This window comes from Malania oleifera, chromosome 11 (genome assembly GCF_029873635.1).
Source record: "Malania oleifera isolate guangnan ecotype guangnan chromosome 11, ASM2987363v1, whole genome shotgun sequence".
NCBI classification, from domain to species: domain Eukaryota; kingdom Viridiplantae; phylum Streptophyta; class Magnoliopsida; order Santalales; family Ximeniaceae; genus Malania; species Malania oleifera.
This window is the reverse complement of record NC_080427.1, coordinates 79,985,571-80,057,659: the sequence shown is the minus strand read 5'-3', so window position 1 is coordinate 80,057,659 and position 72,089 is coordinate 79,985,571. Positions and strand designations below refer to the sequence as shown.

Here is a 72,089-nt window from a genome sequence, read left to right as displayed (position 1 = left end):
TGACACTCGCCTTCGTGCCATTTATGGTACTTCTCACACGGTGCGGAGGATGGATCCCCCTGAGAACTCTGCCGCTTGGTGTTCTGCCGACACCTAAAACTGCAGCTCTTCTTTTTCTTCCACGGTCCTTACCGAGGACCACTCTGAGGACCAGAAGATACTGGCCTCTTCCCCTATACCTATACAACCTCATCTCCTTGAAGGTCGGTCTCAACTATGGTGGCTTTATCCACCAGAATAGAAAAATCATGGATCTGCAGCATCCCCACAAGACGGCGGATGTCTTTCCTCAGACCTTTCTCGAACCTCCGAGCCTTCTCGTGCTCATTCGGAACTAAGTATGGTGCAAATTGAGATAACTCAATGTATCTGGAAGCATATCTCTGCACCGACAAAGTCCCCTACGTTAGGCCTGAAAACTCATCAGCCTTCGCATCCCGAGTGGAGATCGAAAAGTATCTCTCGAAGAATACCTCCTTGAAGCGGCCCCACGCATATTAGATGAACTAGCTCTCTGCCTCTCAAGCAGACTCACCGCTGTCCACCATTGCCCTGCCTCCCCAGCCAGCTGGAAGGTAGCGTACAAGGCCTTCTACTTCTCAGTGCAGTGGAGGACTCCCAAAATCCTCTCGGTCTTCTCAATCCAATCTTCCGCCACAATCGGATCTGATCCTCCTGTAAATGTCGGAGGGTGCATACGTATGAACCTCTCGATGGTACACCCCGCATCAGTAGGAGAGCTCTCGCATCTCCTGACACTCCGTCCAATTTCCCGGATCACCTGTCTCGCCATACTACGAGACATAGAAGGAGACTCATCACTTGCCGTCTCCTCGGAGCCACTTTCCAAGTTATTATCCTTGGGCTCCATGCGGAAAATAGAATAGGATTCGGTTAGAATCCCTACAACACATACAGTTAACACAATGATCTACACTAATCATGTTAACTACTTCCTGTCAGGTCCAAGTCTGTCGTATCCACTTCCTATACTCTGGTATGTACACATCAATTCTCCTAACCAAGTCCACAAGACCTAATAACCTGGTTAGCTCTAATACCAAGCTGTCATTCCCCGAACCCTGAAATGGGACCCAGGAGTGAATTTAAGTAACCTAACCTATCTCTGTATCAATTAAAACATTAAATGATAACACATACAAAGAGGGTCCGACCCCGTGGGGTGAATGGATGCCCTATATACATACATACACATGTCCATACTCATCAAAATACGCAGCGGAATACGGTCTTTCTTTACATCAAACTGTACCATACCAGAATCTATACCATACAGGGTTAAACATACCTACAAATACTATACATACCACGGGTGTCTACAAAAATCCATCAGGACAACCCGGTTATAAATTCGTACCTATCAAGTACTAACGATAGCTAAACACACCCCCCACTTCCGGATGCTAGGATGCTAGTTTCGGCTACCCGAAGGACCTGAAAAATATTTGTATATATTCGAGGTGAGACACCTCTCAGTAAGGGAGAAAACAGGCTATATCAGTGTGTGGCATACCAGTGTCATTTTTATACTTTATAACACATACATACGATACAGTTTGAAACACATACGTATAGTTTCAAAACAAGTTCCATACATTCCCATACAATTCCATACAATTCCAGTATTTCCACAAAACCATTCTAGTTCATACGATACTCAAATACATATATACATACATATAGTCAGTGTCGTCACACTACTCACAACTGCACAAGTCACCTAGTCTCACAGCCGTTACGTTCCAACACATTAAACTACGAAGGTTTCCGACTCAGGCCCAACAGTGAATCCATTGCTACACATGCAACTACACAAGGTCATCTGGTCTAACCCCAATTACTTTACCATGTGCAAACTACGTTGCGTCAACCTAGGCCTACTGTGGTCCGTTGTTACATTCGGTGACCAACCGAATCATACTGGTGATATTTTGCACCCCAAATATAGAGCTGACCACTCTTGCCCACGGTAGTTAGCCGTTATAGGGCACAGCGTACGGTAGTTAGCCGCCCCTAGCTGTTACAGCGTACGGTAGTTAGCCGCCCCTAGCTGTTATGGCGTACGGTAGTTAGCCACCCCTAGCCGTTACGGCGTACGATAGTTAGCAGCCCCTAGCCGTTTTTCACAAAACCTGGAATCACTTTGGAACTCACGTCCCTATACATTTCAGCGTACGGTAATAAGCCGCCACATAACTGTTTTTCACAAATATTTGGAACAACATACAAACATACACACATACCACACTTATTTGGTTTATGGCAAATCATATCGTTTACAATTTCAAGTATACAGTTTATGCAAATATGGCTTACAGTCACCTTAATAATACAGTTTAAGTAACATAAACGGTTTTCCAATCAAATAAAAGATGATACCCGAAATCCCCAATTTTTCCCAAAAACTATAACCCTAAAATCCCTTATTTTCACCCTATAGATTTCCCCAAATAAGTGTCAAAACATACATACGATCGTAGCCTACAGGCCTACCGATCCTGATTTCGAAAATGAACTGATATAAACAGAATCCCCTTACCTCAACCCGAAACCAAACCACGAACTCTACGACCCTCAAAACTATGAAATCGAGACTCCGAAATCTACAAACCACAATACTAAACATGCTTACGATCCATACTACTACACATATACCGAATCAGAAATGAAAACCGAGCCTTACCTCGATTTTGGCTTGAAACCCGAAATTGCTCGAACCGAGATTCTGATCCATAGAAGTTGTAGAGAATCCCTCCACGATCCTCGTGGTACCCTCATATTTCCGATTCTATCAACGACCGGCGAGGAAATCTAGAGAGAGAGAGTAGAGAGAGTTTAGAGAGAGAGAGAGAGAGAGAAGCTTAGTGAAGAAGAAAACCCAAAGATCCCCTTTTTAAGCCTTTGACCTACCCTGTTTTCGTCAACGAAAAAGTACCTTCGTTGACGAAAAATCAAGAATTTCGTCTCGGATGTTGGCAACCTCATCGACAAAGTCTGATATTTAGAATTTTTCAGAACTCTTGGCTTCTCTTCGTCGACGAACCTCTGAATTTCGTCGACGAAAAGTCTACTGCCTTCGTCGACGAAAACTGGCTTCGTCGACGAAATCTGTAGAAATCCCTTTATATTTTCTGGGTTCTTACAAGATCTTCGCCGGATCGACAATCCGAAGTCACCATGACACTCTTGGCGGAGTTCTCTCCAAATCTGTTAGAGCGGATCGTGGAAGAAAGCTAGTTGGAAATCATCCCAAAGTTGAGGTAGGTTTTTTAAGCCATATTTGGTCTTGCGCTAGTTATAAGAAATGTTGTGCGCATGAAAATACTGAAGTTTAATACTGAGAGTTTTCAGTTTCAGGGTATTGGTCAGGGAATCCCTCAGGTGTTAAACTTGAATACTTTTGGGTAAAAACTTTCTACTCAATATTTGGGGTTTTGACAATTGGGGAAAGTATTATATGCTTAGAAATACTGAACTTTAATATTGGAAATTTCTATTTTCAAGGTGTTGAGTTGGGAACCCTGCAGGTGCGGGGAAGATTTTCTTAGGGGCTTTGCAGGAAGCAGGTAAGGGGATAAACTAAGCTAGTTTGCTTTAAGAAAATGTATGTATATATACTTAGCATCTTATTTTCGGAAAATGTATATATATTTATATATATATATATATATGTTTTATATTTGCAAAATACAGTGAAAATGATCATATGATTGAATATGTGAAAATCCGTTTGTGTGGCATGAGTATAAAATGTTGTGAAATACTGTTTTCTGGGAAGGTGGATGATATGGGTTTTTATGATGGGAAAACCGGCGTACGGGCCGAGATATATATATATATATATATGATTTGCCGGCATATGGGCAGTGCCATGTGGATATGATTGCCGGCGTACGGGCCGTGTTATGTGGATGAGATTTGCCAGCGTATGAGTTGAGCTATGTGATTTGCCAACATACGGACTGTGCTATGTGATTTGCCGGCGTACGGGCTGAGCTATGTGATTTGCCAGCATACGGGCTGTGTTATGTGATTTGCTGGCGTACAGGCCGAGCTATGATAAAATGTGTAATACCGGCATATGGGCCAATGATTTTCATGATACACGTATATATATATATATATATGCAAATGATATGATTGATGTGAAAATGAATGATAAGATATCTATGTATCACGATTTTAGTATATGTATATGATATCAAAACCTAGTTGGCTTAGTTTAGGCTAGCATTTGCACGGTACCATTGCTATGTATCCATGGTCTTCGTGATCATGATATTTGTGTTAACGCCGCTGTACGGAGTGGTATGAGATTGGATGATCGATGTGGTTATTTTCAAGAAGTGTGCTGTTATCTCCCCTAGTGTACGGACCAGGTCTGGCAGACCCATCGAACCTACAGACTAGACTATTGACTTGGCAGTGGTCGGTCAACCATTGTTAGGTCCCGCCTTCGGGCCACACAACCCAGTCATGTGAGGGTAATACATGACAACAGCCAGCTAACCTACTAGGGATTGTTTTTCTGTTATTATAATTATGATATGAGATGATAAATGTTTATGAAAATGCAGTATGTTTTGCCATGTTTTGATATACATATGTTTTCCCATATTTGATAAACATAACTGAGTATGATATGTATGGTATATGTAGAACACGGTATACTCATATTGCCACACATTGGTATTAATTTATTTCCCTTACTGAGAGGTGTCTCACCCCTTAATCTTACAAATTATTCAGGAGCCCCTGATAGAGGAGCGGGAAAAGCCCCGCTGATTTAGAGTTGTTTATTTACCCTCTGCGAAGGGTAAGTTTTTGGTAGGGATAGTATGGTTTTGTGGGAATTATCCCTAGAATTCATTTTTGGTATGTATATATGGAAGTACAGTGATTGTAGTAACTTTGGTACATTGCGATGTATGATATGATGGTATGTATATGATTGTACATTTTCTGCTGCTTAGGCTTCTGCTGTATGTTCTGATATATCCTTGGTACCCACGGGTCCAGGTGGATTGTGACTTGTTGAGCTGGAATGTGAGATGTGTGGTATTGATTTTATGATGATATTATTATAAAAAATATATATATGAAAAAATGAGCAGGTCGTGACAGACACATCTCAGTAAGGGAAGGAACAATATATTAAAATAGTGTGTGACTAACATGAGTTTATATAACAACATACCATTCATCATTTGAAAATCATTAACTTAATCTCTGAAATCATTTTCTGATTCTAATTTAACACATGCAAGACATTTTACCCACGAGATTATCTAAGGATAGGGATGATTCCTAGTCCATACAAGTAGCACCCCTCTGCTCTGATACCTAGGCAACCCAAAGGTCATAACTAAAGCATATCAGGGCACTCACCTTACTCAGTAAACCCTCAAGTGATAAATTGATCTCGTACTCACACAATTCATACAAAAGTTTACTGGCGAAGGCTCCCAAGAATAGAGAAATTTACCCGCCCATACAAGTAGTTTCCCTCTGCCCTAGCACGTTATGCAGCATACTGCTACACCTGATACAACCAAGGCACTCACCTTTCTCAGCAAGCTCTTGGGCGAAGAGTTTGCCTCGCTCAAACGTAACATGTTCTATTAGCATAAATACTGCTAATACCATAATACATTATTTTGTTTGCCATTATTTTGCATCTCTCAACTGTTCATGTTTTCATCTTTTACTTTTCATTTCATTTTACTTTATGTGACTCTTTCCCATTTTACATTATTCATATTTCTCATTTTATTTCCATTTCATTCATTTCTATTTTCATTTCATACCCAACATCTTTCAGTTGTTTTACCCAGCATCTTTCAACTATTTTACCCAATATTTTTCAGTTGTCATACATTTACCCAACATCTTTCAACTGTTTTACCAAACATTTTTCAGTTGTCATATATTTACCCAGCATCTTTCAGTTGTTTTATCCAACATTTTTCAGCTGTCATACATTTATCCAACATCTTTCAACTGTTTTACTCAACATTTTTCAACTGCTTTACATGGTTGCATTAACACTCACATGCAGCATATTTCATATAACATTTTCAAATTCAGTTCATTTCTTAAATATCATGTATCTCATACATATATCATATTTCCACACAACATTCCTATTTACTCATGTCACACTATTTAATAGTAAAATTCATACATTGCCTGAAAATAAGTCAACCCACATTTAACATTCATATACAAGAAAAATACCTTTAATTTCTTGCATAATTATTCTAAAAAATATTTCACCTTCATCAGTTCAATTTTACATATAAGTATCTAATAAATCAATCCTAGGCTCAAAAAGCACAATTTAAAGGGTTGACATTTTAAACCCAAACCGAAACATATAAACGTATATATATAACACAAGTCATTTTTCATTAAATTCATAAAAATTTTGATTTAATATATATTTTTTGCCTTACCTGGTTTCTTAAACTACGCTAACAGAGACCTCGAAAAATACCTACGGCGCTCACCCGAGCCCTGAATCAAAAATCCTAATTCCATTAAATTAACCCTAAATAAAATATTATTTTAATATTTCCTAGGGTCATAAATTCCCAATAAATAATTATACCCTAAAATATAACCAATTTACCAAATTTTCCAAATCCCACTCTCGCTTTAGAGTGAGACCTTACTGAGAAGTGTTTCACCCCAATAAACATATCAACTTTTCAAAGCCTATAGGAAACCGGGTCTAGGAGCTCCAGGGCGGGACCTAGACGAGCTAGCTAAGAGTGAGTGTTGGTAGGACCCTATTTTGTTATATTTAGTTGCTTTTGGTCATTCTGGGTTGTAATATATTTTGGAAGATATTAATACAAAGGTTGAGGGCTAGTACTCTGGTGTGTATGATATTAGAAGAGCATTTTGCATCCGTTGTTCGTTTGTTTAAATTGATTATGGGATGGTATTATCCTAGACCCCACTGGGTCCATGGATGTTGCATTATGGTATTAGAGGTATCATATGATGATATTATTTTATGTTTATTATGAAATATTTTTTGGGGGCATTACAGAGTTGGAAAAGAGTGGAAGAGTGATAATTTAAGTGTACCAAAAATTCTCCGTCCACCACTAAATCTTTTTCCTCGCTTTTTCCTTCAATTTCTCTTTGAAATTCTTATGCAAATTATTTTAGGAAGTGATCCTATTTATAGGGAATTGGGGATAGGTATTTTAGTAATTATGTATGCAGCTTGCCGAGGATAGATAAGTTTGTATTAAATAAAAATTTATGTTCGGAGGGTTGCATGCATGGGGAATGGGGCTAGGATAAAATAACATTACGTTGTGGTGAGGGTATTTTTGTTATACATGTGGGAGAACTTTAATGCGAGCAGGAGGAGCATGCGGAGGCATGCATGTGGTAGCAGACGAGAATGAAGCAAATTGGAATTGAATTGGCAATTCAATTCCTTGTTAGAAGCTCCCATGCAATTCAATTCCTTGTTAGAAGCTCCCATGCAATTCAATTCCTTGTTAGAAGCTCCCATGCAATTCAATTCCTTATCTCATACAATCAATTCTTTGTCAGAGCACCACACATATCAATCTACATATATACTTTCATCTATATATATATATATATATATATATATATAAATAAGTTTTATAGTATTATAATATTATTTATTTATTTAATTTAATATAATAATAATATTTTTTTTCTAGATTTTCGCAACTTTGGCATGATTGTCTTGGACATCCTAGAGATGTAATAATGCAAAGAATTATTGAGAATTCACATGGTCGTCCACTAAAGAATCTGAAGATTTTTTTATCAAATGATTTCATGTGTACTGCTTGCTCTTAAGGGAAATTAATTGTCAAACCATATGTTTCAAAAGTAAGTCTTGAATCTCCTAATTTCTTATAGAGAATTTATGGTGATATATGCGGACCAATACATCCACCATCTGGATCATTTAGATATTTCATGGTCTTAATTGATGCATCTACTAGAAGCTCGCAAGTTTCTTTACTTTCTACTCGTAATATTGCATTTGCGAGACTTTTTTCTCAACTAATTAGATTACGAGCTTATTTTCCCGATTATCCAATTAAATCAGTTCGTTTGGATAATGCTAGTGAATTTACATCCCAAACTTTTGATAACTATTACATGTCAGTTGGAATAGATGTTAAACATCTCGTTGCTTCTATCCATACAAAAAAATGGTTTAGCCGAATCTTTTATTGAGAGACTTCAACTCACTGCTAGACCTATGATTATGAGAACCAGATTGCCTTTATCTGTTTGGGGACATGCTATTCTTCATGTTGCATGTTTAGTTCGTATAAGGCCAACTGCTTACAAAAATATTTCACCCATGCAATTAGTTCCTAAGCAACAACCTGATATTTCTTATTTAAGAACTTTTGGTTGTGCAGTATATGTTCCTATTGCCCCTCCTCAAAGAACTAAAATGGGTTCTCAATGTACACTTGGTATCCATATTGGTTTTGATTCCCCTTCTATTATTAGATATCTTGAACCTTTAACATGTGATTTGTTTAACGCAAGACTTCAAGATTGTCATTTTGATGAAGTAATATTCCCTATATTGGGGGGAGCAAAACCAGTGCCAGAAGCACAACATGAAATCACATGGAATGTCATGAGTTTATCTCATTTAGATTCTCACACAAATCAAAGTGAACTTATAATTTATAAGATTATACATTTGCAAGAGATTACAAATCAGTTACCAGATTCTTTTGCAATACCAAGGTCATATTAAAATCTCATATACCCGCTGCAAATATTCCAGAACGTATTGATGTCCTTGAAGGATAACAGTCGGCTAATGAATCTAAACTGCAAGTTAAGCATGGAAGGCATGTTAGTGCAAAAGATAAAACTCCTAGAAGGTGAAAACTGAAATCTAAAAACACTCCAGAAAAGGTTACAGAGGTGGACAATTCATTTGACATTCACAAACTCGTTTCTCTTGAAAATGAAATCCCTATTATGGAACCTCCTGAAAAGGAACCTTGTGAAGAAGAATCTCCTGAAAAGAAAACTCATGAAGAGACATCCTTTGAAAAGGGACAGATACCTAGAAATAATAATGAGATCTCAATTCATTACACAGGAGAAATGTGTGATAGAAATAAAGTTGTTGTCAGCAACACATTTGCATATACAATAGCTACTGACATTACCATAAGTAATGGGATCCTGAACTTAAATTTGTTAATGAATGCCGATATAGAAATGATTGGCCAAAATGGAAATAGGCTATCACATCAGAATTAAACTCTCTATCAAAAAAGATAAGTTTTTGGACCTGTAGTCCAGACATCGAAAGATATCCAATCCGTTAGATACAAATGGGTATTTGTGTGCAAGCGAAATGAAAATAATGAAATTACTCTATATATAAAACAAGACTTGTGGCACAAGGTTTCTCGCAAAAACTCGAAATTGATTATGAGGAGACATATTCTCTCATAATGGATAGAATCACTTTTTGATTCTTAATTGGGCTAGCAGTCGCTGAACGACTGAGCATGCGTCTTATGGACGTAGTAACAACATACCTATATGGATCATTGGATATTAAAATTTATATGAAGATCCCTTAAGGATTTAAACTGCCTAAAGCAAAACCCATAAATTTATATTCAATTAAACTCCAACATTCTTTATATGGATTAAAGCAAAGTGGACGCATATGGTACAATTGATTAAGTGAATACCTTATGAAAGAATATGATTCATAAATGATCCATTTGTCCATGCGTTTTTATTAAAAGATCAAAATCCAGATTTGCTATAATTTTTGTTTATGTTGATGATTTTAATTTAGTTGGGACTCTTGAAGAGCTCTCTAAAGCAGCTAATTATTTAATGATGAAATTTGAGATGAAATATTTAGGAAAAACAAAATATTGTTTTGGCCTACAAATTGAACATGTAAATGATGGAATTCTTATTCATCAATTTAAATATACCGAAAAAGTATTAAAGCAATTTTATATGGACAAAGTTCATCATTTGGGATCTCCAATGATAGTGCGATCACTTGATGTTAAGAAGGATCAATTTCGAACTCATGATGAGGGGGGTATTACTTAGTCCTGAAGTACCATATTTAAGTGTTATTGGCTTTCTAATGTATATGACCAATTGTACAAGGCCTGACATTACATTTGCTGTAAATCTACTAGCAAAATATAGCTCTACTCTTACTTGGTGATATTGGAATGGAATTAAGCACATTCAATGCTAGTTGAGAGGTACATCTGATTTGAGTTTATTCTACTCATTTGATTCCAAATATCAACTAGTAAGATATGTAGATGTTGGATATCTATTTGATCCTCACAATACTAAATCTCAAACTGGATTGTATTTCTTTACAAAAAAACTATTATATTTTAGAAATCAGTATAGTAGACGATTAAAGCAACATCCTCTAATCATTTTGAAATATTAGTTATCCATGAAGTTAGTAGAGAATGCAAGTGGTTCAGATCAATGATTTCTCATATCCAAGAAAATTATGGTCTTCAATCAATCAAGAATATTTCAACAGTTTTATATAAAGACAATACTGCATGTATAACTCAACTAAGAGAAAGATACATAAAATGTGACATAACAAATCATATCTCTCCAAAATTTTTCTATACACATGAACTATAGAAGAATGGTGATATAAATGTTTAGCATATCCGATTAAGTGATAATCTAGCAGATTTGTTTACCAAAACTTTGTCTACTATAACATTCAAGAAATTTGTTCGTCTCATCGGAATGTGACATCTTAAAGATTTTAATAAAAGGAGTTAATATATGAGAAATATCAAAGGGGGAGTGTTACAAAAAATATGAATGTCACCTATCTTCCACCCTTTCATTTTTCACCCCAATAAATGCTTAGCTATTTTTATTGCCCTATATAAGGCACCTTCCTCTTCTCATTTGGAACACACACATTTGTATGCTTGAAGTAAATAGACATATAGAAAGAAGATGAGAGATAAAGAGAAGAGAGATATCTTGTACAAGACCGCCGCTCGTGGAGTAGATATATTTAAACCACGATATATTTGAACCGCATGAAATTTCTATCCCGTCTCTGTTTATTTTTTTATTTATTTTCCTGCATTTTTTATAATATATATATTTTAATTTTTTGGTAAATAAATGAAAATTGATCCTAAAAATAAAAACTGACAGCGTGTTTTATAATCTATTTTCATGAAGAACAGAAAACAGATACCAAGTAGGCCCTAAACTCTTATGAGGGTTTAGAAGCATCGTACAGTCTTCCTCTTGATTGATCTCCTCACTGTGTTCCTCATTCCCAAACTCTTGTTTTTCCGGACTTGGATTCTTAAATTGTTTCTAGTTTCCAACGTGTTTGCGATATCATCCAACATTTTGATCTAGGGTTTAAGGTCTCAACGTAAGTCTGCTATTTAATTCGAATAATCTTTTCTTTCTTTTATTGTTCTTCCTTCGATCAATTATTCGAGTCTTACAGCGAAAAGTTATTAAACTAGATTTTCCTTGATCTGTAACTTTTACTTGAAATCATCTGCAATTCCATTCTATAGAAAGTTACGGTTTTCCAGTTCATCAGATTGCTTCGCGAGCTGCGTTTGATCTTAACTTTTAATTCCTGCTTATGTCTACCTTGGTGCTGGGATTCTTTCCTGAGTTTTTCTGTTAGAATCTTTTCCATTAGAAGAGAAATTAGCTGGTATTGTTGCTTATGACTTATGTTCTAACCCCCCTTGTTCAATCTAAAAGGGTAAATATGCTGATTTTTGTGTAGTTTTATAACGGCTAGAGGCATTATAGAGATAGCAGCTGAGTGGCTTTGATTTCGATATCCTTAATTTGTAGATTAAGGATTTCGTAGTTCTCACCATCTTCTATTTTCTACTGAGGTTTAGTTTCACTTAATTGTATTTTTATGCCTTTCTGGCTATCTTGGATTTTGTAGTGGGATTTAGTTCCCACTTATTAGCATTGTTACACCGTTCATTGTTTTTTTCTAAACAATTATAGCAGAGAAGCAATTGCTTCTTCTCCCATTTTCTTCTTCTTTTTCCTTTTTTTTTTTTTTTTGTGTTTGGGGGGGGGGGGGGGGGTGGGGGTGGTTGTTATTTCACCTATCTCGTCAGTTCTCCTTTGAGATCATATGAACATTGGATGTTGTAAGACCAGGATGCTTGATGGTTTTTCTATTTACCTTTTTTCTTGTTTGCTTGCATCTTCATTATATTATGCCAAGATCTTTGGTATTTTTTGTGAGCATCAGTGATGTGTTGCTTCCATTGTTATCCTTGCACTTTGATTGCTAGTGAAGAAAATTATGGGCACGATTGTCTGAGATGCTCTTTCCCCACCATCACCCCACATCAAGAAAATACATTTATTGTATTATATGGGTTTTTTTTTTTTTATATTTTTTTGTCAACCTTCACATCATTTTTAATTACCCCCCCTCAAAAATCCAAAAAAGAGTTTCATTGATCTCTTGATCTTTTAAAAAAATTGAAGATAATCATGACTCAGTAAAGTCCATTTTCTTGTATTATGATTTTGCATTACTGCCTTTTTGACATCTAATAAAAGGCAAATTTATATCCTAACCATGCTTGTTGAATTTGACTATTGGATTACATTTAATTTTTCCTCAAAAGTAATATGTGGGCTACAATACATGATATGGCATCTTACTGCTTGTTTGGCATCTATAAATGTGCTTTTGCTTTTTTATTATTTAATAATTTCATTACTTTAATAGCATTTGCAATGTTCTCTTATTTATAATCTTAATTTCTTCTCATTCATTCTTATATTGGTAATATTACTTGCTGTCTTTCCTTCAGCAAGCAAGTGGCCATAGAAAGTTGTGGTTTCTTTCTTGTTCCAATGTATATTTTCACCTATTCTAAGATCTTATTTAATTTTTTCTGTATTCTACATGTGTTGCTTGGTATTTCTTCTTTCCTTCCTCCCTGTGTTGTTGTAGTTTCTTTTCTTTTTTCTTTTTTTAATTGAGCTTGTTTATGGCTTGTGCTTACAATTTTATTTTTTTTCCTGAGTCAGTGATGTTACTTAGAAACTGTGTTATCTATCTGTAACTTCCTAAAGGGAATTGAAAATTTTAACTTGCTGAGATCCAATTGGTTTTAACTACTATATTTTTCGTTTGGTGCTTCACTGCTTCTAGTTTCTACTTTTCCCTACATAGCCTCCATTGGAAATGATAAATCTCTTCTGGATCGAACACATGCCCAATCATATCTTAATGAAGTTATTATCTATGTGGTTTTAGGTTAATATTGTTGTGAGCAAATGAAATTACTGGCCATTGCTTTTAAGGAACTGCTGTCGAATAATATTTTTACTTAGGAGTTCCTGCGCAACTACAAAGAATGATCATAAATTCATCGTGACTCTGCATCCATTGCTGTCCATTGGACCATGTTTTGCTCCTCAGTTTTTGTTATCAATGACTTAACTCTGAATCACAAAGTTGAAAATATTAAACCAAGTCACTTCAGAACAATCTGTTCAAACTCTTTTGTGAGAATTGGGTTTGCCCCCCCTTCTTCGGAGGGTATATTCTTTCTTGTGAAGCTTAAGGCTTTCTATTGTTGTAAGGAGGGGAAGGTTATCTGGAAGTTTGTGTTCTGCTAACGTCGGTGCACAGTGTAGTTGGTTGGAGTGTTTTGCTTGCAAGGCATCACCTTTTTATGAGTTTCTTTGTTGATCTTTCTTGTTCTTGAAATGTATTTGCCTTCTTTGCACCGTCTGATGTAGGTAAAAAAAGGATTAAGCAAGATAGGGCCTTGCTTCATTTTTACTATTGTTTTTTTTGTTGTTTTTTGGAGCAGCAGATCCTAGTGTCTGAGTTGTGATGTTATGAGGGAAAAGTTTTTGGAAGTGTGCAGCTATTGTTGTTGTGTGCTTTATTTGGTTGGACTGTACTGCTTGAAGGGCTTCTTTTTATTATGAGTTTCTCTTGTTTTCTTTGTTCATTTTAGCTGTTTTAGGAATATATATTGTCTTCTTGATTACTATCTGACATTCAGACGCAGGAAACAAAAGGATCAAGGACAACAAGCAAGTTTAAGGGTTGTATTATATTTTAGTGTTGTTTGTTGTTTATGGAGCAGCATGATCTTAGGCATAGTTGTACTTTTCTTTAACTTTCATTGCAGGAGTTGTGTGTTCATTATTTAAAGTTATTTTTCGTGAGTTATTTGTAGGGTATTTTAAGAGTCCTTTAGTGAGTCTATTTGTCCAATTATATGCTTGGGAAGTAAGCCATAGGTTGGTTTTAAGGAATTAAGGAAATTGAGTCCCAGTATAATTGAAAAGACTGGAATCTATAGAAGATTATAGCATTGTGATTTTTGATAGATGCATGAATCAGAATTTTGGAGCATAGTGCTTTCTATTGATCTTGTGGATTTCGTGGTTGATGTGAGTAGATTCCTCAGAATTCCTAAGTGGACTTCCTTTGTTCTATCCTCCTCCATCTCTAGCTACAGTTCAAGCACACTGTTCAGGGCATCTTCTCCTTTTTTACTACCATCTGGTTTTTGCCTTTACCACCATAAATTCTTAACCTTATCTACCTAACATTCTTGTCCTTTTTGCTGCACAGAATTTCCAACTATCTGTTGTATCTATTCCTGGAAGCCAATTAAATATATCCTTTGTTGGCTTGCAAACCTTTGTTCTGCTTTCCACCATGATTACAAATTCTAAGACCTCTTATTATCCCCAATTTGCCTTGCTACTCCATCTTTGAACACTTCCTCAATCTCTCTCTTTCTCTCTCTCTATATATATATATATATGTATGTATGTATTTGTGTGTGTCTATACACACACACATATATATGAAATACACATATGTATATGTATATATATATATATATATATATATATTCTATTTGTCAGAGAAGGCAAGCAGTTTGTATTGGGTCTTCTTGATAGTGCACTTTTCCAGGGATTCATTCTTTAAAATCATTTACATTCAGAAGTACCTTGATGAATTGTTAAGTAAAAGGCTTCATTAATTATGCAAATAGACCTTATTGAGAGAATTTTTAATTCATGAGTTGCTGGAGGAGTTTTGTGTCACCAACAGAGACTAAAGCAAGTGTTGGGCTCAAAGTTGGTGATATTGTAAGTTAGGATCCAGTCAAACTTCCTCCTTTGGGCGCAACATGATAAATCAAAGATTTAACCATTTGATCCCATCTAGTAAATGACATTTTTTTTTGTTCTAATTCATTCTTTTGATGTTAGTCATTCCTTGATGATGGGAATAATTTCTTTGTTAATTGCTTGTGTTGGTTTTGATATTGCATAAATCATATGTAGATAATTACAAGTCTTGTAACTTCTTTTTCTCTTGTGTCTCTGGTTCTATATGTAAAGATGGATGCAGCGTCATCACTCTCTTTTAATTTGTTCTTCTTTTTTCTCATTTTATTTGGTACCCTCCTAATGATTGATTGTTGTTCTTAGAGATGTTAAGGGATGTGATGCTACTCTGACACTCAGACTGACGTGTAGATTTTTTTTTTTACTAGAATGGGGTCATAGGGAAAAGAAAATAGGAATGTGGGTTCCAGGGGAAACATAATACAGGAGTGGGCTTCTTTGCATCTTAGAGATGCGGACACGAGTGGGTCCCACTCAACAACAATAGCAACAAGCCTTAAGTCCCACTGGGTGGGGTTGACTACATTAATCATTTTCCGCCAATTCACCCGATCAAGAGCATTTTACTTTATTAGATTAAGGGCTATTAAATCCTTCTTCACTACCTCATTCTAAGTTATTTTAGGTTTACCCCTACTTTCATGCCAGACATAATAATTAACTCACTTCTCCTTATGGGTGCTCTGTTAGGCCTGCATTTCAAATGTGCAAATGTGCAAACTATCTAAGTCGTCTCTCCCTTATCTTGTTTTTAACTGGTGCTATGCCTAAATTATTATGTATATGTTCATTTCGTACTTTATCTTTTAATGTTAAACTACTCATCCACCTTAACATTTGCATCTCAACAACTTTTATTTTTTGTACATTTTGTTTCTTAGTTGTCCAACATGCTGAACCAAAAACATAGTTGGTTTTATAGTTGTCTTATAAAACTTTCTTTTTAGATTTAAGGGTATTCTATGATCACACAACGCATCTGATGTACTTCTCTGTTTTACCTAGTCTGTTTTAATTCTATGTACTGCATCTTCTTCAATTTCTCCTTGAGCTTGTATAATAGATCCAAGATATCCAAATCTATTAGTGCTGTTAATCTCTTGATTATTAAGTTTAATCTTCTCTCTATTGCTACTCCGTACATTACTGAAATTACATTTCATACATTCTGTTTTATTGTTACTTATCTTGAATCCTTTAGACTTTAATGTGGCTCTCCAAAGTTCTAGGTTAGATTCTACTCTGCTTTTACCATCATCAATCAACACAATATCATCTACAAATAACACACACACCAAGGGATTTCATTTTGGATATTCTTAGTTAGTTCATCAATTACTAAAGTAAAAAGATAAGGTCTCAAAGTAGAACCTTGATCTACATCTATTGTGATTGGAATATCTCTAGATTCACCTCCTATAGTCCTAACGCTAGTCATCACTCTATCATACATAATGACCTTCGTATATCTATTACAGACTCCTTGTTTTCTAAGACCCACCAAATAACTTCCCTAGGTACTCTATCATAAGCTTTTTCTAGGATAATAAAAACCATATGCAAGCCCCTCTTCTTTTTCCTAAACTTTTCCATTAAACTTATTAAAAGATAAAAAGCTTTTGTTGTTGATCTCCTAAGCATAAAACCAAATTGATTTTCTAACATCTTCGTTTCTAATCTTATTCTATGTTCAATTACCCTTTCCTATAATTTCATCATATGACTCATAATCTTAATTCCACGATAGTTATTACAATTTTGAATATCGCTTTGTTTTTGTACAAAAGCATTAATGTACTTTTCCTCCTTTCTTCTAGCGTTTTCTTGGTTTTTATAATAGTGTTAAATAGATTAATTAATCAATTAATTCCTTTTACCCCCTAAACATTTCCAAAATTCAATTGGTATTTTATCTGGTCCTATAGATTTCCCACATTTCATATTTTTTAATGCTATCTTAACTTCAATGATTCTAATTTTGCAAATAAATCTTCTATTTTTAGTCTTCTTATTTGTCACTTCCAAGTTCAATCTTTCATTTTGGTTTTCATTAAACAAATTATCAAAGTATCTCCGCCGCCTCTCTTTTATGTCTTTTTCTCTAATTGAGACATTATTATACTAGTCCTTTATACATTTTACATCACTTAAATTTTTGCATTTTCTTTCTCTAGGTCAAGCAAGTTTATAAATGTATTTTTCTCCTTCCTTAGCATCACCTCTTTTTGAGTGGGTCCCACTTAAAAAATTTTAAAAATACTGGTTATCCTAAGGTTAAAAATGCAGACGCTTAAGAATTGGCTCCTGCAGTCCTACCTAGTGCTTTGGGAGATTTGGAAGCGTTAGACTGCTGCGGCTAGTCGTACATAACAATATTAGTATATTACATAACATATACATATCCACCCCATGCACTAGCAGGCACCAATTCCCAGAGCCGCTGCATTTTTAACCTTCGGACAGCCCATATTTTTTTGCATTTTTTGATGGGACCCACTCCTGTCCGCATCTCTAGGATGCAAAAAACCTCAATTTTGTATTATGTTTTTTCCTGAACCCATTTTTATATTTTCATTTTTCCATAGTCCTATTGTAGTAAAAAACTCCTGACTTGTATCTCCTAATTAAAAGACTTATAGCCATCTTAAACTTGTATTTTTCCTTGTTATGCTAAGAGTTAGTGTGCTTGCAGGTCAACATGCAATGAGGCGTGTTTGATATGCAGAATGTTGGAGGATATACTTCATTATGTGTTTCTCTTGTTTTCTTTATTTATTTTATTTGATTTAGGAGGATTTCTTATCCTTGGTTATTATTTTTGTACTCATTTTTTCTTTTTTTTATAAATTTCTTTGTTAATGAAGATTTTAAAAAGTTGTCGAGTTCTTCCGTGTGGTGAGCACATAGTATTGCTCTTACTTCTTTTGAGGGGAATCCTCGGTTCCTTTTCCATTATTTACACACAAAAGTGCCCATATGAATTGTTTATATAAGGGTAAAATTTTTATCTGTTTTCAACTTGTTTTGTTTTCCTTCATGACTATAATTTTTTGTTCATGATGGATCTTAATGATAAGTTTTTTCTGTTCATGCAACAAATATTTTACTGGACTTCGAAATCGAAGTGTTAAAACATAGATTTACTATCTTATCCTATCTAGCAAATGATGTTCCTTCTGTTTCCTTCTTTTAAATGATTTCAAAAACATTGGTTTTAGTTTTTACCTTGATGAAACAGTCGATTGATTTCTTTGTTCCTTTTATTTGTTAGTTTTTTTTTTTTATATATCAGATTACTCGTATGCAGATAATGCAGGCCGAGAATCTCCAGGTCTACATGGAAGGATGGACTTTCTGCTCTCTTTTCTCTAGTTCTTTTCTTTTTGTAAGGTTTGTTTGATAATCCTTTAATGATAATGGATATAGTTCTTCTCTGAGATGACATGGGATGTGATGCTGCTACTTGACAGTTGACACCCATGCTGACTTTATCAACCTTTTAGCTGATCCCCTAGTGATATTATTATACTCTTTTTTTTTTAATATATACTGAGTTCCCAGTTTTATGCAAGGAATGATAGTTCAGTATAAGGAAATATGCAATGAGGTATGATGACGTACTATCATCATACCTACATACAATATGGCCTCTGGTCTCCATTCATGATGATGGGGTTAATAGTTTAAAAAAAAAAAAAAAAAAAACTTTTAAGTCCTTGGACAGTGATGTATCAACCAAATCTTCATTGGACTCTTCAAATATAGTTACCAAATTGCTTTCAAAGTGCCTTTGAGCATTGAATTTCTGTTTGTTTTTTCCTCTTATGTAATATCATTTTTAACATTAAAACATATGGCAGCTTGCTGCTGCTTTGGCATCTACATATGTTCTTATGCTTTTTTTTTTTATTACTTGAATTAATTTAATAGTAGTTGCATCATTTTTAATTTATGATCTTAATTTTGTCTTGTTCATTCTCTTGGTGGTGGTGTTCTTTGCAGTCTTTCCTTCTTTTCTGCTGTGTAATTTCAATTTTCTATGTGCAATTGAATGTACAGGTAATGTTTCCTTCTTGTTTACCCACATCAATTTCTCTAGGTCTACATGGATTGATGAACTCAATACTGCTATTTCTTTTTACTAATTCTTTTGTTTAAGGTTTATTCGATAGTCTTCTAATAGAATGGATATGGTTCTTCTGGAGGATGACAGGGATGTGATGCTAACTTTTCGACACCCAGACTGACTTGCATCTAGAAATGCAAAATGGTGATACGTATCAACCCTTCAGTTGATGCCTTGATGATATGATACGATACTCATTTTCTTTAGAACACTTTTCCCCAACTTTTAAGATTGATAGTTTGAAGTATAGCGTATGAAAATATGCAATGAGGCATGATGATGTATAAGCATCATTACCGACATTCAATTAATAATGGTGGCCACCATTCATGATGATGGGTTTGAACAAAAACATTTAAGCCCTTGGACCATATTGAGTCCGTCAAATTTCATTTGGCTTTCAGATATAGTCACCAAATTGCCTTCTGAGTTTGTTGTGCCATTGAGCATTGGACTTTAATATGCTTTTTCTTCAATGCAATATCATTTTTGACATTAAAACATATGGCAGCGCGGCATTGCTCTGGCATATGCAGATATGCTTAGTGTCACGGACCCCCAAAATGGGACTCAAGTAAGGGCCGTGTGGCACTCGTTGAGAGCTCTCCCTCGACAAGTCAGCCAAATCTCACCCGTTCAGGCCTGCAAGCATGAGCATCAGGTGAGTCTCAATACTCAAGAAAAATAAGGAGCAATATGATATCACACGAGCAATGTATTCATGTACACGGAATAAGGCTATAACAATCAGGGATATCACAATCTAAGGCAACAAAATACCATAATGAAAAGGACTACTTGTATTATTCAAATCCAAGAGAATAACCATACAAACGTTAACATAGATAATCATATATTCATTCTAAATCCCTGGAGAATACAATTATAGCAGTATCTCTGTCCCCCTTTCCCCCATTACATTGTCACTCCCTAACACTTAGCATTTTTAATACTTGAATTAATTTAACAGTAGCTGCAATATTTTTATTTATAATCTTAATTTTAGGAAGGGGAGCTTAGGCGTAACGGTAAGGTTGTCGCCTTGTGATTTGGAGGTCAAGGGCTTAAGGTGTGGAAATAGTCTCTTGCAAAAATGTAAGGTAAGGCTGCGTACTATTGACCCATTATGGTCCGTCCCTTCCCTAGACCCCGCATACATGAGAGCTTTGTGCATTGGGCTGCCCTTTTTTTTTTTTTAATCTTAATTTTAAGTTGTTCATTTTTGAGGTGGTTGTGGTACTTGCATTCTTTCCATCTTTTCTGCTGTGCCATTCCAATTTCCTGTGAGAAAATGAATGAGAAGTTATGATTTCTTTCTTGTTTATCTATATCTATTTCCCATATTCTTATATCCAACTTTGCCTTGCAGCAATCATGTCTCACAACAGTGCTAAAAGCGTTGCTGAAGATGCTACGGAACTGGCTGATCCGAAAGTGTTTACGGAGGCCATGATGAGTGAGATGAGGCGTGTTATGAGGTTGGAATTGGAGCAGGTTCACGAACGGATAGATCAAATGGAGAATACACGTGAGAAGCAGCCACAAAACGTCCCTAATGTGTGTAGAAGGGAAAGAGTTCAACCGAGGGGAGTGAGGGTTGAAGATGAAGAGCCTTATGGGGTTGGTTTTGATGAAGAAGATGATCTGGATTTTATTGTTAGTAATAGGAGACATGGAGGGCGGTTTAGAGAAGTTAGGAACCGGGAAGATAACAACTTGGGTAGTATTAAGATGAAGATTTCGTCATTTCAAGGTAGATTCGACCCTGAAGCATACCTTGAGTGGGAGAAGAAGATGAATTTCGTATTTGATTGCCACAACTATTATGAAACAAAGAAGGTAAAATTAGCTGTGATTGAATTTGCTGACTATGCTATTACTTGGTGGGATCAACTTGTTATAAACAGGAGGCGGAATAGAGAACGACCAGCAAAAACATGGGAGGAGATGAAAACAGTGATGAGAAAGCGGTTCGTTCCAAGTTACTACTATCGAGAGTTGTACAAAAAGCTACAATGTCTTAGGCAGGGAAACCGGAGCTTAGAGGATTACTACAAGGAGATGGAGATTGCTATGATTTGGGCTAATGTAGAGGAAGACCGAGAAGCTACAATGGCTAGGTTTTTTTATTTGGATTAAATCGGGAAATTCAAGATAAGGTAGACATGCAACATTATGTGGAGTTGGAAGATATGGTGCACATGGCCATCAAAATGGAGCAACAACTCAAGAAGCGGGGTGTGTCTCGTGCAGCCCATAACTCTAGTTCTACCTCTTGGAAACCGAGTTATACCAAGCAGATGGACAAGTCACAAATGTCCAAAGTCGAGCCCAAGTTCGCGAACACTCGCCACGTTCCTCAAGGTAAAATTGACACTTCTACCTCTAGGAATTGTGACATTAAATATTTTAAATGTCAAGGCAGGGGACACATAGCAAGTCAATGTCCAAACAACCAGGTCATGGTGTTGCAAGACAATGGTGAAATTGTGACCGACAATAAAGATTCCGACAATGACGACATGCCACCATTGGAGGACGTTTCCGTGGAGGAATATTTAGCTCCTGATGCATTGACATTGGTGGCAAGGAGAGCATTGAGCTTGCAAGCAAAAGGAGTTGATGAAGTACAGCGAGAGAACATCTTTCACACTAGGTGCTACGTCAAAGACAAGGTATGTAGTGATTATTGACGGTGGTAGTTGTACTAATGTTGCAAGTACATTAATGGTGGAAAAATTGAGACCACCCGTGTTGAAGCACGCTAGACCGTACAAGTTGTAATGGTTAAATGATAGTGGTGAGATAAGGGTGAACAAGCAGGTGTTAGTCGCATTTCGAATCTGTAAATACGAAGATGAAGTGTTGTGTGATGTAGTACCGATGCAAGCTGGACACTTATTGTTAGGGCGTCCATGGCAATTTGATAGGCGTGTGAAGTATGATGACTTTACGAACAAATATTCCTTTGTACTTAATCAATGATCAATCACTCTTGTACCATTGAGTCCGCAGCAAGTATATGAGGATCAAGTGAGATTGCAAAAAGAGAGTGAACAAAAGAAAAGGAGTGAAAATCAGAGAGAGGCTGAGAAAAATGAGAAAGAAAAAGAAAATCAAAATTTGGCCATTAAGAGAAAATCAGAGAGAAAACAAAAGAATTTATATGCAAAAGTGAGTGAAATTAATCGAGCATTGTTTTCAAATCAGCCGATGATTGTACTTTTGTACAAAGAGGCATGTCTAAATACTAACAAACTTGACCTTGCTTTGCGTAGTTCTGTTGTTTCCCTTTTGTAAGAGTATAAAGATGTCTTTCCCTAGGAAACACCACATGGGTTACCTCCAATCCGAGGGATTGAACATCAAATTGATTTTGTTCCTGGTGTGATAATTCCAAACCGACTAGCCTATAAGAACAATCTCGAGGAGACAAAGGAGCTTCAACGGCAGGTAAGTGAGTTGTTGGAAAAAGGGCACGTGAGGGAGAGCATGAGTCCATGCGCCGTTCCGGTCTTACTTGTACCTAAGAAGGATGGGACGTGGAGAATGTGTGTTGATTGCCAAGCCATTAACAACATAACGGTAAAGTATCGTCATCCTATTCCTCGCTTAGATGATATGTTAGATGAACTGCATGGTTCTTGTGTATTTTCTAAGATTGATTTAAAGAGTGGTTATTATCATATTAGAATAAAAGAAGGAGATGAATGAAAAACTGCCTTTAAAATAAAGTATGGTTTGTATGAATGGTTAGTCATGCCTTTTGGATTGACTAATGCTCCGAGCACCTTTATGAGACTTATGAATCATGTTTTGCGTGCATTTATAGACAGATTTGTAGTTGTCTACTTTGATGATATACTCATTTATAGCAAAAATGCGGACGATCATGTAGTACATTTGAAATCTATTTTAGATGTCCTTAGGAAAGAAAAATTGTTTGCTAATTTGAAGAAGTGTACTTTTTACACCGATAAGCTTGTATTTCTGGGATTTGTTGTTAATACACAAGGTATACAGGTTGATGAAGAGAAGGTACGTGCAATCCAAGAGTGGCCGAGTCTGACAAGTGTAGGTAATGTTCGTAGTTTTCATGGACTTGCTAGTTTCTACTGGCGGTTCGTGAAGGACTTTAGTAGCATAGCCGCACCAATTACCGAAGTGATCAAGAAGAGCGTTGGATTTAGATGGGGAGAAGAACAAGAGAAGGCGTTCCAATTGCTCAAAGAGAAGCTAACCAACGCCCCCTTATTGTCTTTACCTAATTTTTTGAAAACGTTTGAGATTGAATGTGATGCTTCGGGTATTGGCATAGGCGTAGTTCTTATGCAGGAAGGACGACCAGTTGCTTACTTCAGCGAGAAACTAAGCCGGGCAGCCTTAAACTACCCAACTTATGATAAAGGGTTGTATACATTTGTTCGGGCTTTAGAGACGTGGCAACACTACCTATTGCCTAAGGAATTCTTGATTCACACTGATCATGAGTCCTTGAAACACTTGAAGGGACAACAGAAGCTAAACAAAAGGCATGCGCGTTGGGTGGAGTTCATTGAGACGTTTCCATACGTCATCCGGATAAACAAGGCAAGGAGAATGTGGTCGTCGATGCACTTTCTCGCAGGTATGCATTACTTTCCACACTTGATGCAAAATTGCTTGGTTTTGAGCACATTAAAAACTTATACGCTGATGACCATGAATTCTATGACTCATATCGGGCTTGTGAGAAAACCGCTTGTGGTAAGTTCTTTAGGCTTGATGGAATCCTGTTTCGAGAGAATAAGTTATGCGTACCAAATTGTTCCTTGAGGGAGTTGTTAGTGCTGGAATCTCATGGTGGGGGATTAATGGGACATTTTGGAGTTGCAAAGACTTTAGCTTTTTTGCAGGAACACTTCTATTGGCCTCACATGAAAAGAGATGTTGAGAGAATTTGTGGTAGATGTGTCACATGTAGGCAAGCCAAATCTAGAGTGAGGTCCAACGATTTGTATATCCCTTTACCAATTCCTAGTGAGCCTTGGATTGATATTTCAATGGACTTTGTGTTAGGATTGCCTATGACTAAACGTGGGAGAGATTCAATTCTTGTGGTTGTGGATAGATTTTCTAAGATGACACACTTTATTCCATGTCACAAAATGGATGATGCCTTGCATGTTGCTGATTTGTTCTTTAGAGAGATTGTGAGATTACATGGCATGCCTAGAACAATTGTTTCAGATAGAGATGCTAAGTTCTTGAGCTATTTTTGGAAGACTTTGTGGTGTAAGCTAGGTACTAAGCAATTATTTTCTACTACTTGTCATCCACAAATTGATGGTCAAACTGAAGTAGTAAACAAGACTTTGTCTACTTTATTGAGGGCAATCATTAAAAAGAACATCAAAACATAGGAAGAATGTTTATCACATGTTGAGTTTGCTTATAACAGATCTGTTTATTCTGCTACTAAATTTTCATCGTTTGAAATTGTGTATGGATTTAATCCCTCAACTCCATTGGATTTATCTTCTTTACCTTCGACTAAGCATGTTAATTTAGATGGCACAAAGAAAGTTGACTTTATCAAGCAGATTCATGAGAAAGCACGACTCAACATTGAGCGAAGAACGGAGCAGTATGAAAAACAAGCCAACAAGGGGCGTCACAAGTTGCTTTTTGAACCCAGAGATTGGGTTTAGTTGCATATGAGAGGAGAGATTTCCAGCGCAAAGACGTTCCAAATTGCTTCCAAGAGGAGATGGACCTTTCCAAGTCCTATAGCACATCAATGATAACGCTTACAAGCTATACTTACCTGGTGAGTACAATGTAAGTGCCATTTTTAATGTTATTGATTTGAGTCCTTTTGATGTAGGTGATGATTTGAGGGCAAATCCTTTTTAAGAGGAGGGGAATGATGCAAGTCATAGCACAACTTCAAAGGAACTTGTCCAAGTGCCAATTGGGCCAGGTACGAGAGCACGAGCAAGTAAATTTAAAGCTGCACTCAACGGACTAATTTAAGAGGCATGGACTCAAGCAAATTCATGGAGGTCCATTGAGCATGACCCACGTGAGCAACAAAGATTCATCAACATGATTGAAGCTTTAGAAGAACCTGGCCAAGGCTAAGCTTAAATTGGCATGTTTAAGTGCTGTAATAATGTTGTGCTATTCAAATATGGGATTTGACTCTTTGACTTTTGTATTATATTTAATTTGTAATCATGCAAGACAACTTGTTTGCTTGCATGGTCTTAATAAGTTGTTGCGCCTACCTTTGACTTTTGTGTTATATTTAATTTGTAATCTTATAAGAAGTCTCAGTAAGTTGTTGAGAGTTGTTGAGCTTAATTTGTAATCTTGCAAAAAATCTTAATAAGTTGTTGAGAGTAGTTTGAAGTGTTTAATGTTTTGTCTCCCAGGTTATGCCTATAAAAACTTTCTTATTGTAAGAACAAAGGGGGATCATTGAATAAAATTGTGAGAGTTTTTTCTCTGTGGTTCTTTGAAGAACTATTCGAACTTATCGGGATTTCCCGTGGCATTCACCAACGACTTATCAAACGATTTTCCACCACCGTTTGTGGCGTCTTCCTTATACCGAGGTTCTTGTTTTGCAATAAACGACGGGTTGAGGTCGTATATACTAAGGTTTTTGTTTGTCGTAAACAGCAGGTCGAGGTCTATCGTTCAATTCTGAACGTAGAACGATCTTGGGTTCCTTTTTTTTGTTGGATCTCGTTATTTTTGTAGTTCAGGTTTGCTTATCCCTTAAAACCTTTCTTTTGTTTCTTTATTCTGTGTTCTTGTAGTATCTAAATTCGGTTCACATACCCTAGTTTAGCCAAATTTTCTCTACCCCATTCCGCTCGTATTTTGTTTGTTCTAGTTTATTTCGAAATCTTATTCTGTTATTGTCAAAAGCCAGTTGCTGACCATAAAAACAAAAGAAGAAGAAGAAGAAGAAGGATCATAAAAAATAAAAAAAGAGGGAAAAAAAAATTGATTGTTTTCACTTATTTTTTTTTGGATTCCAATAAGTTTGGCAATCATCTCACCCCAAAATCAAATACTTTTTTTTCCCGTGGAAGTTTTGCTATTTTGTGCTTTCGAAAATCTAATTAGTCGTGTTCCTTGTATTCCTGCTATATGAGATTCCTTGATGAGTTCTTGGTGAATCGTTGTTGGAAATTTTGAAGTATTGTTTAGTTTCAAAAGAACCGTAAGAGAATTATCGAGTGGAAAAAGGCAAGAGTGGTGAGAACATTAGAGGGTTAAAAACCACATATTTTTTGAGTGAAACACGAGTGTAGAGTGATTCACCTTTCTTGAGTGTAAACACGTAAGGGCAAGAATTGTGAGGTCTTTTTTTTTTTTTCCCTTTCTAACTTTGCCCTGTAGCAATCATGTCTCACAACAGTGCTAAAGAGCGTTGCTGAAGATGCTATGGAACTGGCTGATTCGAAAGTGTTTATGGAAGCCATGATGAGTGAGATGAGGTGTGTGATGAGGTTGGAACTGGAGCAGGTTCACGAACGGATAGATCAAATGGAGAATACACGTGAGAAGCAGCCACAAAACGCCCCAAATGTGTGTAGAAGGGAAAGAGTTCAACCGGGGGGAGTGAGGGTTGAAGATGAAGAGCCTTACGGGGTTGGTTTTGATGAAGAAGATGATCAGGATTTTATTGTTAGTAATAGGAGACATAGAGGGCGGTTTAGAGAAGTTAGGAACCGGGAAGATAACAACTTGGGTAGTATTAAGATGAAGATTTCGTCATTTCAAGGTAAATCCAACCCTGAAGTATACCTTGAGTGGAAAAGAAGATGGATTTCGTATTTGTCTACCACAACTATTCTGAAACAAAGAAGGTAAAATCAGTTGTGATTGAATTTTCTGACTATGGTATTACTTGGTGGGATCAACTTGTTATAAACAGGAGGCAGAATAGAGAACGATCAATAGAAACATGGGAGGAGATGAAAACAGTGATGAGAAAGCGGTTCGTTCCAAGTTACTACTACTGAGAGTTATACAAAAAGCTACAAGGTCTTAGGCATGGAAGCCGGAGTGTAGTTGATTACTATAAGGAGATGGAGATTGCTATGATTCGGGCTATGTAGAGGAAAACTGAGAAGTTACAATGGCTAGATTTTTATTTGGATTAAATCGGGAAATCCAAGATAAGGTAGACATGCAGTATTATGTGGAGTTGGAAGATATGGTGCACATGGCAATCAAAGTGGAGCAACAACTCAAGAAGGGGGGTGTGTCTTGTGCAGCCCATAACTCCATTTCTACCTCTTAGAAACTGAGTTATACCAAGCAGGACAAGTCACAAACGTCCAAAGCCGAGCCCAAGTCCGCGAACACCCGCCACGTCCCTCAAGGTAAAACTGACACTTCTTCCTCTAGGAATCGTGACATTAAATGTTTTAAATGTCAAGACAGGGGACACATAGCAAGTCAATGTCCAAACAAGCAGGTCATGGTGTTGCACGACAATGGTGAGATCCGAAACCAAAATGACGAGATCCAACAACGAAAAAAAAAGGAACCCAAGATCGTTCTATATTCAGAATTGAATGATAGACCTCGACCCGTTGTTTACGATAGACAAGAACCTTGGTATATACAACCTCAACTCGTTATTTATTACAAAACAAGAACCTCGGTATAAGAAAGACGCCACAAACGGTGGTGGAAAACCGTTTGATAAGTCGTCGGTGAACTCCACGGGAAATCCCGATAAGTTCAAATAATTTTTCAAAGAACCGCAGAGAAAATACGCTCACACTTTTACTCAATCCATCCCCTTTGTTCTTACAATAAGAAAGCTTTTATAGGCATAGCCTGGGAGACAAAACATTGAACACTTCAAACCACTCTCAACAACTTATTAAGACTTTTTGCAAGATTACAAATTAGGCTCAACAACTCTCAACAACTTACTAAAATTTCTTGTAAGATTACAAATTAAATATAACACAAAAGTCAAAGGTAGGCTCAACAATTCAATAACTTACTAAGACCATGCAAGCAAACAAGTTGTCTTGCATGATTACAAATTAAATATAACACAAAAGTCAAAGAGTCAAATCTCATATTTGAATAGCACACCATTATTACAATATTTAAACATGCCAATTTAAGCTTGGCCTTGGCCAGATTCTTCTAGAGCTTTAATCATGTTGATGAATATTTGTTGTTTACGTGAGTCTTGCTCAATGGGACTCCACGAATTTGTTTGAGTCCATGCCTTTTGAATCAGTCCGTTGAGTGCAGCTTTAAATTTCCTTGCTCGTGCTCTCGTAACCGGCCCAATTGGCACTTGGACAAGTTCCTTTGAAGTTGTGCTATGATTTGCATAATTCCCCTCCTTTTGAAAATGATTTGCCCTCAAATCATCACCTACATCAAAAGGACTCAAATCAGTAACATTAAAGTGGCACCTACATTGTACTCACCAGGTAAATCTAGCTTGTAAGCGTTGTCATTGATGCGCTTTAGGACTTGGCAAAGTCTATCTCCTCTTGGAAGCAATTTAGAATGTCTTTGCGCCGGAAATCTCTCTCTTCTCATATGCAACCAAACCCAATCTCTGGGTTCAAAAAGCAGCTTGTGGCGTCCCTTGTTGACTTGTTTTGCATACTGCTCCGTTCTTCGCTCAATGTTGAGTCGTGCTTTCTTATGAATTTGCTTGACAAAATCAGCTTTTTTTTTTGCCATCTAAATTAACATGCTCAGTCAAAGGTAAAAGAGATAAATCCAATGGAATTGAAGGATTAAATCCATACACAATTTCAAATGGTGAAAATTTAGTAGCAGAATGAACAGATCTGTTATAAACAAACTCAACATGTGGTAAACATTCTTCCCATGTTTTGATGTTCTTTTTAATGATTGCCCTCAATAAAGTAGACAAAGTCCTGTTTACTACTTCAGTTTGACCATCAGTTTGTGGATGACAAGTAGTAGAAAACAATAGCTTAGTACCTAGCTTACACCACAAAGTCTTCCAAAAATAGCTCAAAAACTTAGCATCTCTATCCGAAACAATTGTTCTAGGCATGCCATGTAATCTCACAATCTCTCTAAAGAACAAATCAGCAACATGTGAGGAATAGGATGACGATACTTTACCGCTATGTTGTTGATGGCTCGGCAATCAACGCACATTCTCCACGTCCCATCCTTCTTAGGTACAAGTAAGACCGGAACGGTGCATGAACTCATGCTCTCCCTCACGTGCCCTTTTTCCAACAACTCACTTACCTGCCATTGAAGCTCCTTTGTCTTCTTGGGATTGCTCCTATAGGCTGGTCAGTATAGAATTGTCGCACCAGGAACAAAATCAATTTGATGTTCAATCCCTCGGATTGGAGGCAACCCATGTGGTGTTTCCTCGGGAAAGACATCCTCATATTTCCGCAAAAGAGAAACAACAGAACTAGGCAAAGCAAGGTCAAGTTCGTTAGTGTTTAGACACTCCTCTTTGTACAAAAGTACAACATTGGCTGATTTGAAAACATTGCTTGCTTAATTTCACTCACTTTTGCATAGAAATTCTTTTGTTTTCTCTCTGATTTTCTCTCAATGGCCAAATTTTGATTTTCTTTTTCTCATTTTTCTCAGCCTCTCTGTGATTTTCACTCCTTTTCTTTTGTTCACTCTCTTTTTGCAATCTCACTTGATCCTCATATACGTGTTGCAGACTCCATGGAACAAGAGTGATTGATCGTTGATTAAGTACAAAGGTGTATTTATTTGTAAAGCCGTCATGCTTCACATGCCTATCAAACTGCCATGGACGCCCTAGCAATAAGTGTCTAGCTTGCATTGGTACTACATCACACAACACTTCATATTCGTATTTATTGATTCGAAATGCGACTAACACCTCCTTGTTCACCCTTATCTCACCACTATCATTTAACCATTGCAACTTGTACGGTCTAGGGTGCTTCAACACGGGTGGTCACAATTTTTCCACCATAATTGTGCTTGCAACATTAGTACAACTACCACCGTCACTAATCATACTACATACCTTGTCTTTGACGTAGCACCTAGTGTGAAAGATGTTCTCCGGCTGCACTTCATCAACTCCTTTTGCTTGCAAGCTCAATGCTTTCCTTGCCACCAATGTCGATGCATTAGGGGCTAAATATTCCTCCTCGGAAATGTCCTCCAATGGTGGCATGTCGTTGTTGTCGGAATCTTCATTGTCGGCCACAATTTCACCATTGTCTTGCAACACCATGACCTGCTTGTTTGGACATTAACTTGCTATGTGTCCCTTGCCTTGACATTTAAAACATTTAATGTCACGATTCCTAGAGGTAGAAGTGTCAGTTTTACCTTGAAGGATGTGGCGGGTGTTCGTGGACTTGGGCTCGGTTTTGGACGTTTGTGAATTGTCCATCTGCTTGGTATAACTCGGTTTCCATGAGGTAGAACTGGAGTTATGGACTACATGAGACAAACCCACCTTCTTGAGTTGTTGCTCCACTTTGATGGCCATGTGCACCATATCTTTCAACTCCACATAATGCTGCATGTCTACCTTATCTTGAATTTCCCAATTTAATCCAAATAAAAACCTAGCCATTGTAACTTCTCGGTCTTCCTCTACATTGGCCCGAATCATAGCAATCTCCATCTCCTTGTTGTAATCCTCTACGTTCCGGCTTCCCTACCTAAGACCTTGTAGCTTTTTGTACAACTCTCGGTAGTAGTAACTTGGAACGAACCACTTTCTCATCATTGTTTTCATCTCCTCCCATGTTTCTATTGGTTGTTCTCTATTCCACCTCCTGTTTATAACAAGCTGATCTGACCAAGTAATAGCATAGTCAGAAAATTCAATCACAACTAATTTTACCTTCTTTGTTTCAGAATAGTTGTGGCAGTCGAATACGAAATCCATCTTCTTCTCCCATTCAAGGTATGCTTCAGGGTCGGATCTACCTTGAAATGACGGAATCTTCATCTTAATACTACCCAAGTTGTTATCTTCCCGGTTCCTAGCTTCTCTAAACCACCCTCCATGTCTCCTATTACTAACAATAGAATCCCGATTATCTTCTTCATCAAAACCAACCCTGTAAGGCTCTTTATCTTCAACCCTCACTCCCCTCGGTTGAACTCTTTCACTTCTATGCACATTAGGGGCATTTTGTGGCTGCTTCTCACGTGTATTCTCCATTTGATCTATCCGTTCGTGAACCTACTCCAGTTCCAACCTCATCACATGCCTCATCTCACTCATCATGGCCTCCATAAACACTTTCAGATCAGCCAGTTTTGTAGCATCTTCGGCAACGCTCTTAGCACTGTTGTGAGACATGATTGCTGCAGGGCAAAGTTAGAAAGGAAAAGAAAGAAAGAAAAGGACCTCAGAATTCTCGCCCTTGCGTGTTTACACTCAAGAAAGGTGAATCACTCGTGTTTCGCTAAAAAAATACGTGGCTTTTAACCCTCTAATGTTCTCACAACTCTTGCCTTTTTTCACTCGATAATTCTCTTCCAGTTCTTTTAAAAGTAAACAATATTTCAAAATTTTCAGCAACGATTCACCAAGAACTCATCAAGGAATTTCAGATAGCAGGAATATAAGGAACACGGCTGATTAGATTTTTGAAAGCACAAAATAGTAAAACTTCCACGGAAAAAAAAAAGATATGATTTTGGGGTGAGGTGATTTCCAAACTTATTGGAATCCAAAATAAAAAAAAAAAATGAATGAAAACAATCAAAATTTTTCTCTTTTTTAATTTTTTTAATTTTTTAAAAATTTTTTATGATCCTTCTTCTTCTTCTTTTTGTTTTTTTGTTTTTTTTTTATGATCAGCAACTGGCTTTTGACAATAACAGAATAAGATTTCGAAATAAACTAGAACGAACAAAATACGAGCGGAATGGGGTAGAGGAAATTTGGCTAAACTAGGGTATGTGAACCGAATTTGGAAACTACAAAAACACAAAATAAAGAAACAAAATAAAGGTTTTAAGGGATAGGCAAACTTGAACTAGAACTTGTACTTTGATACCAAATGATGCGAATTCCCGCCAAAATAACGAGATCCGACAACGAAAAAAAATGGAACCCAAGATCGTTCTACGTTCAAAATTGAATGATAGACCTCGACCCGTTGTTTACGATAAACAAGAACCTTGGTATATACGACCTTAACCCGTTGTTTATTGTGAAACAAGAACCTCAGTATAAGGAAGATGCCACAAACGGTGGTGGAAAACCGTTTGATAAGTTGTTGGTGAACGCCACGGGAAATCCTGATAAGTTCGAATAGTTCTTCAAAGAACCGCAGAGAAAATACTCTCATAGTTTTACTCAATCCATCCCTTTTGTTCTTACAATAAGAAAGCTTTTATAGACATACCCTGGGAGACAAAGCATTGAACACTTCAAACCACCCTCAACAACTTACTAAGACTTCTTGCAAGATTACAAATTAGGCTCAACAACTTTCAACAACTTACTAAAACTTCTTGCAAGATTATAAATTAAATATAACACAAAAGTCAAAGGTAGGCTCAACAACTCAACAACTTATTAAGACCATGCAAGCAAATAAGTTGTTTTGCATGATTACAGATTAAATATATCACAAAAGTGAAAGAGTCAAATCCCATATTTGAATAGCACACCATTATTACAACATTTAAACATGCCAGTTTAAGCGTGGTCTTGGCCAGATTCTTCTAGAGTTTCAATCATGTTGATAAATCTTTGTTGCTCACGTGGGTCATGCTCAATAGGCCTCCATAAATTTGCTTGAGTCTATGCCTCTTGAATCAGTCTGTTGAGTGCAGTTTTAAATTTCTTTGCTCGTGCTCTCGTAACCGACCCAATTGGCACTTGGACAAGTTCCTTTGAAGTTGTGCTATGATTTGCATCATATAACAGTATCTCTCTCCCCCTTTTCCCCATTACATTGTCACTCCCTAACACTTAGCATTTTTAATACTTGAATTAATTTAATAGTAGCTGCAATATTTTTTATTTAGAATCTTAATTTTAGGAAGGGGAGCTTAGGCGCAATGGTAAGGTTGTCGTCATGTGATTTGGAGGTCACGGGTTTGAGGTGTGGAAATAGTCTCTTGCAAAAATGTAAGGTAAGGCTGTGTACTATAGACCCATTATGGTCCGTCCCTTCCCCAGACCCCGCATACTCGAGAGCTTTGTGCATTGGGCTGCCCTTTTTTTTTTTTTAATCTTAATTTTAAGTTGTTCATTTTTGAGGTGGTTGTGGTACTTGCATTCTTTCCATCTTTTCTGCTGCGCCATTCCAATTTCCTGTGAGAAAATGAATGAGAAGTTATGATTTCTTTCTTGTTTATCTATATCTATTTCCCATATTCTTATATCTAATTTATTATTTTTTTGGCATTATTGATGCGCTGCTTGTTTTTTTTTTTTTTTTCCTTCCCTTCTCTGTGCTGTTGTAGTTTATTTTTTTCCTTTTCCTCCTTGGTTGGGTTTGTTCATGGTATGCACTTACAATTATTTTTCTTGGGTCAGTCATGTTACTGAGGAACTGTGTTATGCAGCTGTGTTCTTAAAGGGAATTGGAGTTAATTTTACTAGCTGAGATCCAATTGTTTTGACTACTATTTTTGTTTGTTTGGCTAGTTTTAATGAGCTCCTAGCTTCCAACCTTTCTCTATTTAGTCTACTTTGGAAATGATAAATCTCATCTGAGCTTGTCGAATCACATCTCAACTAAAATACTTTCTATATGGTTTTAGGCATGTTATTGCAGCTTGGAAGTAGATGGAAATTATTGGCTATTCCTTTTAAGGTCCTTGTCATATATAATATTGAGTTGGGAGTTACTCTGCAACTACAAAGGAGGATCATAAATTCATGGCTCTGTACAAGTTTTTGTGATGTCCATTTGTTTTTGTTTTATAGCTATTATGAAGCCACAAAAAATAGTTATTAAATAAAGTGATTCTGGGAACATGAAACTGTAATGGTGAAGTGACTGTCTCTTTGGTTGTCTTGCTTTGCTCTCAATGTTGCTATCTGAATTGCTTACCCTACTGATCTCAATTTAATCTGCTCTCCCCCCTTTCTTCTTTTTCTACTATTTACACCAGAAATTGTAGTTATTTAGTTATAAGCTTTTGTGTTGGTATTATATTATCATACGAATAACATGCAGATTGATTTGCATAATTTTGCAAAATGGTGATATATTTTTTCTACCTTTTGCCTGATCCAGTAAAGCTTGTGCCTTGTTATTTTTATGCAGTTAATTTCAGTTTAGTTTAGGTCAACATGCAACTAAACATGTTTGGAATTCAAACGGATGTGAGGTCTTTGCTTCATTATAAATTTCTCTAGGTTTATTTGTTAAGGAGGGGTATTTTGTCTTTCCTAAAGAGGTTTGTATTTTTTTTTCCTTAGTAAATGTCTCTGTTTATCAAAAAATACGAAGGAAAAATTAGGCAATTTCTCTGATGGCAGGTAGTCATGTTGCTTTCTCCTTTCAGAAAATTCCTTGCTTCATCTTCATTTTTATGCAGAAGCACCCATATGAATTGTTTATCAAAGTGATAAAATTTTATCATTATCAACCTCTTGAAAAAAATAATTATCATTATCTTGGCTTGCTCTGTTTTCCTACCTGCCTGTGCCTGTAGTTTTTTGTCCACGATGGATCTCAATGTTGATACCCGGTCTGTCTTCTCCTTTGGAAGCAACACATTTTTATTGGCCTCTGGACGCAAAATGGTAAAGTAAAGATTGACTTTCTTCCCATATGCCAAATAGCATTCTTCTTGCTCCTCTTATTTCTGATAAAGTCAAACACTGTTCTTACTTCAATGATAACAGTGATTGCCTAATTTTCTTCTTGTTTTTGTTGGTTGATATCAATACGAACATGCAGACCATCTTTATATGTGAAGATTCACTCAATTTCTTTAGTTAGTTTTGTTTTTGTTTTGTTTGGTAAATCATACAATTCATGTGCATGGATGATGTTTCTTTTGGAATGATAAGGGATGTGATGCTATGTTTTGACGCCCACAGACTTTCATCTGCATATGCAAAATGGTGGTACTCGTCGACCTTTTAGCTGATCCCTTAATTGTGTTGCACTGCATGAAGTTGATTTTTCTGCTGAAATTTTCTGTATTTTTTATTTAAAATAGTTTTAGAAAATATTGCTAATAATTATTGAAACTCAAAAGAGCATTAATACTGCATGTCTGGTACATGTAAATGTGATGGAATTGAATTTTATTGCTTGATTTTTCACATTTTTTGAGTCCTATTTTAAATTCCGTTCCATCTTTTATATTGGACATCATTGGTCAACATGTTGCTGAGTTATATTTTGTTTTCAAATGCAGTACTATGAATAGTACATTTAGGATAGTGTAGCTCTCTAATATACGTCCATTGAGATCAAGTGATCATGTCCTGCATAGTGATGTCAAATGGGTGAAGATTTGGACTTGGAATAATTTTTAAACCTTTCAAGAGTTTTAAACCTGTATCAAGTAGGTTATGCAATTCCTTAGTTGATCAATTTAAAGGGTAAAAAGTAGGAAAATTGAGAATTTTCCACCCTGAAGTATGTAAAATGAAACGAAAAAAATTCACAAAATTCCATTGGAAATTAATTGCTGAGGTGACCAAACTACCTGATTCACAGAGATGGAAAATCAAATCAATCAAATTTTACGTTCTTTTTCATTTTTATTTATGCTTCTTCTTTAAGGTATCGTTTAGAATTTAGAAAATATTAGATAAATGAAAGAAAAGGAATTTTTAAAAAATTCTTATTTCCATGTTTGATTATTTAGGAAAGTGAAAAAAAAAAATAAATATAATGAATAAATTTTAATTTTTTATACATCGTTATTTTAATTATATGACAATAAATTTTATTTTTATAATATTTAGCATTGAGAAAAAAATAATTTTTTATTTTTCTTTCTTTTCCTTTCTTCAAACAAAACCCTTGTTCTAAACAAACTTTATAGAATTTTTGATTAGTGCAATAGTTAGAAATTACAAAAAACCTATATCAATATGGAAATTAATGAAATTATACATGTTAAAATTTAGTATGAATTTTTAGTCTATCTATATTGTATAACTCATGCTAATTATGTTTTCTTTCGACTTGTTTTTTCGGGGCAAAAAAATTAGCTTTTGATCTATTTGTTTTTTGATCACCAAAAATGAAAGTTGAATTAAATCAAAATTGGTCCTAAAAAATTAATCATTTCAAGTTCCGGGTAGCACTATTTAGGCTGAAGTGGTTAGGTCCGATCAAATAGGTTGATTTTGAAGAGTGTTTGCACAACGTTAGATTCAAGTTGCAAGCTATGTTATGAAAGCATGCCTAAAGTTGTTACCACAAAACGAAACATTTGAATATCAAGAAGAAATTGGATTCTTATCTCTTATTTTGATCCTGCACAAAGTTGAAAGTTTGCAAATTTGAGATTAAAGACTTTTGGTTAATGAGCAATGAAATTGAGTACGGCTTTCAAAGGTTTAGATCTAATTTAAGTATTATTCCTTGAGGATATTTTGGTTGTACCTTGGTTCCATCTTTTACTTCAAAGCTATGATTATATTCTTCAGAGTTTCTTTAAATCAAAATTAATGTTAGAATAAGCCACATAGAGATTTTGTCCAAACTAAATTTGCACCTATGAGGCTTAGTATTAGTACCATTTCAAAGGAAAGGAATGAATTTTCTTTCCAAGTCTTTGATGAATCCAATATTAAGGGATTAAAATAGAATTCAGTAGCCCTGAATATGCAAACATATTTAAGATGTTAAAGCTTTTCAAAATCAAATGTTTAAAAGTCCTATTTACGAGTTTTGGAGGAAATTTCTCCCACTAGAAGACAATTTCGCTTGCTAACTTCCTTTGAAATCAAGAGAAAGCCAAGGTATCTCATAAGGAGATAGTCTTCAAAGATCCCATTGATTTGAACTAATCTTGCTTCATATTTTTCTAGTAGTACAATATTTGAAGATGGTGGATTTCAAAGGATTAGCTTGTAGCCCTAAAAAGATGGAGAACAGCCATATATAAAACATGCCTATTAATCCTTGTACACAAAGCATACCTATAAGAGAATAAGCAAAGCATTCGCAAAACATAGGTTAGTGATACCTAGCTTATTGCATTTACTAACATACTTGAGTCGCTAGTGGAGGATCTGATGTGTATAGATACAAACATTTGGAGTTTAGTCGCTCGCGTAGTTGTATAAAGAGTTGTGCCCTGCAACACATTTGTCAAAGAAGGAGATTGGAGCTGCTTTGCATCTTATTCAAATCTAGCCATGGGAGAGATGCTCATTTTTGGCTTCCTTTCAGCTGGGTGTGCTCCATATTGTAAGAGATGTAGATGGTCATTCCTTGCAGTAGATACCACTTACGTACAAGTTAGTTTGAATTCCCTTTGGTTGGAACTTTGCTTATAATTTTAATTATCACTTAATTTTACGCATATGATAATATGTCCAAGCGCATTTCTTATGCAGGTGGAGGGATGATATAAGGGCTCCCTTCGTCACTCAGCATACCTTAACATATTTCAAGTTTGAGCTAGTCATGCACCACAAGCAAGAGATATTATTATGTTCAATTAAAGTTTGCACATTTTCTATCTATTTTTAATAATGAATACTGTCAACTAACCTTCTTTTAACTTATATGCAATTCATTTTGAGACCATATATAGCAGATATCTTATAAGAGCAATCCATTCTTTATAAAACTGAGTCACCTGTGGACTGCTTTGGTGCCACTCATTTGCTTCCACATCATGGAGTGGCACCTACATAATCGAGTTATGCATTAGTTCAGCCATCAATAGCCGATTCTACATGCATTCTACACAAGGTTGTAGCTATATGGCCGTACTGGCATGAGATTGAGGAACTTGATCGAGGGGTCATCGATTGGAGATCCTTCCACCAAAGGTGGATCTAGTTTTCAGAGAATCAACGCAAGCATATCATCGACACATAGTTAGAGGAAGGTCTTATGCATGTAGAGACCTATACCTTATATATATTAGTCCATTAATGCCAATTTTTAAATAGGATAGCAACTATATATGAGCCTCATAAGTATACATATGCATACAACTTTTTGACTACTATTATCAGTGTGTGTTAGAATGACATACGGTTCTTCTATTTCCAATGTAGAGCATATTAAATTAGGTTGTAGCAGGGACTGCTGATGATTATGTATGGGGCTTGGCTACACATGGGTTGGAGAGTCGAGGACACGTTGTATGATACCTTGTTTGGTATTGGTCTGCTATGTATCAATTTGTATATAGTATAACAACTATATATGAGCCTTGTAATTATGTATCTACATAGAACTTCAACTACTCTTATATGTGTTTGGAATGACTAATTGTTCTTTTGTTTTCAATGTAGTCTTGACATACTAAATCCAGTCGAAGTAGAGATTATAAATGATTATGTATAGGGCTTAGCCAATCATGGGTTTGGCACTTGTGCAAGAGGATGGATGTTGAGGACATGTCGTGCCACCTCCTTCCCCCATGATAGCTAGGTAGAGGATGAGAAGCTTTAGTACATAAATGAGATGAGCTCAGTGCGAGGGTGTGGTGGAGGAGCCTCCATTTGTAGAGAGTTGGGACCTTTTTTGGCCCATTAGTGCCCCCTACATCTTCAACCATACCTGATAAGGATGATCCATCCACTTACACATGGCGAGCCCCGTATATGTATGTCATCGTAAGAGATGTAATTAGTTTGTTTCAATTTGGTTTTGGGAAAAACCAATAGTCGAACCAAGCTAGCTTGGTTCTCAAATTACTAAGTGAAATTAAATTGCAGACTAACGGTTCAGTCTAACCGTAGACTGATTTCTTCTGGTTTGATTGGATTATTTTTAGTTATTAAAAAAATTTTAATAATCCTATTGGCCCAGCTGAAGGAAGGTCAAAGTTATTTATGCTTTGACACCCATAAGAAGTGGGCTTCAACAACCAGCATAGCCTATCAATTAAACGGACAAGCTTAGCCTAAAACAACCAATTTTAATGCCCAAGAAAAATGGGCTTTTAATAATTAGCCTAGCTTATTAATTAAACAAAAAAATTGGACCCGCTATAGTTGAATGATGGGAAGGAATTTTCAGTCAACATGAAATGCATTTTTATAGGAGGGGGAAGGGTTGTTCCTTCTTCCTCTAGGCCAATGTGGGATAATTGGCCCAACATGGTTTGTGTGTGATAAGTAAAAATTAATTTCACATTATAATCGATTTTTCAATTTTTTTAGCTTGATTTTCTTATGAAACTGTTGAAACCAAAATCAAAACCAAAAATGGGTGTTCATAAAATTCATGGCAGTCGTGCACAAGGCGGAGGGAATCCTAAATTATGTTCATTTAGATGTTTAGGGATCGGTGAGGGTAGCATCATGAGGTGGACATATGTATTGTGTGAGTTTCATCGATAATTACTTACGAAGGGTTTGGGCACCTCATGCGGCACAAGTCAGAGATGTTTGCCAAGTTTAAATTATGAAAAGTTGAGGTAGAAACCCAAACCGAGAGAAAAGATTAAGTGCCTCAAGAAAGACAATGGAGCTGAGTATACTAATTTGAGCTTTAGAGAGTTTTGAGAGCTATATGGCATAAGGAGATATTTTACAATATGCCGGACACCACAACAAAATGGTGTGATGGAAAGGATGAACCGAACTCTAACTGAAAGGGTTTGGTGTCTCAGGTTGAATCCAGGGCTCACTAAGAATTTCTGAGTGGAGGCGATGAGTATGGCTTGTTTCTTGGTTAATAGGTCACCAAGGGCATCACAATATGTGAAAGTTTCTGAGGAGGTGTGGACAAGTAATGAGGTGGACTACTCCGACTTGAGAGTATTAGGGTGTCCAACCTATGCGCACATTCCTAGTGAGAAGAGATCAAAGCTTGAGGCGAAGTATAAATGGTGCATTTTCTAGGATATCATAAAGGTGTGAAGGGTTCAAGTTGTGAGATCCAATGGCAAACAAGGTGGTGATCAATAGAGATGTGGTTTTCGATGAGAAAGAAAGCCATATTGCAGCGTATCCAGGAAGAAGAAGAGAAACAAGTGTTAGAAAATTGCAGCAGCAACGATCATGTTGTGTAGGTGGAGTTGGAGACTCAGGTTACAAATGTAGGGAGTTCTAGCTCGAACGATCAGCAAGCGGTGTAGAAGGAGTTGAAGACTTAGGGCAGAGATGACAGTGCGGGGAGCTCTAGCTTGGGAGACCAGCAACATCACAGTATAGTTGTGGACAGACCGAGATGCATCATCAAGCCACCCCCTAGGTACGGATTTGATGATCTGGTGTCTTATGCACTTATCACTAGCAGCAGGGATCCTACTACCTTTCAGGAGGCAGTGCACACTCAGGAGGAAGGTAGTTGGATGGGCGTTATGGTGGAGGAGATGAAATCATTACATAAGAACCAGACATAGGATTTGGTGGAGCTTCTAGCTCGGAAGAGGTGTTGACTTTTTGAGTCCTATCTCGTTTTGATTATGAAAAATACAAAGTATCTTACTCGTGCATGGAGCATGTGAGCAGGATTATCTCTTTGCATGCACGGATGGTAAGAATCTCATAGAAGTCATGAGGAGATGAAATTCAACATCGCCTGGCGCATGACATGGCTATACGAAGTGCAAAAAGAATGAAGACAAATCTTTCAAATTGTATTTGCATTCAATTTATTTGGGCTTGTAATATTATATGGTCTATAATGACTACATCACATGCATGATAGGATTGTAATGCTTAAATGACCATAGTTTGACAATAGGGAGCCACAGGACCTTAGGGATCATCCTTCGGTTAACCGATGTCGGATTTTTGGGACTAATTAAAAATCGTAGGCCATAGATCGACCCTAGGTCCCTGCACATCACTTAGATAAATCCTCTTAATCTTACAAATCATAATTATGCAAACAAAGGAAAACTATACTAAAAAATAGGACCTATGTTTAAATTGGAAAGGGCTTAGACCGAACCTAGCACGTTAAAAACGCCTTGGTCGACCGAATAGGTAAAAAGTCAAAAAGGTTGACTTGGCTCAGGCGACCAGCCTAAAATGAATGCACTGATCACAGTCGATCGAACCATGAATGTCGACCTTTTTATCGTCCCCAACTGCCTGAACTTTTAGTTCAAAATAGGCTCGGGCGACCGAATTGTGAGGTTCGGCAGATCGAACCGTTTACCGGGTGACCGAACCTTGAACGTTCGTAAAATCGCCTTGGCTCAGCCACTCGAACCTTTCCTCGGGCACCCGAACTTGAAAAATAACTTTTCCATCTGTGTCTGTTCGGGTGACCGGCCCTAAGGATCGGGCGACTGAATCTCTCGGGTCGCCATATTTTAACCACAGTAATTAGGGTAAATTTTTAATTAAACAAATCTAAAAATCCCTAATTTGTCCCTAACGGTCAATTTTCCCTTGGACTCTATATATATCCATCCATTACTCTATTTTAAGCAATGAGATTAGATTGAAAATTCTCCAAAATATTTTTTTAGCTTTATTTTCAAAATCAAATAAAAGGCTTTATACTCTCTTACTTTATTCATTTGAAATATTTTTTTTTGAGAGTTTTGATTTGTTCTTTTACTCTCTTCATTAGCAAATCCATTGCTATTGAGGATTGTTTAAAGAATCATCTGTTTGGGCATATATATTTTAATATTCAAAGTATTTTCACTCTCATTTAAGCGTTCTTTATTGAAAATCATTTTTGAGTGTATTTCTTGAATTATTCCCATATTATTTCCTTGATATATATTTGTTGGGAAACTCTTCTTAACTTGTGAATCTTGCACACTCAATTGCAAGATTCAAAAGCTTGTATTGTGCATTATTTGAAAAATATTTTTTGGCAAACAAAACCCTAAATATCTGCTGTGCTTTACTTTTGACATATATTGTTGAGGCATTTGATTAGGGTTATTAAGATTCTCTGATTGTTCATATTTTGAATATATTATCTTGAATAAAAAATCTCACTTACTCACATATAAACATATAGATACACATTCTATTGTGATTTGATATACTGTATTATCAAGATCTCACTTTGTTGACTTTTTGAATCCGATCCCTGTTTTGATGCTAATAAAGCACTAGTTTTTTATGTGTGTTTTTAAGTGTTTGAACATGTTTACTATTCAACACACACATAAGGCAAAGGGGAAATGGAAGTTAGAAGGCTTAAAGCTTACTTCATCTGGCGCATTCAATAGAGAGAAGAACAATGATGAAGAAGAAGACGACATTTAATTTTAATTTGTATTGCATTTAATTTTTTATTATTTGCTCAGTAATAATGCATACATCTTGCATGATATTACTTTAATGCTCAAGACCATAGATTGACCTTAGGGATCACCTTCGATCGACTTTGACCGATATCGTATTTTTGGGGTTAACTCTCAAAAAGACCATAAAATGACTATAGGAATCCCTCAAACAATTAGGCTAATAACTCACATTTATAGGGATTTAACTTAGGTATTTATTTGGTCCAAATTCGGTTTGTGGACAAATTCAGCAGACCGAACCTAGGCAGTGTAAAATGCTTCAGTTGATTGAACTAGGTGGAAGTCAATAGTTTGACTTCACTCAGTCGACTGTATCTTCCTTAGTCGACCAAACTCACACATGTCTGCCCCCCAACTGTTCAGCCGACCAAACTTCGAGTTCATTTTGATCACGGTCGACCGAACCATAAGAATAGTAGACTGAATTTCAAATATAGTTGACTGAACCTCGAATGTTTTCAAAATCGCCTAAATTCATTCGACTATATCTGTAGTTCAAAAGTGCCTCGGTCGACCGTACTTATCAATATAGTAGACCGAACTTAAAATTTAGCCGACCGAACCTCTCGGGTTGGAATTTTTTAAAAGCGCTAAAACGTCATTAACTTTTAATTAAACTTTTCCAAAATACCGAGCATGTTCCTAACGGTTGTAATTTCATAAAATCTATAAATACCCCCTCATAACTCCAGATTAGTAACTTTGATTAGCCTAATTTTCTCTCAAACCCCTTGTTAATCAAAGTTCCCCTAAACCAATTTTTATTGCTAAAATCTCTTCTTTGGGGTAAAGTTTTTTAAGTAAAACTATCTAACTCTCTTCCACTCTTTCATTTCAAAATTACTCTTGAAGAGAGTATATTTATTTTTGGGCATTTATTTTCACATGCTTACTTTTACTTATTATTTATTTTTGAAAATCTTTTTGAGAATATAGCTTTGGTTTCTCCTAGTTATTTCCTTGATAAATATTTTTGGGAGAAATCTATTTATTGCATAAATATTTTCTTGAGCTTAATTACCTAAATTCTTCAAATACTCCTTATTTGCAAAAATATTTATAGGAGAACAATAATACTCACTTTTCATATACATTTTATTTGTGCAAAATTATTTGATAGCACTTTTACTCCACTAAGCATATTTCATATCATATTAGAGTGCATGTATTTAAAGCTTAAACGTCGTACATCTTTGCTTGTATTTAGAAGCATTTTATCATGTACAAAAATGGTTTTTATTGTACCCGTTGGGTTCATCCCATTAATTAAACTAGGGAGTTTTAGTCCCATAAGTGAGACCGATTCAGTTTAGCCCGCAAATTGAACTGGAGACTCTTAGCCTCGTAAGTGAGACAAGTTGCGCTCAGCCTTATAATTGAGTTGGGATTTACTTCACCCTGTAAGGAGAGGTTGTAACAGCTTCTGCTCCGCCCATTTAAGTAAGCAGGTTAAGTGGAATCCTTGGGGGGTATGCCCAAGGCGGGAACGTATGCTAATTTGGCTGAACCTCGATAATAAATATCGTGTGTCATTCTCTCTTTATCTCATTTAATTAATGCACTTTAAATTCAGCATGTGTATGTTTGTTCATTTATGGTTATAACTATTTGCATGCACACATTTATTTTAAATGAGATACACGTGTATGTCTACACAAATTGCTTATTCAGGTTTTACATACACGACCATAATTAAAATGGGATATGATATGTGGTGAATCTGTATAAGTTTAAATTAACCAAAATTTTAAAATCAAATTCATCCCTGTAGTAGCTCGAATAATTATGGGAATTAAATAATAAAGAAATGAGAGGAAAATGAAAATTTTAAAGGGGATGCAGTAGGGCCTCATCGACGAACGCAGAGCATTCGTCGACAAACAGTCTTCTTGAGCTTATCAACGTGGATGCGTGTCTCGTCGATAACAGTTTACCTAGGGGGCTATTTTCAGGGCCTAAAACTCGTCGATGAGGGTTAGGTGTTCATCGACGAACTCCCTTCTTGGACTTGTTGACAAGGCCACATGGACAGCACTCTATATATAGCCCCAAAATAGATTTTCAGCGGAAAAATTTCATTTTAATCAATTTTCTTTCTCTCTAACTTGTTTTCTCCCACTTCTCTCTACAAATGTGGCTCCGTCTCTCCCTGGTTCGACGATCAGAAGCCACCACAATGATCCTAGGGAGATTTTCTACAGCCTAGTCTGAGCAAAAATTCGATTTAGGAAGTTTGGAAACCTTCCCAAAATCAGGGTAAGTGGATTTTTAGATATTTCCAGTATTACCAGTTTTATCTAAGCTTGGATTTTGTGTTGTGAGGGTATATACTAGTGTTTTGTGGAATAAAATTAGGGTGTTATATTTTCAGGATTATGGTGTTTTTGGGACCCTGCAGGCATGGGTTGAGAAGCCCAGCAGATATTTTTCTAGAAGCCTAGGTATATTAGTTTAAGAAATTGTGAATAGGTAGGTTTAGGAAATATGAGTGGATAATTTTTTGGGGAAATTTAGTGGTTCACCTAGGAAATTGTATACATTATTGTAGGATTTTAGATTGGTACGCTGAGGGCGTGAGGGTAGAGTTGGAGGCGAGCCTCCCAGCCAGATAGGTAAGGGAAATATGCTGTAACGACCTGCCTATTTTACCATTTTTCTCCCAAATTAATAAATCTTGCAGATGATAATCTACTTGTACCCGTGGGTACCAGGGACATATAAAAAATACAATGCAGAAGCCTAGGCAGCAGGAAAACATAAAATCATATATATCCTGGAATATCATTAAATACAAAACCAAAGTTTTCTATATCCATAATACAACTCCTAAAATCTCCAAAGACCAGTCCTAGGGTCGTTTCCCACAACATCCATCTGACCCTACCAAAAAGACTTACCCTTTAGAAAAGGGTAGACCAGCGATATCTAACTCAGTAGAACTTTATCCGCTCTCCTATTTGGGGCTCCTAAAAAAATCAAATAATTTGGGGTGAGACACCTCTCAGTAAGGGAAAATAAACTAATATCAGTGTATGACAACATGAGTATTCTGTGTTATACATAATAGCAGACATAAACATATTTAGTAAAATTGTCAATATTATTTATGGGAAAACATGTATAATCATAGCATAACTGAACATACTGAGTTTCCATAAACATAACCCATCTTTTATAATGATAATAATACAAAAACAACCTTGGTAGGTTAGCTGGCTAATGTCATGTATTACCCCCACATGACTGGGTTATGTGGCCCGAAGGTGGGACCTGACAATGGCTGGCCGACCACTTCCAAGTCAAAATAAATGTCTGTAAGTACGATAGGTCTGCCAGACTAGTCCGTATACCAGAGCGCCAACACTTCAATAACCACATCGACTATCCATCCTCACACTGCCCGGTACGATAGCGATAACACAAATATCACGATCAACATGACCACATAGGTACGATACCATATCTAGTGTAGGCCTAAACCAAGCCAACCAGGTTCTAATATTATATATCATATTCCAAACCATGATACATCATTATTCCATAGTAATAATTGTCAATGCACTATCATCATATCACATTTCATATACAAAGAGAAAAATCATCGGCTCGTATGCTAGCATTTCATATTTTATCAATCACGGCCCGTACGCTGCATTACAAAACAAATAAGAGACTCGACCCGTACCCCGGCTCAATCACCTTAATAGCTCGACTCGTACGCCAGCATATCATATCAGTAGCTCGGCTCGTACGACGACATATCATATCAGTAGCTCGGCCCGTACCCCGGCATATCATATAAAAATATTCTCAGAAAACAACATTTCACAATAAATCTTACTCATGCCACACAAAATGGGTATTAGGTATATATAAACGCATCACCATTTATCACAGTATTTCCCAACATAATATATATATATATATATATATATATTCATTTTCGTGAAACCAAATATTGTAAGATCATATATACATTTTCATAAAATTACTGGCTTAGTTTATTCCCTTACCTGATTCCTGAAAAACCCCTAAAATAATCCGCCCTGCACCCCTAGGGTTCCCCGCTCAACACCCTGAAAATAATATTTCCCAGAACTAAACTTCAGTATTTCATCATACATAACATTTCTTACAACTAAAGTAAGGCCAAATACTGAGTAGAAAGCCTTACCCTGAATTTGGGATAGTTTCCAACTCAGCCCCATCAACGATCCACTCTAGTAGATATGTAGAGAACTTCACCAAGAGAGTCGTGGTGGCCTCAGATCATCGAACCGGCGACAGATCGGCCCGAGATCTTAGAGAGAAGGGAGGAAGGGTGTAGATGTGAGAAAGGGAGGAGTATTTGCACTGGAAAAGGCCAAAAAATGAAGGTTGACTCTATTTATACATTGGGCTTCGTCGACGAGCCACATCATCTCGTCGACGAGGCCAAGAAGAAGACCCTTCGACGAACTCTCTTCTCGTCGACGAAATTCAGAATTACCCAAAACCCTCTCTCGGTATTTTATCGTTGACGAGATACGTCCTCGTCGACGAACGCGAAGCGTTTGTCCACGAGGCCTGTTGCTCTTTTCTTTTCCCTTCCAACTTTATTTCCCCCCTCTTTATCATTATTTAAAGTACCATAATTCCTTCGGGACATTACATATGCTATGCTAGGAAATTCAGGAATTTTATCAATAAAATATGATATTTGCATAACACGGTGTAGAATATTGATTATATGGTTTTATGGATTTTAGAGCATGTGTTTTATTAGTTGTGTGGCCTGAGTAGATATTTGTTCAGTATAGAGTTTATATAGTTTTTTAGAATACCATAACTTATTAGAATTTATGCATAGAAATATGTATTATCAGATTTTACATAATTTATAAATTATAGTGTATATATACATGGACAGATAATTTATAGACAGATATTTTATAGATATTTTATAGACAAATATTTTGCAGCATTACAGAATTCCATGATTTCCAAAACCATAACACTCAGACTTCACAAATTAATCAGTTAGATATTATAGATTATATAGTTAGATATTTCAATTAGATATTACAGTTATTTCAGTTAGATATTTCAGTATTTTAGATTAGATTTATAGTGTTATGGTTATTTTGAAATCATGATGAAATAACAAGATAATACATATTTACAGTATTAGACCCTAATGAATTAAATCAGTTATCAGAAAAGCACGGTACCGTTGCAATTTTAGATCAGCTTTCTAACTACCGTGCCACGGAGTTTGTATCAGGGCTTGGCTGAGGATTGGTGGGGTGCAGTTTACCAACTACCGTGCCATAGAGTTTTTGTCAAGGCCGGGCTGAGGAGGGGTAAAGGTTAAATCATCATATACAATTTTCCAGGGTATTATTGCAGTTTTTTTCATGTATATAGGTTTACAAAACAGTAGCAGATATTCTATAGTACTAGAATTATGAATAAATAGTAAACAGAGATGTCAGTGGTATTTTAAACTATATGAGATGTTTTACCAGCTAAATTTAGTTTCAGTTATTTGTCAGTATAATATGTTTGTAAGTTCAGTTGCTACACACTAGTAATAACATATTTCCTCTTACTGAGCATTGTCTCATCCTAGTGATTTAATATTTTTTAGGTGATCCAGTTAGGCGAGCGGATGAGGCTCGCAAATAGAGAGGATGAGTACACTAACCTATTTGCTTGTGAGCTTGAGGCGGGGACGTAGGCAGTAATGGTCGAATCTCGATAACATATCATGTGTCTACTTTTAATTTCCAGTACTCTATATTCCTGCACATGTATGTTATTTTCGATATATTGTGAATGTTGCATATGATTTAATTTTCGCATATTAATTTTATCTGCGCAATTGGTATATGTTTAGAAAGACCCTAGGTTGTGTATTACTACTACTAGTTTAGTTGAACCTAGGAGATAATTTTTTAAATACCCAATTCACCCCCTCTTGGGAATAAACCAATTCCAACAAGAGGACGATAGGATCCAAGTGGGTGTACAGGAAGAAAGAAGCAGTTTCAGAAAAATAAATAGAGAAGTTCAAGGCTCGTTTGGGAGCCAAGGGATACTTGCAGAGGAAAGGAATTGATTATGATGAAATCTTCTCCACTATGGTCAGACACACTTCCATCAGGATAATGTTGGGACTGGTAGCACAATATAACATGCTTCTGCAGCAGATGGACGTAAAGACAGTGTTCCTCCATGGTGATTTGGAGGAACTGATTTACATGACATGGCTAGAAGGGTTTTGCCAACCTGATATGAGCACTTGGTTTGTAAATTGAAGAAGTCATTTTACGGGCTAAATTAGTCTCCGAGGCAGTGGTACAAATGGCTTGACACTTATATGATCCATATTGGCATGTTTTTGTTGCTTTATGTCGATGACATGCTGATTGCTGTGAAAGACATGATTGAGGTAAATATGTTAAAACGACTATTGAGTAAAGAGTTCGACATGAAAGACTTGGGTGCGGCCAAGGATAGTTAGGATGGAGATTCGTGCGGATAGAGTTGCAGGGAGATTGTGATTATCTTAGAGTGGCTATGTGGAGAAGGTGTTGGATAGGTTTAGCATGGCTAATGCTAAACCAGTGAGTACACTGTTAGCAAGTCATTTTAGGTTGTCCATCGCTCAGTGCCCAAAGACGAAAGATGGGATTCGTGACATGTCAAAGGTCCCCTATGCTAGTGCAGTAGGGTTTCTGATGTATGTCATGGTATGTACAAGACCAGACATGGCACAAACTATCAGCGTGGTGTGCAAGTTCTTTTCGAATATGAGTCGAAAGCATTAAATTGCAGTCAAGTGGATTATCAGGTACTTAAGGGGTACAACCAGATATGACATTATGTTCAGCAGACAACAAAGTGATCCATTAGTAGTAGGGTATGTGGATGCTAACTATACAGAAAACTTGGATGACAAGAGGTCTACCACAAGGTACATATTCATACTTGTGGGAGGACCTATTTGTTGGAGGTCTATGGTGCAGTCGCTCATTGCTTTATCTACTACTGAATCGGAGTACATGGCAGTGGTTGAGGCTGCCAAGGAAGCGTTATGGCTTATAGGATTGGTCAAGGAGATGGGTGTCTAGTAAGGTGGAGTTCGATTGCAGTGTGATAGTCAAAGTGCCATATATTTGGCGAAGAACCAGGTGTATTATACAAGGACAAAGCACATTGACGTGCGGTTTCACAATATCAGGGAACTGGTTGCTTCAGGTGAACTTTTACTTTAGAAAGATTACACATCTAAGAATGCAGTTGATATGTTGACAAAACCTATCAGAACAGACAAGTTCAAGCATTGCTTGTACTTGATCAACGTCTCCAGGTGCTAGACAGTGGTGGTCCCAATCTACTATCCTAGGTGGAGCAGCGGGTTATGCTTTCATATTTCTCCTAAGGGGTGAATATTCGTCAAGGTGGAGATTGTACCAAAAAAGTATAGTGGATCAAAGAACATGGAAGTTGGGCTGTAGGAAGAAATCGTCGACTATTTGGTCGACGATATGATCGAAGGTTTTGGTCTCGAGAGATAACTATCGATAGTTTCCTTGAAACCGTCGACGGTTTCAATCTACAGGGGAACAACTCTCGGTAATAAATCATTGATGATTTGCTGAAACTGTTGACGATTTTATTCGGGCATATCACGGATTTTGAATTGAGAGATTAGTAGATTGAGAGATTTGGAGGATTTTTCTCTAGGATTTTCTACAGAAGTGTTTTTGATGCATTATAAGTCTTCTGGATGCATAGGGTCAAAATAAAAACTATATTTGTAACCCTTGATGTAAGATTTTGACGATTGATAGTGAAAATTAGCCGTTTTCTCCCGTGGACATAGGTATATTGCCGAACCACATAATTTCTTGTGTCGTGTATTCTTATTGCTTGATTTTATTCTCTTTATGATTGATTATTCCCGTATATTTATCGTTGGTTGCTTGCAATGCTTGTTCCAGATTCAATTTGTGTTATTTCGATGCGCGTTAGTATACTACCACTCTGCACAACAAACTTATATGGAGATTGAATTGCTTACTAAATGTTAAAATGTTCTTTTGGAAGCTATTGAAAGATCTTCTTCCAACAAGGAGTAAATTATTCAAGATGCATACATTCTCTTTGTAGAAGATGGAAATCATCTTTTTATGTTTTGGAAAAGGTCCAAGGAATTAAGTTTGCATCACATCTTCAAACAAATTTTTATCATAATACTGATAGATGGTCTCTTGTGTTGTCTTTTTTTTCAAATGTGATTGGAAGATTAAGGATAAAGTTGAGACGTTACCGAATTTTATAACTAGTGTTGGATTATATGGAAGTTCTAAAACAAAATTGTGTTCAATAACCTTGAATGGGATGAAGGGAAAATTATTATTGAAAGTTTTTTCCTTTATTTTATGAAAATTACATGAAAAATTTATGCTATGTAGGATGAAGGCAAAACATAACTTTTTCATGAGAAGGAGTCCTTGAAGTTTTCTATTGACAAACCTTCTGTTGTACTGTGATGCAACTTGGGATCCACACACCCATAAAGCTACTATAGGTGTTATTTTTAGAGGTTCTAATTTCCAACATCTTCTACTCATGTTGAGCTTTGGGCAATCAAGGTGGGGATTTGAAAGGCGATGTAATCAGTTGGTAGGAATTTCAGATCATGTTGGATGCTAAAGGAATTTTTGAAGCCCTTAGAAGAAAAGAATGCCCATAATTGACCTCTTCTACAATTTTTTTTTCTTAATTTTACATGGGAACTCCTGCCATCGACGAGCCCTTTGAACCCCCCAATGCGGCACCAAACCCACGGGACGGTAGCCTTCCCCCCTGGTTCGCCACCTGGGTTAATCGGATGCGGACACAACTTATTCATAGCGAGGTTAGATGTTCAGCCAACTCACCTCCAAGGACCCATCTCAGGACACTTGCCCCAGGATACAGCTGCATTGCATCAATTGGGAGTCTACAACTGAGTGCATCAATCAGAATTCGAACCCCCGATGCTCTTGCTAGATTGCTCGTCTGCTTTCAACTGCACCAATGCTCTGGGGGCATTGGATCTTTACGAGTTACTAGATAAATGTGCATGGTTTAACTTATTTATATAAGAAGAAATATGAATGAATTTTCTCTCTACCTTGCCCAAATTGCTAAAATCAATGGGAAAGATTTTGGTGTTTCTCCTCTTTTTGGACTTCTCTTGTATAAAAACATTTTAATGCTCTCATCTATGGATGAAGGGGCTTTAAATAAATGGTTTGTTTTTTTCTTTAAAAAAAAATGAAAAAGAATATAACAGTGAATGAGAGGAGAGTGAAAGACTTAATATCATGTTATATTAGAAAGATCGACATGCACTTTGTTGCAGATATATATATATATATAATTTGATAATTAGTTTTAGTTAAAATATCATATTTAGCGCATTATTTTGCATTATTTATTTAACATAATTGTTAAATATTAATAAATTTTATATGAAAAGTGCAGTGCTTACGGAAAAATTGTATATAGTATATACCTTTAAAAGATATAAATTTGTTTGCGACGGGCAATTCAAGTGTGAGAGTAATTTAAGAAATTAAAATATATATATATATATATATATATATATATATATATATATAGTCATACTGATATCGAATAAGAATTTCAAATATAAAATTTGAGTAAAATTTAATTCTGAACATTTGATTACATATTTGTGAATAAATACGAATCAATAATACATATTATGATCAAATGTATACGTAATTAAAAACAACTTATTTAGATAGATAACAATAATTTAAACTTTCATGTTAGAAATATGTCATGATGGGTTAAAAAAATGAATTTTGAAAATATAGTGATTTCATGGATTTTTGAAATTTATATTTATTAAATTATGCTTATAATTTATATATCAATCAATTATGCTATAATATAGTTATTTTTTTTTTTCATATATGGTCAATATATATTATTTTAATAATTATATCTATCATGCCCCGAACCCGAAATGGGCCCCAGGGTGTGATTTAGTAACTTAACCTGTCTTTGTATCTTACAACCGTCCACGATACCATACAATGTAAGGGTCCGACCCTATAGGGTTCACATATACCCTACCCACAATCACATATACCATATATGCAATGAAATAATTCAAACTAATGCCTTCACAAAACCATACCAGAGTCTATACAAAACAGGAGCTAATTCCCCAAAATACATAACATACCCTAGGTGTCTACATAACCCAACATGACCACCCGGTAAAGGACCAGTACTTACATGAGTACTTCTACACAGCTAACCAACCACCACACTCCTAAACCACTAGGACGCTAGTGTTGGCTACTTAAAGGATCTGAAAAACATTTGTATGATAGGGGTGAGACACCTCTTAGTAAGGGAGAAACAGGTTATATGAGTGTGTGGATACATGAGTTTTATTTCAATAGAAAACATACATTTCACAATGCTAGTATTTTCACAAATACAGTTCCAGTATACATACGATACAAAAGCAATATGATCTGGTGTCCTCACACCCTTTGGCCTAAGCTAGACTGTCTAGTGGTATTTCACACCCTTCGGCAAAAGTCGGTGCCCCCGCTAACCTAACATAGCATAAGCTCCCACAATGTTAAACCGGTGCAGGTCTGGTGTTCTCACACCCTTCGGTAAAAATCAGCCAATCTAGTGGTATTACACACTCTTTGACAAAAGTCGGATATCAAAGCTTGCGGTCTTATTCCAACTCGGTTCAATATCTTAGCCTACGGCGTTTTAATCCATCCCGCTTTGATTTATCCCCATCGGTATTATCCCACCACGACATTAATTTTCACAAAACCTGGAACATTTTGGAACTCATGTCCCTATATCTCATTTGAATAATTCACAGCTTATGGTAGTTAACCGACACACTTTACTACAAAATACATCATTCAAATTCACCATCTCATTCCACACTCATTTGGGTAAACATACAATCACATATCAGCTATTCCAAAAATATGGTTTAAAATAATCAAAGGCACGGTCATCTCTATATCATAATTTATACCAATATAAAGTTTTCCAATAAAAACGAAGATGATACCCGAAACCCCAAATTTTCCTAAAAACGGTAAATAGAAAAACCCATAATTTCACTCGATAGATTTTCCCAAATAAGTAATCAAAACATCCATAAAATCGTAAACTATAGTTTTACCGATTCAGATTACAAAAATAACTGATATAAATAGAAACCCCTTACCTTTCCCAAAAATCGAAACAAGAACTTAATCGATCCAAAATAACGATACAAGACCCCTAAAACCTAAAGTTTGAAGAACTATATTTCAATATATTTACAACTACTACAGATCTACCAAACCAGAAACGAAATTAGACTTTTACCTCGATTTTGGATCAAAACCCGAAAATCCTTGAAACAAAATGTCGATTTGCTAAAAACGTAGATATTCCCCTCCTGATCCACGTGGTAATGTCGGATCGTTGATTCGGGTAAAAGATGGCTCGAAACCCTAGAGAAAGAGAGAGTGGTTCGAGTTCTAGAGAGAGAGAGAGAGAGAGAGAGAGAGAGAGAGAGAGAGAGAGAGAGAGAGAGAGAGAGAGGATTTTAGTTTACTTAGCAATGAAGAAATGAATAGATATTTATAACCCCTTTGACCTAGTTAGACTCGTCGAAGAGACGACGTCCTCGTTGACAAGCATAAGAAGGGAGTTAGTCGACGACGGAGTTGCCTCGTCGACGAACCTGAGATTTCAGAATTTCCCAAATTCCCTCGGCATCCTTTCGTCGACGAACCTCTAAATTTTGTCGCCAAGCTGTAGAAGGGACCTCGTCGACGAGAAAAGGAGTCTCGTCGACAAGCCCCGCTAGTTTTCCCTTTTCAATTTCCTTCCTCTTTTCTTATTTATTTAATTCAAAATTCTCAGGTCGGGTTTTTACAATATTGATCTATAAGATTCAATAAGTTAAATATATGATTTGATAATAAAATATAATCTATTATAATAAATTACGTAGATAATTTGAACCCTTAATATTTAAAAACACTATTTTAGTAGTGATAAGACATAAATTATTATAATTTAAATTTTATATTAGTATGTTTATTAATAATAATCTATACATGTATAAAAGTATGAATAATGTAAATTATTTTATGGACAAAAATATTCTTATCTTTAAAAGAAATAAAAGACTTCTTTTAATTCTACAGATGTGATTATATATTTGTGAATAAATATAGATCAATAAAACATATTAAGATTAAATATATACGTAATTAAAGGCCACTTGTATTAGGTAGATAATTTTTTTAACAATATTTTAAATTTTCATGTTAGAATTATGCAACCATAAGTTAAAATGTGAATTTTGAAAATATAGTAATTTTATGAATCATTAAAAGTCATATTTATTAAATTATACTTGTAATTTAAATATCAATCAATTATGTTGTAATTTAGTTTTTTTTCCATATATGGTTAGTATATATTATTTTAATAATTATACCAATCTTTAAGATTTGATAAGTGAAATATGCGATTTGATAATAAAACAGAATATATTACAATAAACTATGTAGATAATTTGAACCCTTATTTAAAAACATTGTTTTAATAGTTATAATGTGATGACCCCAAAAATATATATACTAGTAGAGCATAATAATAATAATAATAAAATAGTAAAGATGATCATTAAGTTAGTATAAATACGAAGGTGTTTTTCTGTAAGGATCCTTGATTCCATATTTGATACCTAAGAAAGATCTTATTTAAGTGAATATTCAGGTTAAATTGAACTTGTGAACTTTAAAACTATAACTATAATACTTAATTATATATATATATATATATATATATATATATATATATACTTTCCTTTAATATTTTCCTTCAAATCATCATTTAGGTTTCTTAAAAATAACCATGTTCAAATAAATATGTATATATATACATATACATATTTTTATATACTATAAAAAACTCTCTTAGGCCTATTAACTGTAAGTCATGTTTACCTCCATGAGAGGGTTGTGCGGTCCGAAAACTGAACTTAACTGACTGGTCGATCAAACTGTAAACTGTAACTGTGATTTTTTCTATTAAATCCTAATCCGACCCAGGTGTGCAGCTGTAATGCCCCAAACCCAACAGGGTCTAGGGTGTTACTTTTTATAGATATTTAACAACGAAAGTAAATAAACCTTGATATTATTTTTGTTACTAGAATACTAATTGATTCTATTACAACAATATCCTCAATATCAAAACTATCATTCTTAAAATTTCAAAAAAAAAAAAAAAAAAAAACATAACCATTTAATATTACATCAATTTTTATTCTAAACAACTATTTCTAATCCCCGCTCATGCACTTGTTACGCGTGATTTTTGGTACGTTCTCTAAAATCATTTATAATGTAAAATAATATTTGGGGTGAGACGACATTCAGTAAGTAAGAAAGATTATTATTAGTGTGTCGCCAAGATAAACTTTCACAATATTATAATTTTAAAAAAATAACATTTAATACTGTAATTTCAAAACTACATTTAAAATAAAAGTAAATTTAAAAAATTACTCCATGAAATTTTAATCAACCATGAACTTGTAAATTGTAAACTATAACTATAACGACCCAAAGAATTATGATATTTAAATAATAGAGAGAGGAGAGAAAAGAAATTGTAAATGAAATTCAATAGTGGCCTCGTCGACAAAGTGGCTTAATGGGCTCGTAGACGGGGGTGTGTTTCGTCGACGAGAAGATACCAAGAGGCTATTTCTCAGGCTTGAATTTCGTCGATGAGGAATAAGCATTCATCGACGAACTTCCTTTGTGACCTCGTCGACGAGGTGATGTGTCTCGTTGACGAGGTGACGTGTCTCGTCGACAAGGTGACGTGTCTCATCGACGAGGTGACGTGTCTCGTCGACGAAGGCCAGTGTATAAATAGCCCTAAATCCAGATTTCAGCGTAGATTATTCAGAAAAATCACACTTTCTCTCTTCTCTTCGGTTTTCACTTCTTCTCTCTAAGATTCTGGGCCCATTCTTCATCGGATCGACGATCCGAAGTCACCATGACACTCCTGGGGAAGTTCTCTTCAAATCTACTGGAGTGGCTCGTTGGTGGGGCTATATTAAATTTCATCCCAAATTCAGGGTAAGACTTTAATTCAGTATTTGGTTTACTTACAGTTATAGAAAATGTAGTAATCAAAGAAATATTGAAATTTTGTTCTGGGAGATGTTGTTTTCAGGGTGTTGAGCGGGGAATCCTGCGGGTGTAGGACCAGTCATACTAGGGGCTTTCCAGTAGTCAAGTAAGGGAAATATGCTATGCTAGTAAATCAGTTATTTTCATCAGAAAAATATAGTATTTTTTTATGGGTCTTTTAGAGCAAGAATTGTATAGTTTTTATTGATTATGGTTAATGAGTATTATTTATTTTTGTGGCATGAGAAATACTGGTATAGTACAGTGTTCTACGCCATTTACAGAATTACGAGTATATAGATTAATAGAATTATTTTTCATAGAATAAACAGTTTTAAATTTTACAGCATTACGACTATTCAAATATACAGTTAGACTTGGTAAAATGGATAAAAATTCGTTAGTCTGACTCACATCCGACCCGTTTTAACCGACTTATAATCAACCACTTGCTAAATAAGTCGAATATGGTTTTCAATTTTCATATCCGCCTCCTTAGCGGGCCGGGTCGGTTTTATCCGGCAAATATCTGCCAAACCGCTTAAAAACCCATTACTAATTAACCCAACCCAAGTGAAGTGCCCACAGCCCACTGCCTAAGTATGGAAAGCCCAGTGCGCCAGCAGTGCTCACACGACCCATTATTTATGCAGGTCTTCACAGTGGGAGTTCCACTCCAAGGCCAGCCCTATTTGATTTGAGCCCTAGCCCTAATGCCCTATTCAATTCGACATTCGATCCAAGAGAGAGCCAACACGAGAGAGTCGAGAGACCATTCTTCTTCGACCCTTCGAAGCCCTCTGCCCTCTAACCCTTCGCGAGTCCATCTTTGATCCTTCGAACCAGAAGGAGTTTTGTGAGTTCATCTTCAACACTTCGAACTAGTAGGAGCCTTTCGCGAGTTCGTCAAGAGCTTCGTGAGTTCTTCGTTGACCCTTCAAACTAGCAAGATCTTCGTGAGTTGGTCTTCCACACTACAAACCATCAGAAGCCCTTCGCGAGTTCGTTAGGAGCTTCGTGAGTTCATCGTGGACATGTCGAACCAGAAGGAGCTCTTCGCAAGCTCGTCTTCAAGCCTTCATGAGTTCATCTGCTTCAAAATTTCGATTTGTGAGTCTTCTTCTTCTTCTATAGATCTGCTTCTTCTGCTTCTCTGTTATTGCGTATTAGGACATTACATATTTCTACAAAATTTTCTGCTTCTACACTAACAAGAAGGTAGGGCAATGAAAAATAATTCCTTCGCTGGCCTTTATAATTCATAAATTTCATCTTCTATTCCTGTTGGATGTTTTGGTGATACATGACATGACTTTAATAGTTTAACCAAGTGCAGAACTGTCCATGGTTGTAATCCATGCTAAATCAGCTTGTTGTATTAAATTGGGTATCTTGGAAGGGAGAATGGGTTCTATTTATGCTTCAAGTTAATAGTAGGAGATAATATGGAGAGGCCTACTGTATCTTGCTCTCTCTCGCCCACATTCTCTTTGTTAAGATAAATCCTACAGAAAAACATGACCAAGAATAGAGATTGTCAGTTTGGCCAAAAAAATGAATAGACTGAACTAATGAAAAGGCCATTTTATGATCAACAATTGTTGTACAAAGTTTGTATTTTCCCACACCACTCCTACATAAATTTTTTAAGCTAGGTTAATCTGCATCATAAGATAGGACTAGTTGACAAAGATAATTCAATCCTCCATGAGAAGGAATACCAACCACTTTCTCAAATGCAGAGATTAAAAAGAAAATATACATTTTACTTTGGAGTAAAGGGTAAGTAAAGTTGTGCATGTGGTTCCAAGACACACCAGTGTACATGCCATGAACAAAACCCAAAAGAGAACATATGCCAAATAGATAAGACATTATCAATGTCCATGACCATGCGGTATAATTGCATTTTTCGTTGGGTTGCTGCAAAAGGATTAGATGCACTACAAGGCTGCAAATTCTTAGCATCAGCAAGATTGTTGATGTATATGTATAATTCGCCATGAATTATCCAACCTGAAACCTCTTAATCCACCACTTAAACGAATCGAATATGGATTATGATTTTTTCACCCGATAATCCGCCTTATCTGCCACTGATTACCCGATCCGCTTTGTCAGGTCTATATACAGTCTTATTCGAATTCTCAGCTTTATTCAGATATACAACTTTATTCAGAAATATAGTTTTTATAGTACCATGTTTACAGTATATTTACAGAAAGATGTTTTTACAGTATTTTCAGGATATCATGATTTACAATACATACATACAGGAAGATGTTTTTATAGTTTTCATAGTACCATGATTATACAGTTTTACAGAACCATGATATACAGATCATAGAATCATGACATACGGAAATACAGTTGATACAAGAATACAATTTATTACAGCGTCATGGTTAATACAGAATCATGGTAAAACAGATAGATTTTATATAGAAATGTATTATATAGTATCAGACCTTGATGGACCATTATAGTTCAGTTTATAGAGCATGGTACCGTAACTATTTACAGTGTAGAGTGCAACCATATAACTTAGATAATATGTGGATTTACAGCAGTCGATCGTGCCTATGTTGTGGACAGACTCCCTATTAGTTAGGGTTGAGGAGGCTGATCTGACTTTCGGATTATAGTGGTTTACCATGGTAGGCAAACTAGTGATAAGTCCCTTCTACGGGCCGCACAACCCTGTCATGAGGGGTTAAATCATGACATACAACTATCCATCTAGGAAAATTTTCTCAGTTATTATATGTATAATTAGATTTACAGAAATAGTAGATGTATTTATGAATATTAGAAGTATTATGAATAGAAAATGTACAAGTACAGTTATGTTAATAACATAGGTATGAGCTATACTATGTTATATATACATATTTTCTCAGATTCAGCTGTCTATGGTATTTCTAAATCAGATTTTGCAAACATGTAACTCATTTGCCACACACTAGCAATAGCTTTTGGAAAGGAATCACGCTGGTATTTTGCAAGTTTACAAATTTCACACTGAAATTCAGAAGACATTTTATTTGAAAAAATGGAAGGAAATAAACATATTAGATATTGAAAATTTGGATGACCCATCCTAGAATGTCATAACAAAATTTCATTATTTCTAGAAATAGATGCAGAATCACAAATAGCTGTTTTACATTCCTCACTCACATTCGCCTTCTCAAAGTAGTAAAGTCCCTCACACTTCTTTGCGCTGCCAATTGTCTTTCCCAATGATAGGTCCTGAAAAACACAATGATAGGGAAGAAATTTAGCAGAACAATTGGAAATCTTAGTCAACTGGCTAATGGATAGTAAGTTACAAGATAAATTAGAAATATGAAGAATGAACTCTAGTGTGATGGAGTCAGAGAGTCGAATATTCCCTTTGCCTGCGACAGACGAGAGTGATCCATCCGCAATTTTAACTTTCAAATTTCCAGCATAGGGTGAATATGATGAGAAAAGATGATAGACATTAGTCATGTGGTCAAAAGCACTAGAATCAATAATCCATGGAGTTTTGGATTGAGGTTATATTCAATGCTTGCAAAAAATTACCTCTTTGGGCTAAAGAACCCAAAGAAATATTTGTGGAAGACGAAGCTCTGTAATAACTAAACGAGGTCTGGTTCGCCAACCAAGATAAACCCTGCCTCAACATTTTCTTATCAATCCCAATCTCTCTGTCGGCAAACGTCTAGCATGTAAGATCAAGTAGGCTTTTGATGTTCAAATAGTTTGCAGCCAGAATAAGATTGAAGAGAGTCATCTAGTCAATCTTGACAAAATCGGTGTCCTAGGATTTGGGCTCGTCATCTCAATGTGTTTCTTGCAATATTTGATCACCTTGGCCAAGATCTTGTTGGTGACATTGGGCAGGGGAATACCGTTGTCGGCACAGTCGTCCTCGAGCATGTGTTTGATCGTCAGAGACTCGAGAGCCACAATCTCGTTGACCTTGAAGGTCTCGCCATCGGAGCTCCTCAGCGTGATCTTCCTTGTCGACATAGTCAATTCTGCCTATGAAATTGGAAAAGAAACCCTAACTCGAGAGTTCTTCCCTCTAATGTAGAGACGGGGCGAATTGTAGATTGAGAGCCTCGTGAAACTCTATTGGAGGACCTCGTGAGATTCAGAGGTCATTGAACCTCTCCTTTGGTCGGCGATTTCCGCCATTGATAGTTAGGTTTAATCTCGTAACTCTAATACCATGAAATTAGAATGAATAATTTCTGTATTTTTTGAATAAATTTTGTAAAAGTTAATACAAACTACTTATAATATAATCTCTATTCTAAAATATGGAAACAATTTGCTAAAAGAATCTCACTCAATAATATACAATAAATACCTCCTAAATCTCTTCTATATACACGGGATTTCTACATAAGCTATTTTAAAATAAATTTTATTACAATAATATTAAAATCAGGAAAAAACTCGGGTATGACAAGTGAAACGTTCGTGGTGCAATGCAATCCACACGTTCCCCTGAGCCACCCGCCACTCGCTCGGACAAAAATTCTCCGTTTCTATCTTCCTCAGGAAGAAAAGCCATTCAAATCTCAAAGAACAATCCAGAAAGAAACTCGATCTTCTCCACTGCCATTTTCCTCTTTTATAAAGCAGCAATTTTCAGTGAATTTCACAGACAAATTTGTACTTTCCGTCACTGATCTTTGCCCATCCGCAAGCTCTCATCTCGCAGATTCACCAACTTCCCTGAATCAAATCCCCGCTTCCAATCACATTTTCCCAATATGGGAATGGTTTTTGGGAAAATCTCCGTGGAAACTCCCAAATTCGAAGTCCTTCAATCTTCCGACGAGTACGAAATTCGGAAATACCCGCCGTCAGTAATCGCCGAATTCACGTACGATCCGTCGCTATTCAAGGGAAACAGAGACGGCGGCTTCACCGCTCTGGCCAATTACATCGGCGCAATCGGCGAGCCGCAGAACACGAAGCGCGAAAAGATCGCCATGACGGCGCCCGTAATGACCACGGCGCCAGCGAAGTCGCCGGAGAAGATTGCGATGACGGCCCCAGTAGTGACGAAGGAGGAGAAGGGGTTGGTGACGATGCAGTTCCTGCTGCCGGCAAAGTACGCGACGGCGGCGGAAGCGCCGGCGCCGGCGGACGAGAGGGTGAAGATAAGAGAGGAGGGGGAGAGGAAGTATGGGGTGGTGAGGTTTGGGGGAGTGGCGACGGAGGGGGCGGTGGGGGAGAAGGTGGAGAGGCTGAAGAAGGGGTTGGAGAGAGATGGGCACAGGGTGATGGGGGACTTCTCGCTGGCTCGGTACAACCCTCCTTGGACTTTGCCTGCTTTCAGGACTAATGAGGTTATGATCCCTATAGAGTGAGCCTCAGCTCTTTCTTTTGCTCTCATGAGACAGTAAAAATAGTGAATTTTTTTTTCCCCTTTTTTCTTTTCCTAGCTGTGTAATTGAGTGAGAGATGTTATTGTGTTATTATTGTTGTGTAATATTTATTACTAGCTTCAAGCCTTCAATATTTTTTTTCCAAATATTTTTATTTGTTAATGATGCATGCATAATTTGAGTTTTGCAAGAATTGAGCTTAATTTTTTATTTAATAGAGCTATCCCGACCATCGAAATGAAATCGGCCCCAATGAAATCAATATTGGGGTGCGATAATAATGTTTGAATACGAGTGGGGAAAAAGATAAATTAAATATCATTCTATTTATTCTCTAAAATTAGGATAATTGGAATCCACTTTTTGTGTTGTTAAAACAAATTATTAAAATTTAGTTTAAAAACAAATTATCAAGTATAATAAATTATCAAATTATTTATCACATATAATTTGAGAATGTCTTTCTTGGTAATAATTTTTTTTTCTTACAACTTCACTTTTATTTATGTCCTATTTATAATTTGAAAAAGATTAGAGGAAAAAAAAAAGTATAAAAAAATTCACTTTTCCATACTTGATTACCAAAGAAAATGAAGAACCAAGTAAAATGAATGATGAATGAATTAGAGCTTCAGAAAATGAAGAACAAAATAAAATGAATGATAATTGAATGAATGGAATTTTAATTTTGCACATTATTAGAATTTTATTTTTGTTAGTTTATTGTATTAGAACAAATTTTTACTTTTAATTGTATTTGATACAAAGAGAAACGATAGTAGAAAATATATTTTCTTTTAATTTTTCTTTCCTTTTCTTTCCTCGAACAGAGTTTTTGATCCAATAAAGCATTAGTGAAGCAAAAGATAAAAATCTCAATTTTATTATGGTCGTATAATGCATTAGCCAAATAGGTAACACATATCAATTGAGCTTTGACCCTAGGGCAAAGGCCAAGATGAAGTTATACTTATGGAGGATAAAATAGCATCTGTAACCTAGGAAGTGAAGGGACATCTTAAAGTAAAAGAAGGCAACACTTAATGCTTAATCAAAGCAAGAAGTAAAGGGATGTAATTCCTAAGTAATGAAGGAAAAATAAAGGGTCATAATCTTTTATGTAACTTCCTCCAACTCAAGAGAAACTCGACATTGGATTCAAGGGATATTTTATTTATAAAAAAAAGGACTCTTTAGAGAGGCAAGACTCTAACCATTTATAACTATAATACTATTATTACTCCATCGTCCTTGATTTTAGTGTCATAGAAGGCTCTCAAAGGCCATTAAAGGTCTCTTGAATTCCAAATCTTTCTTTGATTGTAAGTAATTGTTCATATACTGTGATACGAAGATCAGGTTTGATTTTTGGTATCAATAATTGCAGCGCTGTCTATAAGAAAATTGCTTCCTTTGTGATGGTCCTTGTAACCATCATTAAAAATAGAAAGAAAGTGGGGTACCTCAATTGGCCACCCAAAGTCGAGGAATGACTCAAAAAAAAAAAAAAAAAAAAAAAAATCTTGGACATCCAAACTCCACCATTTTGGGCAAATGAAGGGTTTCTTTCTAGTCTTCTTAAATTTATTGTGTTATCTGCAAGTATAAAACACCTTAAAACCTTATTATGCCAAAAATTAAGGGTGTACTTAGTTTAGCTTGATTCGGTTTTAACCAATTCAAAGAGCCAAATCGAAGAAACAATTTTTAATTACAAGAAACAATTACTAAATCAAAAACAATAGTTTGGCACACAATAAACCAAATACAATCATCGTGGCTTTTACACTTTGGACATGGTATTGCACAATATTGATTATCGAGAAAAAAAATAGGAAAAAAGGCATGCATCACACCCAAATTGTTTTCGATAAAATTTTGGAGAGTTCCCTTTTGGAATTGGAGGACTAGAGTTAGACTCGTTATGGTATGACTATTGTCCACAACAAACATTGCACTTACCTTATAATATATTTCTCTCTTATAAAGTCTATCATATACCTAATGTATACTTTGAAATTAATGTTCATAAAAACATGTCAGTGTTTTTTTGTAACTTATTTTCTACACAATGCCTTGCTTATATACGATTCTTGCTTTTAATTGTGCAATTGGGTTAGTTAGAGGCATTAATTTGGGATAATTAGAATTTTCTTTTTTTTGGGTGTGTTTTTCATCCCAACTACACTAGAGGATAAGGAAGCAATTTTCTTTGCCTCCAAGGGTACTATTGAAAATAGAAGATTTTTAGAAAAGTTCTAACTCTCTTATTATAAATAAGAGGCTAAGAGAGAATACAACTCAAGATGTTGACGAGGAGGAGGATGATAATCTGTTTGGAAATAGAAAGAGACTAGAGACATCTAAGGTTTGGCAGGAATTTAAAGAAATTGATATGCTTGACAGTACTAAAAAAAAGATTGCATCCATTGTTACCACACACTTAAGATCATGGCTACAAAAAGCACAACTCATTTTGGGAGGTATCTAAATACTTGTTTAAAATGAAGGTTTTTTTTTTCAAAAGCAACAAAGTGGTATTAATTCCATGCCATCAAAATCAGCTATACAGAAGGAAACAGTGGAAGGGGTTAGTGTTTGAGAGTTATGGTGCAACCCCAAGAGGGGGGTGAATTGGGTATCTAAAAATTTGTTACCTAGGTCTACAGATTTTAACAACAATATAAATTAGCCTAGAGTCAGTCTATGCAATCATCAAACAAACATACACGTGCAGTAAATGTAAATTGCGGAAATGTAAAGAACACGCACGATATTTTATTTGGGTTCAACCAACTGTGCCTACGTCCCCGCCTTGGCCACACCAGCACAAAGATTACCACTATAAGGCTCACTTAAACGGGTGGAGCGGCACTTATACAAACCAGGTCAATTCAAGGGGTTGACCTCAACCAACACACCTTACAGGATGATGCACCTAGTTTTCCTAACCGGGTCTAAGTCAATCGGGACTATTCCACAGGGCTAGTCTTCCTCTTTAGGCCTATGCCCAGAATACAACCAATGTGTATAAAAATGTTTGTACATGGAAATGCGCTTCAACACGAGCAGATGTGTGCACCAATATAGCTCAATCAATAATATAAGCACGAATGATATGTAAGTATGCTCAGTGCTTTAATGTGTGCTAAACACTCAATCACGTATATATTTTTCAGTTCAGATCTAAACTGTATATCTAAGCAAGATTTGAAACACACTATTTGAATATCACAAAAACAGATCAGGCTTTCAAATATGCTAAGCAAGATAAATCAAACAAACTCAATAGTATATTTCAATGTGTAAAACTCAATGGAGTTGTTTGAAAGACTAACTTTTTAAGAAAATATTTTTGCACACAAAATCTAGGTTTAGGTAACTTGCAACAATAATGCAAGAACCAAAAACCTCAAAGTCTTTCCACACTAGATCTATCAAATGAAATCGGTGGAAGAACTTTAGACTTTACTTTCAAGTAAAATCAATCAATCAATATACCAAGAGAGAGTATAAGCTAGAGAGATTTAAGCACAATAGCCTTATAAAGATACTCACAATGCTTAGAGAAAGAGAATGAGGAGTATGTGAGTGTTTTTCAAGAAATATTTGGCCCATATAGGGTTTTGAGAATTTTGAAAGAGAATGAGGAGTATGTGAGTGTTTTTCAAGAAATATTTGGCCCATATAGGGTTTTGAGAATTTTGAGAGTTGAGAGAATTTTTTGCTTAATGATCTTGCTAATCAACCCTTAATTTTGCAAATGAAAAGATATATATAGACAAGGGCAAAATTGTGACTGTTGGGGACTCAATGGGCATAATTAGAATTGTTTCAAAAGCCGTTAAGAAAATTAACCCAATTTACCTCATTAAAAAAATCGGTAAAAATTATTTTAACCCGCGAGGTTCGGGTGCTTGAACAGACACAGTCAAAAATTCAACTTTAAGAGGTTCGGGTGCCTGAGTTGAGGATCGGTTGGCTGAATCAAAGTCAGTAGCCCAATGTCCGAGGTTTGGGTGCTCGAAGCTGAGTTCGGTTAACCGAACTAGGCAGTTTGGTTGTCCGAGCCTCTATTTGAACGTAAACAATTGGTCGCTTAAGTAGTTGAAAAGTGTTCTGACAAGCATTCGGGTGCCCAAGGAAGATACGTTCAAAAGAGGTTAGGTCGCCCGAATCTAAGTCAACATATTGACTTGTTCGGTCGCCCGAGCCGTTGTACACGACATAGGTTTGGTCGCCCGAATCCTCTTAACCTTTTCAATTTTTTCATTCCAATTTTAGCCAATTATTATTCCCCTAATATGAAGATGATGATGGGGACTTATTAGTGCATTTTTTTAGAGACTTAAGGACTTTCTATCTTACCGAAAAAATCCTTAAGGTCTGTGTAGGTACTTAAAGTCCAACTATGGTCGTTTTGAGCATACCTACCTACCATGCATGATGCAAATTATTACAAGCCATACACGTGCACAGTTCATAATAAATTACATCCCAGAATGAATAAATAAACAAGTAAATGCAAAATACAGCACATAGATCTTCATTCTTTGGCATGAACACCGCACGTTATCATGATATGTTTTTCAGTCCTAAAGCGCGCACCAGGTGAACCTGCATGCAATTCTCAGTACAACCATTAGTACCAGGAGTATTTGTCATAATCAAAACTGGGTATGACCAATGAGGTCAACAATCTCCCCCTTTTTGATGATGACAAATGTCTTATGCAAAAGTGGTTTAACCAAGAAAGGCTCTCCCTGACTTTATGCATAAAGGTGATTAAAGTAATGAGTAATAAGAGATGTAAATAACATGAAGCATAGTAATACCCACATAGTAATACCCACTTTTTCCTCTTCTCCCCCTTTTGGCAACAGCAAAAAGGGTTAAACAATAAAGCGCGAGGGCAAATAACATCAATTAGATACAAGAGGTATATTGGGAAGAAAAAAAAATTTGGCAGCATGCCGTTTGAAAGTAGACTATTCTCAATCATAACTTTGTACCTGAGTGACCTATTTGGAGTTATAATGAACTGTATATGGCATGTTTCAATTACTTAACCTAAACAGACTATGCATCAAGGAAGTATAAGTAGCATGCAACACGTTAACAATGTTAATGTTCTATACTCCCCCAATGGATGATTATGCAAGGATGAAGATGAATCTTTCATTTGATTTTCACTCATCCTTTCAAAAATATTTTAAAGTTAATTTTATCATAGTCATCGTTGGTTTCCAAAACAAACAAGTATGCCCATAAGGTATAGTATATTAAATGTGTGAGTCTGATACCAATCATTATAACTACATGGTAGAGAAGATACCAATTATTAAAACAATACCACTAGTTATAAGGACATATTGTAAGTTTTGAAATGAACATGATATCAAATATAGATTTACCAAGATGTGCACATTGATACCAATTGAGAGTTATGTTTTCCAAACGATATAGCAGTGAATGCAATATATATATATATATATATATATATATATATATATTTATTTATTTATTTTCTCAGAGCCTAATGATTTTGAGATAAGGGGCTCCCCCTAAGAATATGCATTTTCTTTATAAATTAACTTGAGTAAAATTCACAAATTATCTTAGAAGCGCACTCAAGTTTTAAGGAGTTTAGTATTAAAAAAATGATATTAGATTATGTGCAGAGATTTCAAAAATTTGGCAGCATTTTATCTAAGATGTAAGCAATTCATAAGAATCTGTCAGTATTCTAAATAAATACGCACAACCAGCCCCAAGGAGTTTAACCAAGTAATGCAAATGAGCCAAACGTAAGTATTTATACTTTAAGTATAAATCACATTTGCACACAACAAAGTAAATCATCTCAGATATTTTGGGCAAATGTCTGCAGAAAATTTGACAGCATGCCGACTGTAAACATGACATTTGCCCAAAATATCTAAGATGATTTACAAATTTGACAGCATGCCGACTGTAAACATGACATTTCCCAAAATTAACCTGCACAAAAACGATTCTCAAATAGACAGTATTTCAAGAGTAAGGCATGCGATAACCTATAATCTACCAACAAGCAATTCTCATCCACTGCATCCGCCATGTAGGAGGCTTTCTATAGTAAGCATGTATTTCAACAGAATAACCATTTAAATTGAAACACATGCAAATCAAGGTGCTGAAGATATATATCATAATCAAAAGCATAGTCACCATATCATAGTATCTGTGTGTGTGTGGTGAATGTGAAAGTCAAATAGGAACAAATATAAAAGCTGTTTTAAGTATAAATACAGACCAAATAAAAAAAATGTATCTGAATAAAATAAAATAGATGATCAAATAAGGAGCTATAGAATGATGGTTTGGATCCTCATGAAGCACTCCTAGGTCTCTCCGTCGTCATGATCTTCATCTCCCTCCTCCCCACTCAACTCCATCTAGTCATCCTCATCGATGTCCTCGTCATTCATCTCTTGTAGTCGCTCTCCAAGGATGTGGAATTTAGCCCGTACCTTAGACTAGAAATTAGTGAACTCATTGTAAAGGGAGTCAAGTCTAGCCTGAGAAGAAGATGCCTACTCAGTCATAGAGACTCGAAACTCCTGAAACGAGGCGGTGAGATCGGTGATGGCTACCATGATCTCGACGATAGATGGTACATGGGGCAGATCCTGTGGGACCTCTTGAGCTCCTGGCTCTCTCTCATGTGCGGTAGGCAATCACATGTTGCCAGTCAATTAGTATCCCATCAACTTTAAGGTGGTGGAGTTGAAGATGTCGGTGGCTCGCGCCTTCTTGATGGTAGCTAGTGGTGACCTATTCAGCCTTTTCCTAAAAAATATCTTAGATAGAATCCCACTGTAGGGCAAAATGATCCTCTTTCCCTCAGTTTTGACAAACATCCATTTTAGGATCAATCTAGGCAGGTCTAGCTTCTTCTTGGTGAAGAGGCACCACATGACAAAGCAGTCCAAGTAGGATATGTGATCCCTCAATCCTAACTTGGGCAAAATATTATAGGAAATCAGGTGGTGTACCACCTTTGCCTCCAAAGTCAAGGATCTGTAGCTGGGGGTATGGGTCAAGTCAGCTACAGGGTTCGTCATGACCAAATTTACAAAGGTACTCACAGTGAAGTCCTGCTTGACTATCCAGGTGGAGGAAGAATCGAGGCAGATGAAATCGCCATGTTGGATGTCAAAAGTTTCCGCCAGATAGGCATCATCGAAGTGGATATCTGTCTCCAGCACCCTAGTGTAGTAGCCCTGGCCATCTTGGGCAAGATTGGCATAGAAGAGCCGGACGAGCAGTAGATACATCTCTCTGGGCTGAAAGGCGATGAGCTCGTACCATCCCTGATATCGAAACATGTCTAGAATATTATTGAAGTGGGTTTGCATGAATTCGATATCGAGGATTTTTCCTATAATAGGATCCTTGAGACGAAACACCTTCTCATATTTTATTCTTCGATTGGGTGTGGGAAACCACTGATCTAATGGGACACCCGTAGCAACATGTCTCTCATCTCTAGCCATCAAAATGAATCTAACAGAAGGCTAGGGAAGGATGTGAGAGGAAAAGCTAAGGAGGCTCTCAAATGTGTGGAGAAAATGAACCATTTTTCGTGGAGAACCATATATGTCAGTGCGGTTCGGGCACTTGAGTATATGTTTGGTCTCCTGAACCACTTTAATTACGTGGACTCAATGAGTCTTTTCGGCAGCCTGAAAATAGATTTAGTCAGCTAAACTTCAGGCGCAATTTTGTATTTTCGAGGGTCGGCCGCCCGAATAGATTTTGAACTGATTTAATCGGTCGCACGAAATACTCAGTTCGGTAGCCCGAATGTATTTTTCGGGGACCTGAAGACAGTTCGGCAACCCAAGAAGATTTGAACAGGAAGATTCAGCCGCCCGAAATGTGGTCAATAACTTGGTTAACCTTCTGATTCAGTCGACCGAAGTACAAATGCACTTAAAGGTTCATTTGCCTGACCTAGGTCTATTTATTCTTATTTGATCTGTTTCTTGAAGCAAGAGACCCTATGGATTATCTGGAGGGGTTAGGACACTGAAATGGCTTCAAGGTAAGATTAGGGCAAGATTTATGACTTTAATTCCAAACCTCAAAGCTTAACAATGGACTAAGTATGCTTAACATAAGATGTTCATATTTGAGCAAGGGGTTAAGCAATTTGAAGTTTAAATGCAAGGTACTCATGCCATGTCCATTTAGGAGATGATTTTTATTTAAACAACCAATGATTTATATTTAAACCAACAAGAATATTCATTTAGACTAGATTGGTTTTGTACTAGAGTTTACATATTGGCTTAATTCTCCAAGATGCTTGGTATGCTTTTGAATGGTGAATATACAAGCTTTCATATTAATTAGCCCCAAGCCACTACCTACCCTTTAGAGAATGCTACCCCCTATAGCTAATCCTAACTACTAAGGAAGAGTTATGTGATCATGTAATTCCTGTTTGAGCAAGTCCTTCCTTTTCTTTCTTAACCACCCATACCATTTTTCTTCTTTTTATTTTTGATGGGTTAGGAGTTGGGGATTCTTGACTTCCCATACTTGCTTGGGTTTCACACCTTTTCTTTTAAATGGGCAGTCAAATTTTGTATGCCCCTTCTTTTTACATAAGATGCATGTGGTGTGAGTGTATGAACTGGAGGAGGTACTGACATAGTGTTTCGATTCTTTTACAAAGTACCCCATGTATAAGTTCTTTCTTTTCTTATTTTCAATCCCATTATAATCTATACCTTCTTTATCTAAGGTCATCTTTTGTGCACCTAGCAGTTTATCAAAGTTTTCCTTACATCTCGTGAACGTATAGATGATCTTAGATTGGTCTTCTATTTTTTTCTCTAGATCTTGAATTTTTGAGTTTTCCAAATTTTTGCAAATATTCTGAAGTTTCAAAAGTTCTTTAGACGTGTTGTTTGCTTTACTTTCAAGATCTGCTATCAAGTAATCTTTATTATCATCATTAGAAACTTTAGATTTCAAAACAGTTAACTCATTTTCTAATGATTCATTCTTGCTTTCTAGTCTATTGATTTTCAAAGTATTTTCTCTTTCAGTAAGAACTTTAGAGTCACATTCTTTCATGCATGCTTCATACTTGTTTTCCAAAACAGAATATTTCTTATTACATTTAACAAGTAACTTATGAGTCCTAAGATATTCAATTTGCAATTCCTTATAAGTAGGCATGCTTTCACTATCAGTGCTATCATATGATTTAGTATCAAATGCAATATTCAAATTAGCACAAGAATCATGCTCATATTCATCTACTAAGACAGAAGGAACTAAAATAACCTCATCATTGGTTAAAGCTACATAACACTGGTTACCTTCCTTAAGGTCAGTGGAGCCTGAGTCGCATGGAGAGATGACACCCTTTTGCATGGACGCACTGTATCTCCACTCAAGTTCGTCCCAAATCTGCTTAACACTACTACAAGCCATAACCTCATATAAAACATTAGAATCTAAAGCATGTAGTAAGGTATTTATGGCATCAAAGTTTACTTGTACTAAGTCCCTATCATGATCATTCATTTCAAACTCAGATTTAGGAACATCAGTACACCTAATAGACTTCATAGACACACAATCACCCTG

The 72,089-nt window shown here is 36.2% G+C and overlaps 1 protein-coding gene, 1 long non-coding RNA gene, 3 other non-coding genes and 1 pseudogene across 5 annotated transcripts; 5 read left to right on the top strand and 1 right to left on the bottom strand.

Annotated features, from left to right (window-relative positions):
* Nucleotides 1–12,330: 12,330 nt before the first annotated feature.
* LOC131143618 (small nucleolar RNA snoR26) lies at nt 12,331–12,419 on the top strand. The gene has a single exon (XR_009133603.1). It is a non-coding gene; the product is annotated as a small nucleolar RNA snoR26 (small nucleolar RNA).
* Nucleotides 12,420–13,124: 705 nt separating this feature from the next.
* LOC131143622 (small nucleolar RNA snoR27) lies at nt 13,125–13,212 on the top strand. The gene has a single exon (XR_009133607.1). It is a non-coding gene; the product is annotated as a small nucleolar RNA snoR27 (small nucleolar RNA).
* A 20,713-nt stretch (nt 13,213–33,925) lies between these two features.
* Nucleotides 33,926–34,013, top strand: LOC131143623 (small nucleolar RNA snoR27). The gene has a single exon (XR_009133608.1). It is a non-coding gene; the product is annotated as a small nucleolar RNA snoR27 (small nucleolar RNA).
* Nucleotides 34,014–37,644: 3,631 nt separating this feature from the next.
* Nucleotides 37,645–38,864, top strand: LOC131168372 (uncharacterized). Its single transcript, XR_009140282.1, has 2 exons — nt 37,645–37,838; nt 37,938–38,864. It is a non-coding gene; the product is annotated as an uncharacterized LOC131168372 (long non-coding RNA).
* Nucleotides 38,865–60,224: 21,360 nt separating this feature from the next.
* LOC131167596 (SKP1-like protein 1A) lies at nt 60,225–61,068 on the bottom strand (annotated as a pseudogene).
* A 209-nt stretch (nt 61,069–61,277) lies between these two features.
* On the top strand, nt 61,278–62,589 carry LOC131168371 (heme-binding-like protein At3g10130, chloroplastic). Its single transcript, XM_058127743.1, has one exon. It carries the CDS (start codon nt 61,821–61,823, stop codon nt 62,421–62,423), a length of 603 nt encoding a protein of 200 aa, XP_057983726.1. The 5' UTR covers nt 61,278–61,820; the 3' UTR covers nt 62,424–62,589.
* Nucleotides 62,590–72,089: the final 9,500 nt, after the last annotated feature.

Coding starts and splice junctions, on each gene's coding strand:
- LOC131168371 (XM_058127743.1), top strand. CDS start 61,821: ATGGGAATGGTTTTTGGGAAAATCTCCGTGGAAACTCCCAAATTCGAA.